The 72,089-nt window shown below is 44.7% G+C and overlaps 1 long non-coding RNA gene and 1 pseudogene across 1 annotated transcript; one reads left to right on the plus strand and one right to left on the minus strand.

Annotated features, from left to right (window-relative positions):
• The window catches only part of LOC123371257, a 678-nt pseudogene extending 538 nt beyond the window's left edge, over positions 1-140 (minus strand).
• Positions 141-19,995: 19,855 nt separating this feature from the next.
• Positions 19,996-49,347, plus strand: LOC123370872. Its single transcript, XR_006579601.1, has 4 exons — positions 19,996-20,107; positions 23,756-23,921; positions 47,108-47,218; positions 49,055-49,347. It is a non-coding gene; the product is annotated as an uncharacterized LOC123370872 (long non-coding RNA).
• Positions 49,348-72,089: the final 22,742 nt, after the last annotated feature.

A 72,089-nucleotide genomic window follows, 5' to 3' on the forward strand; every position in this document is an offset into this window, starting at 1 on the left:
TGCTCTGCACACAACACTGGGTTGACAGTGACTTTAAAATCACCGCAAATCCGGAGAGAGCCATCTTTCTTCACTATTGGAACGATAGGAGTGGCCCATGAGCTATGGGTAACTGGTATTAGGACTCCATTGGTGACCAGGCGCTCCAGGTCTGCTTCAACTTTTGTCCTGATGGCATATGGCACAGTTCGGGCTGTCAGATGTTTTGGTGGACTGTCAGGTTTAATGTTCAATGTCACAGTGATTCCCTTCATACTTCCCAAATCATCTCCAAAAACAGCAGCATGTTTCCTTAGTATAGGGGTTAGACTGGTTTCTTCTTTAGTCATCCGGTGCACTTCTGCCCAGTTCAGCTGAATTTTCCCAAGCCAAGACCTACCCATTAAGGCTGGGTAGTTACCTCTCACCACAAACAGTGGCAATTTAGCAGCCTGTCCATTGAGTTCCACCTTAACATCAATAATGCCCAACATGGGCACAGCTTCTCCCGTATACGTCTTCAGAACAGTTTTTGTTGCCTTAAGCGGAAGATGCTGTAGTTTTTCTTTATACACAGTCTCGGAGACCAGCGAGACGGCTGCACCGGTGTCCAGTTCCATGCGTATAGGCTTGCCATCCAACAACGGGGTTACCCAGTATTCATGTGAGCCCACTGCCAAAGACAAAACATGCAGTGGCACTTCCTCTTGTGATGAGGTGTCACCTTGATCATCCTGGGTCTGCTCTAGGGTATGCAGGGTTCCTCTTTTTGTCGGCCGGACCACAGGCCTCTTTTTCTTTTGTTTACAGGCACACTCAATGTGTCCCTTTTTTGCCACAGTGTCGACACACCAGGTCCTTACACCAGCATTCTGATGCCTGGTGACCCGGCTTACCACAGCGGTAACATTCTTGACTCTGTACAGTTTTGTAGGTCGGTTCTTGTGACACTTTTTGCACCCTAGGGGATGCACCGATGTATTGCACCTCCCTTGTAGCCAGTTCCATAGAGACAGCAATATCAACAGCCTTCTTTAATGTAAGCTGAGCCTCTATCAGTAGGCGCTTCTGTATAGCTTCACTGTAGAGGCCACACACTAACCTGTCACACAGGGCATCATTTAACATCTCCTTAAATTCACAGTGTTCTGCTAGCTTTTTTAAAATTGCTACAAATTGTACAACTGTTTCATCTTCCTTTTGGTCTCTTTTGTGGAACCTATATCTTTCAGCAATTACCAGTGGTTTTGGGGAAAAATGGGACCCCAGGATTTCCACAATGTCACTGTAAGATTTAGTCTCAGGCTTAACAGGGTGTAGTAAGCTGCGTAGCAGGGAGTAGGTTTTAGCCCCTACAACACTTAAGAATATTGGCACCTTCTTCACTTCTGTAATGTCATTTGCAATAACAAAAAGCTCAAAACGCTCAGTATACACATGCCACTGCTCTGTATTCTCATCAAAAGGTTCCAGTGGCCTGGTCAGAGTAGCCATGATTTTTAGTTTCACTTTCACAGTCAGTGCAAACAAGCAGGTTTTTTGTTTGTTTGTTCTTTACCTTGACTTCTACTTCCTTCTGTTACTGGAGCAGCACCGGAATCCCACCCTCGTCGCCACTTGTTATATCCTTGGGGGCAGCCGGTTTAGGAAGAAATCACTTGAGGCCAGACAGCAGACAGCTAACAAAACTACCATTTTATTTACAGACACAGAGCTCACCCAAACGGCCGAAATCGGCTGGGCTATCCCCTAATAATCTAACTCAGTTGCCATAGCAACAAAAACCATGACAACCAAATACACAACACAATTGAAGGGGACAAATAAGCAGGCTGGTAGCAGGGCCTGAGTGAGGGAAGATATCAGCGTCTTAAGGGCCTAACTGGCTCCTACTACTTCAGTTGAAGCAGCAAAGAGTCTTGTGGCACCTTATAGACTAACAGACGTTTTGGAGCATGAGCTTTCGTGGGTGAATACCCACTTCGTCGGATGCATGTCAGCTTCATTTGACTGTCTGTTCTCCGCAAGTGGGTTCAGGGAAGCAGCAGGAAACAGGAAGTTCCCTGACAAGCTGGTGTGAATCAGTCCAGGCTCCTGGGGGTGCTGAAGAGGTACATAAGAGGCTCCTCCTCCTCTCTATACAAGCAGCTCCTGCTGCTTTCTTTTATTCTCTCTCACCTTTTCTCCTGCCTGCCTGTTATGTCTCTTGTGCCCTTCTTCCTCCAGCACAGCACTCCACCATCTCTGTGCATCTAGAGCAGAGAGAATACATATGCACCATCAGCAGACACAATTTTCTACACTCTGGGTCCTAGTGGTGCCCCCCCACAGTCTGGCACCTGAGGCGGCCGCCTCAGTTCGCCTCATGGTAAGGCCAGCCCTGTCTATGCCTGCAATCTACGATGAACGCCTATCTAACTTAGCTTATAGTGAAGCCTGAGTTTAGCTGAGACTAAATGTGTGTGTCGGCTTTTTGTTGTTTTAAAATCCCTTTTTTCTAATGCTTTGCAAAATACAAATACTTTGTTTTAAGAAGGCTGTTGTGAGAAGATCCTCAAATGTGCTTAGGTGCCTAACTTCCCATGGGCGTTAGGTGCCTAAACATCTTTGAGGCTCTGAGTCTTGCTCCCTCCCTCCCTGGTCTCCGGAGTGAAGAAATGCAGGGCCCCCAAACTCGTTTGGATGGTAGGATGGTACACAGGTGATATTCTTGAGTAATATACGTGGGTCCCAGCTTACGAGTGGATTGAACATAAGATTCCCCCCCACAGCGGGTAAGAGCAAGAGGCCCAAGACATGAAACCAGAAAGGGGACAGAGATACAGCTAGCCCGGCAGCCATGACAGTTAGCCTATATTTAGCATCTCAGCAGGAGAAGTAACTACAGAGTTTAGCCCACGTATGTGTCCTATGCTGCACCCCACACGTAGGGAAAGCATAACTGGATTAGGCTCACTGACGCCAGTGTGTGTAGTAGAAAGGAAACGTTAATCAGATGTTTGTTTTGAATACAGCTGTGCAAATACTGCCAAGCAGTCCCCCTCATGTTCACTGACACTTCCTTGGACAGTGTTTGCATGCTGTGTGTGGGGATTTTTTCCGATCTCTGAGTTTTACCTGATGGATTGTTTGCCAAAACAAGCCCATTTTAATTGCCTGCAGGATAGTCACTACAAGTGAATTTCATAACATTAAATAGTCACACTTAACAACCCAACTAAAGAGTTGAGCTCATTCATTCAAGGACCAGAAATACACCATGGGACCTATGTCCAATCAAAGAGCTTGTAGTTCACAACAAGCAACGGAACAGTAATTATTCACCAAAGACACGGTGAATCCTGACACTGCAGATCACCAAGAAGTCCTTTCTTGTCTCACGGGAGATACAAGGAGCCTTTTGAGAGATGTCTAATTCTGCTGTCTCATTGTTCTGCTCAGTGCATTGGACTGGAGCTCCAAGGTTCATCTCACTGGGTGCTGCCATGATTATCTTGTGCTGGGGAGAGCCATCATTAGAGAGCCCAGAAGAAACCTGCCTCTGTCGTCTGCCATTGAAGGCAGCAGCTAAATGAGGCAGCCCCCCACAGTGGCACGTATGCAAAATTAAGGGAGGTTTGACATTTAAAATTCAAGTACTTTTTCAAACCAATGCAAAATAATCAGGCTGGTGCTAAGTGCTGTGCCTAATGTTTCATTAGCAATAATTGATGCATCAGGCAGGCAGAAACAGAACTTTGTTAAGTACACTGAGAGCTCAATGTTACATGTGGGGGCTCTAATGTTTGGGTGTTAGCAGCCTGGCTCAAGCTTGCATTCCTGAGCACTGGTGTCAAATCAAACTAGGTCTCTTCCTGACACATGACCATCTTTCCCCAGTTCTACTCATCATACTACCCTTAAAGGGAAAAGCCTCCTCTACTTCTTATGAATGCCACTGCTACAGCTATGAATACAGTCTTTGGTTGAGGGAATATATCTGTTCATATGACCAGCAATTCAATTATTAATACTGCTGATATTTATATTGCAGTCATTAGTTTTCAGAGTTAACACTCAGCTGAAATGATTCAGGATCATGAACACCACTTCGTGGCAGAGCTGGAAGGCTTTCTTCTCAACCAGGAGTGATAGGAAGTTAAAAAAAGGAAAGAAAATAAATCTTATGTTCTGCATAATCCTGAACTGTTATGGGATGGAGAGTAATACAGCAAATGGGCCCGATTCAGCATACTGGCCAAAGAATCGGACAGCCAAAGCCTAGCAAATAAGAATTTTAATCCAGACCATCAAAGACACAGAAGAGGACTATAAAAACTGGCCAGTGATTCAGCAGAAAACTGCCTTCTATTAGAGTCCTGAACACTGGCTTTTTTTCATGTTTCATTTTCCACAGCCACTTCATCTACCTGTACCTCAGCTCCGTATTTGAAAAATGAGGCAATCCCTTGCTGCCTCACAGGGCACTAGTGATTGTGCAGCACTCAGACACTTCAGGGGCGAAGGTCACATAAGTACCTAGTTGGATGGCACACAACATGAAGCAACAGCCACATGCTAATGCTGCCAAGATATGACAAAAGGCACGCATCAAATTAAGCCAAGAGAACAATGTGCAAGAAGAAGCAGTTTGTAGAACAGTTTTATTTTAGTGGTTGCTATGGAAAAGCTGGTATCAAACAGATAATTTTCCCAAGTTATGGTAAATGTTAATAAAACATACAAACGCCATACACTGAGACATCACGGCCCACCTTATTTTGCAAAAAGCCCCACTGATTTCAGTGCGGCTACGTATGGAGTAAAATACTACCCAGTATTATGAGTAAGGATGGCAGAATTGGCCCAGAAGAATTCAAAGTCCTTTAAAAGTTGCTTCTTTAAGCATCTTTGATATCATGTAGAAAAGTGTACCAATGCTGGCATTTTTTGTTTTTGCTTAATCCTAGCTAGAGTCTTCAAAGCAGTGTTTGAAATCAAGCATGTTTCAGTGTCTGTCTCAGCAAATTATATTCAAGCACATTGACATGATAAGAGAGATCAATTCTTAAATTCTTAAGTCATGGGTATTAAAAATACATGCCACTGTATGTACTCATCAGTTACCTAAATCTGGAGGTATTAGCCATTAAAGAGTGGCTGATACCTTTAGGAAAACTTTGAAAAACATTCTGTTTAGAAACATTTCTTTTATAAATTATAGATTTCTGTATTTTTTTTCTTCTCTCATTCTTTATTAATAAGAAAATTAGCATGAAAATAAAATCTCTGTTCCTTGCAGTCCTTCTGCTGCTGCTGTTTCTCCACCTGCAGTTATAAATCTCAATTTCTTACATTCCAATTGGTTGCTGTGGATATCACTAGCATGTTACTTCTAAAAGTCTGTCATTTCAGGTGGAAACTAATCTATCAAAGCAGATGAATTTAGAGGAAACAGTGATCCTATATTTATTCAGATGTTCTTTAATAAAAGCGATACAGAAAATAATACCTATCTGCTGAATTGTCTAGGAATAGAATGTTTTTATTAGTCTTCCACAAAACAGCAGCTGCACTTAAATGGGATTATTCCTTACCAATCTAGTCATGAGAAATGAAATGACACTGAAATTCAGCGTATCCCAGAATTTAGGGTTATAAGGTTAAACTTCCCATTATAATGCAACAATTAGTTATCTATAACTCCCTACTAAATGTTTATTTGTAAGGGCTGAATTGCTTCAGGTTATATACTTTGATTAATTTACACTGCATCTGTATATAGATGTTTCGGTCACAGCACCCTTTGTTGTATTTCTGTCACTTGTAATTAAAGGGCATTTAAGTTCATGTAGGAAAAATGTGAATCTAACAGTTTTCCCTAATGTGTAGCACAGAAGCCAAATGTCACATTTTATTTAGCAAACTGATAATCAAGTGGAAATGCTACTGTTCTAGACAATAAGTTCTGTGGTTTCAAAAGGAAATCGAACCAAGTACATTCATATGAAAGACCAGGAATGAAATCACAAAGAAAGAATCAGAATTCTGATACAATCTCATGGAGCGAAGAGGATGGAAATTCTAGACTATGTCTTTCTACAAGGTCGAGTAGCAGGAAGGCTTCAGTAGATGGCTAGAGAAAGCAATTTGATGGGGAAAGATGATAGAGTGCATAAGTCTGTGGGTTCAGGTATAAAGGATCTAGTCAACGCTAGTATGAGTTGTAGAGGACATTTTAGCTTCAATACTAAAGGTTTTCCCATAGCCAGTTTAGAGTTCTGTATGTAAGCAAAGGCTGAAGTAGATTCTATGTATGTCACGTAGTCTATCAGCTTTTGTTCTATGTGTGGCTGGGAAGTGGCAAGTAAATGCAGATCTGTGTGTTCATTGTGATATTTTTAGCATTCTCAATGCTTTCTTTAACTTGGGTACACTTCCTTTTACCTGAATGCGTGCCCAGCCTGTTCCATCAACCACCAGCTGGCTTAAGCATAATCTTACATAATATTTCTAAATTCTTCCTGCCAACGCTGAGTGTAGAAATATATGATCAGAAGTTGTGAAGCTGCCAAATGGATGACAGTCCCTATAATTTACCCGATAAAAGCCTGGTTTTACAGGGGACACTTTAATAAATATGATAAGATATTCCCAGCGAGATGCTTTAAAGTGCTCAGATTGCATTCTGCCTGTAAAACTTGCTCAGAAATTAAAATAAATTGATGATTATAAGATGATGACAGTATATAATATGTGTATTGTCTTTCAGGGGATTTTTTTGTAATTGCTAGGAAGTGGGAGAAAGGCACTTTTGAAAATCTCCCTGATTGTAGTTACATTAATATATTTAGCCTAAGTGATTTAGAAGCACAGGCCCAATCAAAAATCAACCAGGCATGTGCTCCTAAATCCTTTAGGCACTTTTGCGAATCTCCTCAAGGATGAGTATCTATCCAACCACTTACACGCACATATAAAATGGAAACAGTATTGTACATATTTAATTCTGTCTATCGGCTACATCTTTCTTGGTTGCTTATCTACTGAGACTGTAAATTCTTCGGGACAAGGATCATGTTTGCCTCTGTGTTTGTTCATGGTCTAGCATAAAGGGGCCACACCCAGACCTCTGGGGCCTACCATAATATGAATATTAACTGTCAGTCAGTCCAGGTTGTATTTTAAAAAAACAAACACTTTGTTATTTTTTTTTTAAATCTGGAGAATTCACCACATGAAACTCTTGCTAACTGAGGATGACAGGACTTGACATTTTTCTATGGGGAAAAAAATAATACAGTAGAACTGGTGTCAAATCATGCTCAAGGAGGAGATCTCTCACTACCCAGGAGTGAGTGAGAGAGTTTAAAGCTGTATTAAAAGTGTGCTGTGTTGGGAGGAGCCACCAGATAAGAGAAAAGCATCTTAAGAGCTTGGCGATGGGGGCAGTATGAGGAAAGGCCATGGCAGCGTGACAGCCAAAAGCTTTGATGCGACACTCTTCGAGTCAGGGACTGGGATGTGTTATCTGTTCATACAACACCCAGCATAATGGGGCCTTTAGGCACTACCACAGTACTAACGTTAACTAATACAAGGCAGCCTTTCCAAATGCTCTCAGTTCTCCCTGTACAGGCAGGGCCGGCTTTAGGCCTATTCCACCAATTCCCCCGAATCGGGCTCCGCGCCTAGTGCGAATCCCTTCCCTGGCTAGAGGTACCTTTTTAAATTTTTACTCACCTGGCAGCACTTTGGGTCTTCAGCACTTCGGCAGGTCCTTCGCTTGCTCTGGGTCTTTGACGGCAGGTCCTTCAGTGCCGCCAAAGACCTGGAGCGAGTGAAGGACCCACTGCCGAAGTGCCGCCGAAGACTCGGAGCACCGCCTGGTGAGTACAAGCCCCACGTGTTTTTTTTTTTTTTACGTGTGTTTTTTTGTTTTTTTGTTTCTTTAAGTCATCCCTGCCAGGGCCCCGTCAAAACTGTTCGAATTGGGCCCCGCACTTCCTAAAGCCGGCCCTGTGTACAGGTGTAAGTCTGGGCTCTGTAGGATGCTGAATTTTTGCTGCTGCTTGAGTAGAGTGACCAGACAGCAAGTGACAAAAATCGGGATGGTGTGGGGGGGGTAATAGGAGCCTATATAAGAAAAGGACCCAAAAATCGGGACATCTGGTCACCCTACTGCTTGAGTCACATATTGCACAGTGGGGAGGGATAGTTCAGTGGTTTGAGCACTGGCCTGCTAAACCCAGAGTTGTGAGTTTAATCATTGAGGGGGCCATTTAGGGATCTGGAGCAAAAATCTGTCTGGGGATTGGTCCTGCTTTGAGCAGCAGGTTGAACTAGATGACCTCTTGAGGTCCCTTCCAACCCTGATATTCTATGAAGGCAGCTCTCTGATAACAGTATGCAGACTAGCATCCAGTAGAGTCTTTTCCCTGTGCTAGAATTGACTCACCTGGAGGTCCCTGAAGTAGCAAACTGTGGCAAGACAGGTGTGCTTGCCTCAGTTTCCCCTTCCATTTGCCCATGAAAGGAACATAGTCTCTCAGTGTCTGCTACAGTGAGCCCTGCCTCACAGGCACAATGTATTCATCTATACCAGTGCCATAGTTCCCAAAAAGTCTTGTTGTAAAACCATTCTCCAGTTCCTGCAGTAAGCGTATAAAGATACAGTGGTTTTTCCATTCCCCTCTCCTCGGACATCACCTCAAGTCACCTACTCAAGAGTCTCTAGCAGGACTTTGTTCTCGGTTCCTTTTCCTCTGATTCAGGGCCCCAGTTTCCAGACCCCCATACATGAGTGACCAGTCTTCCCACGGTGCTTCGCTCAGGTCTTCACCCAGAGGGGTTCTCCCTTGTAAGCGTTCCACTCCCAGACCCCCTGCCTGTGTTTCCTATCCCTGTTCAGGGAATCCACCCTCTCGCAGCAACTTCCTTGCTTCTAGGCTCGGCTTCTCCTGACCAAGTTAGATTTTCCTAGAGGCCACTGCCCAAACCTTCTGCTCATCAGGTCCCCAGCTTTGGTCAATTCCCACCAGCAGTTTGCTCCTCTCCAGTAGCTCCCCATTCCTGCTGACCTTCCAAACTCAGGTCTCACCCACACCTCCTGTGTCCGACTCCTTTCTGGCTCTGACTCGCTCTGTCTCTCTTTCCTTCTAGGTGCCAGGTGCCCTCTCTTAAGCCCAACTGGGGTCAAGTGGACAGTCATAGATGCATTGGCTTCTTCCCTCTTAAAGGGTGAGTGTCACTACCTGACATCACCCAAACCAGGGTATTCTGATATAGATGGAGCACCTTTGTCTTCATTGGTAGACTTGAATGAAGGGATAGGGAGGGAGAGACAGCTCTAAACCACTAAGGCCAAAATCCAAAGATTGCACTAAATTTCATTAAACTCTTTATATATCTATATCTATATAATCTATATCCATATCTATCTATATCTATCTTTATCTATCTATATATATACCTATATCTATAGCTATAATCTAGATAGCTAGATAGATAGATATCTTTTTTATTGTGTATTTCAGCTTTAGCTACATAACCAGCTACATATATGGAAAATATTCCTGCTTGCCTCTGTGTGCATTAAGTTCTTCCATAAGTTACTTTCTATAGGGGCTAACGCCTTCCTTTTTACACAGGCTAATACATGATCCAGCTGCAAAAGAGCAGTTGAAGGAGGTAGGGAGGAAAGACCTCGGAGACAGGAGGCAACAGCTGAGGCTGGAAATGAATCTCAGGGTAAATTTTTCAATGGAGTTGAAGTCCAGTTTGAAGTGACTGGGAAAGAGAGGTCAGTTTTTTAAAGGTATTTTGGTGCCTAACTCCTATTTGTTTCAGTAGGCACCTAAATACCTTTGAAAATCTGGCCATAGGTGCCTAAGTAGAGCTGGATGAAAAAAAGTTTGGAGTTTTTTCCACAGAAAATTTCAGCAAAAATGAAGGATGGAAAAAGTCAAAATTTCACAAAGAAAATGTTAACTTTGTATTGAAAAACTGAAAAAAAAAATGTTCAAAACTAAAAAGAAAAAAAGTTTGAATTTTTTTGATTAAAAGTCAAAATTTGTCATAGAACTCAGATACATTACACACACACACACACACACACACATGACATTTAGTCAAAAACTCAACATTTAATAAACATGTTTCAAGCAACCCTACTCCTATGGCACTTAGGTGCTTTTGACAATGTCACCCTCGATCATGACGTACGTTTGCACACTGAACTGTTCAGCTAGGTGTTATCAGTGTAACAAGGAGGTTTGCTCATGGTTCAGGCAGGAATAAGGTGCCAGAGTTCTCAAAGCAGCACCCGAGCTGGGTGTCTGTTTGAGCTTCAAAACGAAGGCCATAGCAAACTTCTCAAAGTGCTCAGGGCAGAAAGTGAAGGGGAGGAAGTGTGGGAAGGGATTAAAAACCAGCAACTGTAGTGATGACTGATAAGACTCTTTGTGACTCTTTGTACTCCAGAAAGAGGGGGAGGGTTAGGAGGTGGTGAGCCAAACCCTTCCACTGGGATTTGTGGTCGAGTTCTGGTGCTTGCCACACTATCCAGGTGGCTGTCGGCAGACCTGAGTCCATAAACATGACTGGTACCGAGCTGAGTGACTACTGGCACTGAAGGTACCAAGAAAGAGAGCTGCACTGTGCTCAAAGGGTGAGGAAAGGATAGTTATAGATACTCTGTCAATAGACAGATAAAATGATAGGCTCATCGAATGAGGCTAGAGTGAACTATAGCCAGGGCCACCGGGGGCGGGGGGGCAAGTGGGGCAATTTGCCCCAGGCCCTGGGCCCCACAGGGGCACCCACGAGAGTTTTTTGGGGCCCCTGGAGCGGAATCTTTCACTCACTCCAGGGGCTCTGGAAAACTCCCGCGGGGCCTGGGCCCTCAGAGCTTCTTCCGCTCCAGGTCTTCGGCGGCGGGGGGGTCCTTCCACTCCGAGACCCGCTGCTGAAGTTCCCCAAAGACCCGCAGCGGGGGGTCCTTCCACCCCAGGACTCACCGCCGAAGTGCCAGGTCTTTGGCAGCAATTCGGCGGCGGGGGCCCCCCACCGCCGAAGACCCCAGGCCCCCTGAATCCTCTGGGCGGCCCTGACTGTAGCTTGCAAACCATTCCATTTTGGATTGTGCTGTTCACACATCATAGTGGCCGGAATTTTCAAACCTAGGCCCCAGATTTTCAAATCCAGGTGTCTAAAGTTAAGTTCCTAGGTCCATATTTAGAAACATGGAAACAAATGGCCTCATTTGCAGAGGTATTGAGAGTGAGTGAGGATCAGTACTTCTAAAAATTAACCCACTTATGTAGATGTCTAGATAGGGATTTAGGCATAAACTTTAGGCATCTAGGTGTGAACATTTGGGCCAGTAATACTAAAATTCAGATAGGATGCAAAGAGAGTAGAGATAAGCATATAATTATTACTTACATAGTGATGAAAGGAACCAGCAGTCACACCCCACTTTCCATAAGGGACTCTCTGTATGTAACACGGCATTTTTGCACATTTATTGGACCTGTTTCTTGTACTCAATGTAATTTTCCCCTTAGCACAGCACTGGCCATCTTTTTTAACCATCTGAATTCAAATCTCCATCCCCTCAGTGTAATTCTTTGTTACTCTAAGTGCTAACAAGAAGAATAGACTCTGGAAGAAATCAATATTTGTAAACACACCAGACCCAGGTACAATGAGTCTCCTTTGTAGCACGCCTGCAGCTGTTTATGTTCTAAATTTGAAAATGGAGCCACAATGTCATGATAGGTTGCTACAGTTCTTAAATTCCCTGAGTGCATAGGCTTCCAAACACAATAGTCCCCCACAGGCCTGATGGAAAACCCATCAAAGTAAAAGGAAATCTATCCATTAACTTTAATGGGCTTTGGATAACATCCTGTAGCTGTAGCCATACCTTATGCTATGAAACCCAGAGCCATGAAGACCTCACCTGTTACAATAAAGACACAGCCTGGTTTGGAAAACATTTTCTAGGGACACTGTTAAGGACACAGCTGGCTCTGAGCATGGTCACCCACCAACCCAAGGACCGATAAACACTCACTAGTGACTGTGATCTCTGATTGGACAGAAGAGCCAAGAAATCCCTATTTCAGCCTGGTAGCAACAACAGGACAGTGACTGCCCACTCCCGCAGCTGGGACAGACCTGCTTCCGGTCCTGCCATTCCTCCTCTCCTTGCCTGTTATGCTTCAGCCCTAGTCCCTTCCTACCTCTGAACCTCGATTCCAACCTCCTGGCTCTGAACACTGGCTTGTCTCCAGACCATGCCTCTGGTTCTGCCTTCTGGTTCTGCTCCAACCACCCAGTCACACTGCTTACAGCTCGGTGTGTGACTGTTTGAGCAGCCCACTGGAAGAAAAGAAGGGACTTCACTCCATGGCACGGAGCTCTCCTCCAGAAGGACCCCAGCAGTAGCTCAAGCCACCTTCTCATACGTTGCTGGGGTCCTGCACAACTGCAGGCTTAGGGTAGCTGTGTTACCTGACCAGAACGCAGCCCTCAAGGCCCACGTACGAGCCCATGCAGTGTCTTCTGTTCCCCCACCTCTTTCATCCATTTTCCACAAGCGCCGCTTGCCCCTCCCTGATAAGTTTGTCAGGGATCATGCCAAGTTTTGTGGGTTCCTTAACCAATGTTGTCTCCAGCTGGAGTTGCGGCCACAGTGGTACCTCACAGTTTGGTCCCGAGTGGGATTAGTATTTAGTCTGCTCACTGCAGAGGCCCTGAAGCAGGCATCCGCAATCCTGGAGGGGGTCTGGTCCTCTCCTTGAACCCTTTGAGAACTTTGCACAGGCAATGGCAGGCATCTTTGACCACCTTATTGGAGAATGTACCACAGACGCTGCCCTCCACACCCTCCTGCAGGTCCTGGGGCTCTCTCCAAATATACAGTGGAATTTCAATATCTGGCTGCAGTCACCTACTGGAACGGGGCTGTGCAGTGACACCACTGCAAGCAGGGCCTCAACAACCCTGTCAAAGATGGATTAGCACATGTGGAACCTCCACCTAGACTGGGAGCTTTAATTAATCCTTGTATTAGAACTGATGATAAGCTATTGACACCAGGCCAAGAAAAATGACATACCACCTGATCCCCACCAGCCTGAGTCCTTCCTACCAAACCCTGATGCGATGCAAGTCACCCAACCGTGGTCCTACCCCTATGCCAATGGAAAGAATGGCCATAAGGCATTGGGCTTGTGTCTATATTGTGGGGATCCTAGGCATGCTGCAGGGCAAAGACATGTCCACCTTCAGGTTGGGAAAGTCCGGAGCCCTGCCCAATGGGGAGAACAGGGTTGGGTCAGTGTCCTACTTCACCGCACAGTGAACCACATTGCCGCCTATCCACCAGAATCTTGGCAATCACACCACACTACCCCACTGTGTCTCCCTCTTCACCGCTGGCATTCTGCCATGCCCAGTGTCCACTTAGAAGCACTGGTTGGCTCAGGTGCCTCTGGCAATTTCATCCATGAGGAGTTCATTAAGGGGCATCAAATTCTCATACTTAGCCTCACCAACCGCGCCCTGCTGGTCTGTCAGCCCAGCCCCTGCTGCGTGCCGGCTCTTAGACAGCAGGGCCCCACCCCCTGTCCCGTTTCTGGCCGGCACTGCCTGTGCACTGTGGTGGGTGGTGAGTGCAGACTGGCGTCAGGCAGAGGCTGCTTACATGTTGCCTCTCCTGCCCACCCATCGGCCCTTTACGTGCTCCCCCTCTCGTTGTCCTCCCTGTTTTGCTCTTTCACACACACACCCAGCTCCCCGCTGCGCCTCCATATTCCCTCCCCACCCCCCGGGCGAGGCACATCCCGCTCCCAGCACTGTGGGAAGAACCAGCCCCTGGTTGGAGTGCTCAGCTCACCAGCAGCCTGGCCGGCAGGTTCCTTCCTTCCACCGCTGCCTCTGGCTCGGCTGGCGCCCCAGGAAAACCCAAGACCCTCCGGCCCGGGGCGCTGACCAACAGGAGTCAAGCCCTGAATGTGCCAAAGCCCTGCACAGCGCTGGCACAGGGAGCCTCTCTGCCTCTCAGCTAAGCTCTGGATTGGAAGTGGGGGGCGGGGAGAGGGAAGCGATTTCCAGCCTGGTCAGAGCGCGGGGATGCTCTGTCCCCTAGGCACCCTCCCCTGCTGAGCCACCCTTCTGGCTGGGTTGGCTGAAGCCCCTGCAGTCAGGTTCCCTGAGCCCTGGTGCACAATATGTCCTTAGAGCTTAACCCCTTCCTGCCCGCTCTGTAGCCAGGGGGCAGGAGGCAGATGGGTTATTTCTGTGGCTAGCAGCAGCCTGGAGGTGTTAGCTGCCTTTCCACACTGTGCAGGCAGGAAGGGACTAGCTGCTTCCAGCCACGGGGGTAGGGGGGTAGGGGGGTAGGGGGAAGAGATCAGCTCTGCAAAGACATGGGCCAGGTCATCCCCCCACCCCCGCTGCAGCTGGAAGCAGCTCCCGTCCCATTCTGATGTGAACCCTGGAAGAAATCTGGAGGGCATGTGACCCTGTGTGCCCCTCTCCCCCACCCCGGTGTTGCTTTGGGAAGATGCAGCACCACTGAGGTACCAGGAGAGGTGGGTCTGTCCTGAGGGCCCAGCCAGGCAGGGAGGGTCGAGTTGGGTCTGTCAGTCACCCCTGTGTGAGAGAGGTGTACAGGAGTGTGTGTGTGTCACCTCTCCCCATGTGAACCCTAAAGGCTTAAAGATAAGAAGGTAAATAAAAAGAATCCAACTATGCAGGGACTCATTCAACTTGATGTTAGTTTGAATGTTTGTACTGCACAGTTCTGACTGATTGCCATTGAACTTGCTTGAATAGGAGTAATTTTACCAGGTGTTCAGTATTCAGCATAGGGAAATATGGTCACCCTATGCCTAGTGGGATTTTCAAAAGCATATCAGCATCTAAATCTCATGGGAATTAAATACCTTTTAAAAATCTGGCCCTTAAATACAAACCTCTACGTGACTTTTAGTGACAGCTGGGTGCCTAACTCCCTTAGGTACTTTTTGAAAATCCCAGCCCCAGTGTTTGCATTGAAATCTGGTGAAACTCAGCAATTTCAGCTGAGTTTCAGCACTTGACTCGGAATGCATGGAAAGGTTTGAGTAGCTGTAATTGATGTGAGCTCTGGACTTACTCATGTCCCCTGGTGAGGCTGGAACTGGATCAATTGGGCAGATATAACTTTACCTGGGGAAAGGAGCAAAAGACTGAGAGAGTCTAACAATGAAGAGATGATGGGCCATACAACACCCACTCACAGGATCTGGGGCAGGTTAGCCAGACATTTCTGTTGGCCTGGCACAGCACACCCTTGGCACAACAGGCAGCAGTTTCAGCCCCAGTAGATTTGCCCAAAACTCTATGGATCTCAAGAGGTCTGTGTGGAGCTTGTGGAAGGGTAGAACCACCTGAACAGAGTCCTTCTATCTAAGGTATTCAATTGGCTCCTATTACCATAGGGTCTGCACGCCTTGCAATCTAGACAGTATTTATTCTCACAACCCCACTTTGAGGCAGGTCAGTGCCGTTATTCCCATTGATAGATGGGGCAGCGAGGCATAGAGAGACTAAGTGATGCACCAAAGGTCATACAGGAAATCTGTGCCATAACAGGGAACTGAACACAGGTGCTGGTTAGCGCCCTAACCATTGGCCCATCTTGCCTCCCTCCATTCTTCCCCTGTGTGCTGGCTGCTGGCCCCCAGCAGCTCCCACTAAGCAGGGTTACAATGCAGCCGTGATTGCAAAGCTTCGGTAAGAGAAGCTGTTCCCGTTGCACAACGCACAGGGAGCTCTGGTCAGAGAATTCTGTATTTACATCTGAACAGCTTCCTCCCGGGGCTGGTGGGGAGACCATGCACTTTGCCCTGTCCCTGTGCCCGTCCCCCCATGGCTCTCTACATGACCCAGGCACTAAGGAAGAGTGTCACAGAGGTGGATCAACTGTTGCTTCTCCTCCTGCCATGGGAAAATCTGTGGCTATGGGAGTTTTATTTCCAACAGGGTAAAAAGAAGAGGAATGTGAGCAAGAGACAAACAGTCGGGACAGGTTTTAAAAGCATCCTGGGGCTCTAAAAATAAATGTGTTGAAGAATGAATAAGCAGCTTAAAGGTGACTAGTACAATCCCTACACAGTCTAGAAAACTCAACCGTTCGGTAAAACGTGTGTGCTGACAACATTTACTGAGAGAGTCAGTGTCACTATTCGCTGAGGGATCATAATCTTAACGTGTTAAGAATGCAACCCAGGGTCATTTGCTAAACTGATTTGAACATTCTCCCTGTAACTCACAAAGAGAGCTCTCCAGGCTTTCTGAACAGTAGCTTTTAAAACTTGCACACCCATGCCCAACTGGTGGCCTGGCTATCCTGGTCTGGACAAGGACGGATCTAGAGCTGGTCAAAAATTTTGAGATGGAATGTCCTTCTGTCCAAAAATGTCATTTCATCAAAATTTCCCATGGGAATGTTGCAATTTCAACTATATTTTGTTTTGGGGGACAAGAAATTGGAACAAAGCATTCCCATTGTGACATGATCAGGATGGAGCATTTCCATTTGTTGTTTTGAAACACTTTTCATTCAAAAGATGTATTTTTAGTCATTTATATTTTTAAAGGGCAAATGAGAACAAAACATGTTGATTTCTTCTATGGGTATCCACTGGGGCAGCATAGCTATGTGCTGTCCCGCTGCAGGATTACAGATGTGTTCCAGGTCTCAGCGTATAAAGTGCATGCAGTGACTTGTGTGCACAATTTTGCATGCACACATGTGGAGTAGAAGCCCAGGTGCAAATCTTCATGTATTTTTAAGTGAAAGGCTGTAGCCTTTATTTATTTATTATGGAGCAGTGGTTTAGAATATATTAAAGCTTCAGAATTAAAAGCACCTTAAAAAAACCACAACCTGAAAATGATCTATTTCTTAAAAACAAGGCAGGTAAAAGTTCAATTTTCACTGCAAGATCAGTATTTTTGAATCAAAAGAAATGAAATCCCATAAAACATCATTAAAAACAAAACACAACAAAAACAGGTGTTTGTTTCCTTGCTGTGGATTATCCAGCCTTGTCAATTACATTACTCACTTTCAGATGGCAAAAACCAAAAATAAAGCAATTTGTACAGTAACTATGTGGCATTTGTCATGCTACACAAAATGAAGGGCTTTTGCAATATTGTATTATGTTTACATTACAGATTAGTGGCTTAATTTCGAGAGCATTTACAGTTTTGTAATTTACATAAATCACACAACCAATTTATGTACTTCCGTTTTACTCAGCTAATGTGCATTTCACGAATGCTTTGTAACAGATTATTGTCACAAGCAAAGCAAAGCTTTATATTTGGGTGAGAAAAAATAGCACAAGACAAGGATCCATGCTTTTTGCAGGCAGAGTTACCATGTGTTGTGGTCTGTAAACCATTTGTGGTCCACAGAGCACTTACTCGTGTCCTGTGAAGAGCTGGATGGTTACATAATGCTGTTTCCTCTTCCTTGTTTCCAGCTTCTAACTTATATGAAAGAAGCTAAAAATACCAGAGGCACTTTCCTAATATTACTTGTCCATGTCAGCAGAGTTGCTGTAGTTGCCAGAGGAATATTCTGGGACCACCAGTGGAAGGGGAGGTGGTCTCAGCAGTGGAAAGTGTTCCAGGCAATCTCCAGTGAGAGGGGAAATGGTGGGGCTCACATGATCTTGGAGAATAGAGGTTAAGAGCTTTGTGATGAATGGAAGGGAAGGTGATCTATGCAATAGCTAATTGATGGGCTGGTGGTCTGGGAGATCACCAGTGGGAGTGAAGAGGGTTTTTGTGATCCCCAATGGACAGGGGGAGGTGGTCTGGGAGATCACCAGTGGGAATGAAGAGGTTTTTTGTGGTCTCCAATGGACAGGGGGAGGTGGTCTGGGAGATCACCAGTGGGAGTGAAGAGGGTTTTTGTGATCCCCAATGGACAGGGGGTGGTGGTCACCATAGATAGGGACCAATGGGAGGAAAGTTACTCATAGATAATCTCTCTATGAAGATATGGTCCACATTAGGGCAAGTTGGAGGACCTATATTGCAAGTCATTGCGAGTAAACCCACAAAGCAATTACTTATCTCCATGAACTCTCTATTCTCAGGGTAAATACACAGGTCCGATCCTGTAATCGCTTTGTGTCAGACTCTCAGTGAAGTAACCAGCAGTTCTGTGCAGAACAAGAGTTGCAGAGTTGGGCCCATGTCACAAATATGTGCAAATTATTTTCAATGGACTTCCCCTTCCCCAAACGAGCTGAGGTTCACTTGATAATTCAGATGACATGGGACCACTCCTTGGATGTCTTGTCAGTGGAAACTGTACATGTAACCTCTCCAGCTAAAAGCAGGAGCTCAAAGACTCTCTCTTTTACCTGGAAGCAGTATCAGACTATGCGGACCTGTCACTGGAGGTGCCAAGGCTCTCTCCAGGTATGTCCCAGAGGGTGACTGCAGCACATGTAGATAACACAAGTAGCTTTGATCTGCTTAGCCTGAATAACAATAGCAGTGACACTGTGGCAGCCTGGGCTGTACAAGCCCACCCGGTACTGACCCTGGGGATCAGACCCGAATTAACCGGTGTGCGCTCGACACACTTGCACAGGGGCCTCGTCTCCACAGGGCTCCTGATCGCTGGAAACCCCCTACGCTCTCCCAGAACAAAATCCCAAACGTACCTCGGCCAGCCCAGATCAATATTATAGGCCAGGAAGGGGGCGGTGCAGGGGGAGGTCCTGCCCACTGCTACAAAGCCAATAGGCCAGGGCAGGGACCTAGGCCAGTCTTGTAGGACAGCAGCTTGCTCTACAACCCCATCCCTGGGGTCTGCCACTCCCCAAGAGATGGGGGGAGGGGTAGCTCAGTGGTTGGAGCATTGGCCTGCTAAACCCAGGGTTGTGAGCTCAATCCTTGAGGGGGCCACTTAGGGCAAAAATCTGTCTGGGGATTGGCTCTGCTTTGAGCAGGGGGTGGGACTAGATACCTCCTGAGGTCCCTTCCAGCCCTGATCTTCTGTGATCCCATCCCACTCAGGTCTTCCCACCTCAAAGAGAATGGGGGGGGGGAGCCCAATTTCCATAGCACACAGGGTCCCAAAGGCTAACTATGTACTCAAGTGGCTAGCCCATGCTCCCACAGCTGCACTCTTCTCAGGGCTAGCTAGCTGGGGCTTGTTTACCAATGTGCCAATCACACCCTAAGTCTCACAAAGCCCAGTAGTGATCCTGGGCCCAAGTAAGGTCTCGCATCAAAACTGTACAAAATGCAGAGTTTCTCATAGTTTTCACATACCATCAGGTAAAAGTCTTCAAAGAAAGTGACCTGACATTCACATGCTGAGGTTCTGTCTATAAATGAATCCACTGTGAGTAGTAGATCTACAGGGAAGGATACAATTTTCAATTTACTGTCAATACTTAAGCAAAGTCAAACTTTGAAGCCAAAATACCTATTCAGTAGATAAACACAGGGGGCAAGACTTTTTAATATAAGAAGGTATTTTGGGAGCCGTTGAGTGCTCAACACTTTTTGGAAATCAGGCAGGTGCCTAATTATGGATTTAGGAGTTGAATTTTAGACTTCTAATTTTGAAAGTCTTGCCAGTTGCTCACTTCAACCCCTTTCACAAGTAGCAAACTATACTTTAAAGAAAGATAAATCCAGTCAAATTAAATATGGTTGGATTCACTGCTTTACCTTTTAATAGTGAAGTAGTAGCCTTTGAAAGACTCCTGGAAAACTTTTAAAATATCTTTCATGGAAACAGTCCCATTAGTTCATCATCTATGTTCTGTTTCTTCTTCCCTTCTTTTTTATATTCCTAAAGACATTTTCATGATGACAAGATCTGTTTTTCCTTTACAGTTCATTTACCCCTGCTGCTGATTCCTCCCTTGAAATCAGAACCCTCTGTGACATCATCATCATCTCCACAGCAACTAATATTAATGTTACAAACAGAGGATAATAATTTAAATGGGGGCATAAAGAAGGTTGAGCAGATGAATTCCTAAGCAATGAAATCTTTATTCATACAACTTTTCTGAGTAATAAAAACAGGGGGATAGAAATACAAGAAAAAGTAAGTCGCCCTGATAAGCAGGAAAGAATGTTTTTCAAAAGAGAAGTCAGTGAGCCTGATTCTGTTCTCATTTACACCAGTGTAAATCAGGAGGAACTGGGGTGAGTGGAGTTACACAAGAGTACAACTGAGCTCAGATCAGACTGAGGTGCAAGGGGGTCTTTAAATCATAGAATCGTAGAATATATGGGGTGGAAGGGACCTCGGGAGGTCATCTAGTCCAACACCCTGCTCAAAGCAGGACCAATTCCCAACTAAATCATCCCAGCCAGGGCTTTGTCAAGCCTGACCTTAAAAACCTCTAAGGAAGGAGATTCCACCACCTCCCTAAATAACCCATTCCAGCGCTTCACCACCCTTCTAGTGAAAAAGTTTTTCCTAATATCCAACCTAAACCTCCCCCACTGCAACTTGAGACCATTACTCCTTGTTCTGTCATCTGCTACCACTGAGAACAGTCTAGATCCATCCTCTTTGGAACCCCCTTTCAGGTAGTTGAAAGCAGCTATCAAATCCCCCCTCATTCTTCTCTTCTGCAGAATAAACAATCCCAGTTCCCTTAGCCTCTCCTCATAAGTCATGTGCTCCAGCCCCCTAATCATTGTTGTTGCCCTCCGCTGGACTCTTTCCAATTTTTCCACATCCTTCTTGTAGTGTGGGGCCCAAAACTGGACACAGTACTCCAGATGAGGCCTCAATGCTGAATAGCGGGGAATGATCACATGGCTCGATCTGCTGGCAATGCCTCTACTTATACAGCCCAAAATGCCGTTAGCCTTCTTGGCAACAAGGGATATCCAGCTTCTCATCCACTGTAACCCCCAGGTCCTTTTCTGTAGAACTGCTTCCAAGCCATTTGGTCCCGAGCCTGTAGCAGTGCATGGGATTCTTCTGTCCTAAGTGCAGGACTCTGCACTTGTCTTTGTTGAACCGCATCAAATTTCTTTTGGCCCAATCCTCCAAATTGTCTAGGAAGCAGTAAACATCATGGCTCATTATGGGTACTATACTGAATTCATTTTCTGTCCTCTGATGTTTCTTTGCTTGATAAGTAGAGACTAAATGCCCTACATGGCAGCGGCACACCCTCTTGATCTTATGGTTTATTTCAGGTTAAAAAACAATCCTCAATTATCCAATTTGCTGCCTTATTTTTTGGACAAAATTCAACTGCAGATTCCTGGGAGATTTTTCACAAGCTAGTATATTGGGTGACTTTATAATCCGGAGGTTACGTTGTTGACTGGCATCCTTTTCTGTAAAAGGAATGGAAGAGAGGGTCCTATGCCAGTGCTGGATCTGTGTTACGTATAGGGTGGGATGCCCAAGGGGGCATTAGGCGCTATCATGCTCAGCATTGCAGAGCCAGACTGCTAAGCGTCTCACGACCTAGTGGCATTCACGGCCTTGAGGCTCCCTGTAAAATGCACGGGAAGAGTTAGGTGCCTAAGATGGGGATTCAAAAAGCTAAGCAGGGAGACACCTAGAACAGCCAATAGGAAGTGTTGAGATGAGCGTGGCCTAAGCCCTCCCCCAGGTCAGAGAGAAGCAGCTATCTCTGCTCTGGGTTCTCAGCCATGAATCCACTCCTGGAGTGAGGCACCTACGCCAGGTCACAAAACAAGGAGGAAGTGGTGTCCCCCCATTAACCTTTACTTCAAATTATTGCCGCATGTCAGGGAGAAGGCGAACATGAGCTAGGCACTGCCATATCCCGGAGGCATGCCCTAACCCCTGGGCTAAGGGCTACAAGGACAGGGCTGTTTTGTGGGGGTTTAGCTGTGCTCTGAGCAGGTCTACTCAATCTGGCCTGCAGTGGTGCGGACTCACCCTTGGAGCTTCCCCTTGTGTTAATTCAGGACATTGCCACAAACTTCAGCTTCAGCACCTCCAGCAGGCTGCCTGCCTCAAGTGCCAGGTCTCCTGGGGCTCAGTCTTCCAGCCAAGGTACCTAAGTTCAGACCCCTTCCGGCCGGGGTATCATAAACAAGCCCAAACAAAACTGAATCATTCTTCTGCCTCCTTCGGACACTGAAGGGTTCTCTCCTCTACTTAGAAACCCTTCCTGTGCAGGAGTCTGCGCTGACCCCATTGTCTCTGCCTCTGACCCTAACCCTGGGCTTCTCTCAGCCAGAGAGACCTGTCTCCTCCACAGCCTGCCTCACAACTGAGCTCTGTCAGACTATTGATTACGGCTTAACTCCGCCTCCTCTGGCCTGAAGCCAATTAGCTACTCTCCTCCCCAGGTGCAAAGCATGACTAGCTGGGGGCATTCACTAGCTTGCAGGTGAAGGGGGATAGGCCCCCTCATGCGGCCCCAAAGGCAGAGTGAAGTCTACTGGGACTCAGTGTGTTAGGTGCCAGCCTACTGGTTGGTGCAAGGCCTGCGTGCATGCCCAGCAGCTAAAGTGTAGGCACCTTAAGGACTTTACCAGTGAAAGTTTGTGCAGCTAAAGAATGTAGGCACTTCAGGTATGTCTACACTGCAATTAGACACCAGTGGCTGGCCCATGCCAGCTGGCTCGGGCTAAGGGGATGTTTTACTGCAGTACAGACTTCCGGAGCCTGGGCTTTAGCTCTGCAAGGTGGGAGGTCCCAGAGCTTGGGCTGCAGCCTGTGCCCGGACAGCGACCCTGCAGTTAAACAGCCCCACAGCCCAGCACCCATAGCCTGCGTCAGGGGGCACGGGCCAGCCCTAGGTTTTTATTTGCAGTGTAGACATACCTTAAAGCAGGGTTTCTCAAACAGGGGTCGCCGCTTGTATAGGGAAAGCCCCTGGCGGGCCGGGCCAGTGTGTTTACCTGCCCCGTCCGCAGGTCCGGCCGATTGCAGCTCCCACTGGCCACGGATCACTGCTCTGGGCCAATGGGAGCTGCTGGAAGTGGTGGCCAGTAAGTCCCTTGGCCTGCACCGCTTCCAGCAGCTCCCATTGGCCGGGAGCAGCGAACGGTGGCCAGTGGGAGCCGCGATCGGCCGGACCTGTGGACGGGGCAAGTAAACACACTGGCCCGGCCCGGCCCGCCAGGGGCTTTCCCTACACAAGCGGCGACCCCTGTTTGAGAAACCCTGCCTTAAAGAGTTAGGCAGCAGCTGAACATGGGGATGCCAGTTGTGCATAAATGCTGGACTTAGGTGTCTAAAGTGGGAGTTATGCACTAAGGCGCCCTTGCAAATCTCACCTATGGGTACTCTGCAGTAGTAGCAGTGAACATTTATATGACAGCAGTGTCCAGTGGGGTTGGAGTCACAGCAGGGAGTTCAAGATCTGAGCTCTCAGTTGTGCAAGGGAGAACTTGCATGTGTAACTCCCATTCAAATGAGTTGATTGATGGAGAAACAGTTGCTGAAATAGCCTGTGGGATATCTATTCTGTATAATTAATGGGAAATTTGCTTGTAGGCAGCCAACATGGCTTTTGTAGCAGGAATATGTTATTAGAAGCCATTTAAAAAAAGCAATCAACTAAAAAAAGTAGAACTAACAAAAAAAATCCAATAATTAGAAACCAATAATTAGACCAACTTCAAGTGCAATATCTTAATTACAACTGTTTGACTCTGTCCCCATAGTAAATGGGCAAAGAGAGTGCTCAGAGATTAAGTGACCAGATAAAGGGAAAGGGAACTCCAGTGGTGCTCTCTTTTCTAGGTGCAATTCCAATTCTTCTGAGACCGATACATCATTTGCTGCCTTTCATTGAAGGCTTTCAGGAATCATGTACTTCCCAGTGGGCAAGGATGCAAACAACATCTCTTGTCTCCCATTTTGTGACTGCTGACTACAGATCAACACAGCAAGAGTGGAACAATTACTGGTAAGTAACTTAAGTTTTACACAATGCCTTCTGAATATTTTCTTTAATTTACATGTTCTAGGCATGGAGAAACGGCTCATTCATCCATCAGCACACATTCATCCATCAGCACAAGGAGTTGCCCTTTGGCAAGGGAGAAAGCCTTTGGGAATCTGATGTATTAGCAAGGAAAACAAGAGCTCTCAAATTAATTGGGGGAGGACCTGACTATCTGTTTCCAAGGCTTTAAAGTTTCCATATACAAATTGAGCCTCTTTGTGATGGAGCAGGTTTTTAATCATTACAGAAAAGAGAGAATTTATGAATAAGAAAACCAGGAAAATAAACTGCTGCTGCTTTCCCTTAAAATCAATAGGAAAGCAAAGGGAGAACGGATAGTTTGATTTTCTGCCACACTGTTTTTATACAACTACTTGAACAATTCAGTTTCTTTGATTTTTCACTTAACTTATTATGCCCACTTTTATTTAAATGAACCTGCTTATAAGGGGCATCTGTTTAAAGAAAAAAGAAATTTGGCAAAGCCTTTGGGAGGAACTCTTCCATTAACAAAATCACAATGGATGTTCAAATTCAGCAGTCCAGCAGTTGCAAAGTGTTCACTGTCTCATCACTTTTAAGTGTGCCATTGTTCAGACATGCTGGTAACATATGAGAACCAACACGCCATGTTGCAATCAACATTTTTATTTAGCCTGTTTGTTGAACTAAATGTATACCCATCTCTCTCTCTCTCTCTCTCTCTCTCTCTCTCTCTCTCTCTCTTTCTCTCTCTCTAAATTTTTGCTAACTGATCCAAAGGCAAGTTAACAGTGAAAGTTAACAAGTGAAACAATTTACCAAAGATGTGGTAGATTCTCCTAAATCAAATCTTTCTAAAAATAGTGTCTTGCTCTTGAAGCTATGAACTGGATGCAGGAATCACTGGGTAAAATTCTATGGTCTGTGTTATGCAGAAGGTCAGACTACATGATCCAGTTCCTTCTGGCATTAAAGTCTTTCAGCTGATGGAGCAACAGCAGTGATTTCAATGGAGTTTGGATCTAGTTCTGGAGGGACAGCTATAGTATTGCTAAGCTGTCCTACAATAATGTATATGTGAAATCTTGGTCCTGTTTAAGTCAATGGAAATTTTGCCATTGATTTAAATGGTGCCAGGGTTTTACCTAATGAATCTAAGGCTTACGATAGAAGCAGGGACACAGCAGCAAGTGGGGATGAAAGGATCAGAGGCAGTTATACTATAGTGGATTTCAATGAAAGATCATGGGCTTGTGTGACCATTTGCCATGCACCATTTGTAGCGATTGCACCAGTACTGAGTGGATGTAGAGCACCATCATTTTGAGATGGGAATGTTTTATTACCACCGTGTGCTGGTGTAAATAAGTGTGCTGGGGAGGTGCAATGGAGACCTGGGCCCCAAATCTATACAAGAAATATCCTTAGAAGGGAATATATTTGTCTCACTGTACAGTTAACAGAAGTAGCCATTATTTTTTTCCATTTTATACAGAGAAACATTATTATATGAAGGTCTTGAAATATTTCTAATTGATTTTTTGCTTTAAAACTATTACACTGAATACACTGTTCATTAGTGTGTGCTAATGTATTGGTTAGTTGCAGAGAATAGGGTTAGGCGCTATTGTCTGTGAGCATTTTTAACCAAAGCCTCTTCTTTGCTTGGCCTTTGAACTAATGATAGGCGGAGCTTTTGTTTCTTAAATTAGACCAAAGGAGACAAAGGAAATAGGGGTGGGGAAGAGCTGTAAATCTGGAGAAGCTGTGTATCTGGTGGATGTGTTTACTTAAAAGGGGAGGTTTCATTTAAAGAAAGTTTAAAGGAGGTGATCAGTGTGAGTGTTTGGAGTGTGACGTGTGTCCTTATTGAATAGCTAAAGGGAAATGGGAAAGACAAGAGTAGTCTAAGTTCATTGTATCGTATTATTGCTCGTAGGTTTCTAATGATCAATCTATCAAGGAGCTTACAAGATAGAATCATGAAAATATACAAAACTCAACAAAGGGAGCTGAAAAGGACAGTAGACTGTGCCAGACATAGAGCAGGGAAAGATTTCATACAGATCAACTCTCCTTCTCTTTATTAGATTAATTTCCTAATTTTTCCTACCATAACATTTTTTTTCAGTTATGTTTTTATCTCAGGTTATAACAATTTATCTCTTTTCTTCCTCATCCCTTATAATGGAGGTTGACAGGGTACCATTATGGGCCCAATCCTGCTGTCTTTACTCATGTCAGTGGCCGATTTGTCTGCAGAATCGGGCCCTGTGGATTTTCTCAAAAACAAACTGTATGTGACACTAGCAATAAAAAGAATGACTAGCTAGGACATGGCCAATGTTGAGACAATGTATGTTGATGCCTTTGCATGATGAATAGGCTAAGGGGAAATGTGAATACTTAGGGATTGACTCTGACCTTTGCTCTGTAAAATTTAATATTCCCCCAAAATAGCTGTGGTCCCTCTGGGCAGCGGAAGAGCAGTACAGCTTCCGGACTGCATTGCTCTCTTTGTTTTGGCAGTTTCAGGCTTGCGTTTGTGGGTGTCAGCAATGCTTTCCTATTTACACTTGTGGTAAACATGCATTAACCATGATTATGGATGAGTTTTGACTTGCTGTATGAATTATTCATCCACCATGTATCTTGTTCTGCCTATCCATTCCATGGCAGGCTCCTTGACTGTTTATCAGGAGTGACGTACAGCAGACGAGGAGAGTGACTAAGATTAGCACTGTCTGAAAAGTGTCAAAACCTCTGGATGAATCTGTAGGACCCAAATGGCTTTCGTCTCTCTCTGATCTAGCTGTAGGACTGTCTCTCTCTCAAATCACCTAGTAACACTGTGGACCCAATCAGTCCAAGTTGCTGCAACATTCTGCCATTGACAGTGCAGTATGTTGTGGCAGATGGCATGCAGTAAGGGGACATAGATTAGCTTTCCTGCAGTAACGTGCCACAGGCTGGGTGGCATACCTCAGCTGAGCAGTCAGTTTAGGACATGCCTTTCACTTCACTGAGCATTATGCCTGGTGATGCTGCACTGTTCTATTTCATAGAGTCGGTTTACATAGTGTTGTCCCAGCTCTTTCATGGTATTCTTAGATTTTGAAGGTCAGATGGTCATCTTAACTGACCTACTCCATAACAGAGGCCAAAGAATTTCCCCTGGTGATTCCTGTGTATATTGTGAAACAGCTACAACAAAGAATACTCCACACTAACAGTAATAACTTGTATTAAATTACACCTGGTTTGGTTAGTAAATGGAAATATTTTCAATACCGGATAAAATCTATATGTACAGCTGCATTTAATCTATTGATATACGGACTCAAATTTCTTTTGGAGAAGGCAATCTGTTCTGGATTAAGCATTCAGAACTAGGAATGCGATAGCCAATAGGGTGTGTACACCCTATGGAGCACAATTCTCAAAACACGGCGATGGAATCCCTCCCACATAACGCTATACACACATATCTGTCAAAATAAACACAGAAATATACCACACCATATAAATTATCCTTTGTACAGTTCACCTACCTCCCTGGGTTACTTTGTTTTGTTCACAATGGACAGTATCAAGCCCTAAATCTGATGTTAGCATTGTTTAGCACAGGATTCGTTCAGTCTAGATACTTGTTCTGCTTAGAAACCAACAGCACAGAGTATTCTGCAATTTTTTTGCAGCAGGATTCCTCATTGGAATCACACCAGCCATCTCCACGCCTCTCCAAGGAGCAGCGCACTAACTGGGATTATCAGCTGGATTCTTCTCTCACATATCAATGGTGTTGCTTCTCGTTTACACCAGAGTAAGAAGGAGAATCAAGCCCTTTGCTTCTTTTGTTTTCTGAAATAGGCTCAGAGAGAGGGTATAGTCCTTTTTGCCAATATCAGTGCATTTAATACTTGAGCTTGTAGAACTCTTGGAAATCAGCTGCACACCTATGTGACTGGCTATCCTTTAACTTGAACTCCAACAGTCAGAGCATACTGAGTGTATCTGCTAGAAACAGTAGCATGCTGCTGGTTTTCATGCTAAAAAGCACCTTCTTTATGTTTTCCACATTGCAAAGCTGCTCCTGCAAAGCACGGAGACAGGGGCTGTATACCTTGTGTCATCGTGAAGCTACACCTTTTCACTGCCTGTATCCCAGAACCCACGTACCCCAAAATAAAATACCTACGGGTTCTGCACCTAATGGAGCTGGCTGCTGAGGTGCAGCAATGTGAAAACTCTCAGGGAGAACAGCAAGGTTAGAATTTGTGCTGCTTAGATCATTATCTTCACTATGTGCTTCACAATAGAATTGATCCCATACAAAGAAGTCCCCATTTTAAAAATAAATCCCTTCAACCCTTCTTTTTATTTTAAACACCCGTAATATTGCATAAACATTTTCTAGAGGTAAGGCTTTAACTAGGCTTGGAAATCTATTTTCCAGAGATGAAATATACTTTTACAATGAAATATACTGCCTGTGCTTAACCCTTTGCTTCAGACTTATAAAACACATCACTTTCCCTCTTCATGCTGCTGTGATGTCTCACTGGGGTAGTGCTGCTTCTGGGTTCACTTAGGAATGGATTTAGTGGCAGGCCTCTTTGCCTAATGCCAAGTGAAAAGATTAAGTGTGGAAGCAGGAAGAGATGCTGCTAATGGCTTTTTGCTCCCAGGATCCATCTGTGAACTCTCTCCCTTGTCACTGAGAAAGATACTGGGGGAAGTGAGAAATTCTCAATTAACAATGTCAGCAGAGAAGTAGCGGATGATAGAGGCAAAACGGTCATACTTGCTGATCCTGAGTGGTGCTGTACTTCTGCAGCTCGTAGTAAATCTCTGGGATTTTCAGCTGCTCAACTTTTCTCAAGATTTGATCCTAAAGGAAGTGGCGGTGGGAAAGATGACTGCTTCATCCTGAGGACTGATATAGTAACAGATGATTTATTTTTTGCTGTTGGCCATTTTCTAGACATGCTGTATGAAATCAAATGCCTGATAGGCTAACTAAAATTGCAAGAGCTGGCATCTTTATTTTGTGTATGGCAGCAGCTTTGCATTACTCTGTTGGAACTACAGCAGCATGAAGGCCAATCAATATTCCTTCCGCACTCAATAGCAGTGCATGTTTGTTGCCATCAATTAGACATAACTGTTATTGTAATTTCCCTTGTTCCAGACAGGGTATTAGTGAACTTGTAGATACAGTCATATAAGCATGAGGTATAGTCTTATATACAGTAGTAGTAGCTTTTAATTAAATGAAAAAGCCTCTATTGGTAGGCTATGATGAATATAGCCTTTTTTTCTTTTTTTTTTTATTGTACATTAGTTTAAAAAACTACAGTAGTCATAATAAATTTGTAAGCTCTGTCTGGTGCATTCAGAGAGCAGAGTTCTTTTATGCACCATATGTGTATGCATTTCTCTATAGCTCAGTTCAGATAAAATTAATCAGAGAAAAAAGAGAATGGCGTGATTGCTCACTGCTGACCACAACATGACAGCTAAGTCAAATTTTAGGTCTATAAACCTTGAAAGCCTGTCTTTAGGTATCCTAGGTAAAGATGGTTGAAGATATTCCTACAGCATGATTTTCAATGGCAAAATGCTGCTCTGGTGAAATCAAAATATTTCAGACAGGGGGCCGGAATTCTGTTCAGTTCTGGTGAAGGGCATGGGATTAGACCGCGGTTCCTTATGGTTATGCACCATGCTCATGCATTCAGGATTTGACCAGAATCTGGCTCATTGTACTTCTAAATAAAACAAAGAATAATAACTCAATCTCTGCTGTTCTGGGCTCCCTCCTCCACTTTTCCTCATTGCCCTCCTCATGCCATAGCAGAATCCCACCGCATTGCTTAGCACGGCTAACTTCTCCCTTCTCGTTGACCCCCACGAAAAGGAGGCAGAGGGAACTGCTGGCAGGAAGTAGCATGTCAATTTCTTCAAGGGGAGGTTGAGAGGGCTTTTTATAGTGTCAGAGGGCCTGTTAAATTGCCTTCTCCTTTGCCATTCTATTCTATGTCCTACTTCAGTATCCCAGATGAGTCACACTCACAAACAGTAGGAGATAATTATCTCAATGAAATAAGGAGTCCCTCTAGCAAGGTGTTTTCACTTTACTTCTGTTCTTTTGTGCTTTAATCAGTCTCTAGTGGCTTAGAAAGGGGAATTGCAGGTGTCATACTTGTGTACTTGGCTAACTGATCTATAAACTCTGGTCCTGATTACACAACATCCTAATTACGCTTGTAGGAACTCCTGACTTGACCCTGGTTCTGCAAAGCTAGTCAATCCCCAGATCTGAAGTAAAAAAGGATTTGCTGGGACATGCACCAATGTATCTGCATTATCTTCTCTAATGCTTGTACGTGAGAATTCTCATAGTATATTTCAATATAGCTAGCCCTGAAATCTATACCAAACTCAGATGTGTAGTGAAGTGTAAGAGAATCATAGGACTGGAAGGTCCTCAAGAGGCCATGTAGTCTTGAGGATGAATTATACCTAGACCATCATGGCCAGCTGTTGGTCTAATCTGTTCTAAAAAACCTCCAATGATAGGGACATATATTACAAAATTGGAAAAAAAAATCAATCCACAAATGCATTTGTGGAACAAAAGGACTCAATTATACCACTGCTAAGTCTGCTTCTTGTTTCACGCCTGCCCCTTTGTCTGTTTAGGGCCAGACCGTGCCTTTAGGCCCAGCCCTGAACAAGAGGCTGCAACATCTCCAGGGTATCTTTATGTCTTTCTGCCTCAGAGACACCTCTGTGACCTCTGGGTCACAATGAATCCCTTCTTTCCTTCTCGCTTGCTGGGATAGTAGTTAGCTGCTGATCTATACCACTAGTCCATCCCTACACCACCCGGCTACCATACAGAGGGTGCGTGTATGTAGAACCAGTGCCCTGCCCATTTCCCACCTCTGTGTTCCAGGCAGGTGAGAAGAAACAAGCCCTGCTTACATTTGGGGGATGCCTACCCAGCAATAAAACATCCGTGGCTGACCTGTGTCAGCTGACTCGGACTTGGGCTGCAAGGCTATACATTTCAGTGTAGACGTTCGGGCTCAGACCGGAGCCTGAGCTCTGGGACTCTCCTCCTTTGTGGGGTCCCAAAGCAAATTTATATCCCGGCTATCTGAGCTTCGTGAGCCTAAGTCAGCTAACATGGGCCAGCCACGGGCGTTTTATTGCAGTGCAGACATACCCTTACAGACCCGAGCCCTATGGAGCTTCCTGACTTCTGAGTACTTTGCTTTGGAATATTCACATTCTTTTAACAGAGCTTTCGAAATGGAATTTCCTTGCTCATTTTTTAAAGGACGAGGACACACACAAACTGAGGAACTGTTTGCTGAAGAACAGGAGAATGTTGTGCCTCAGGTGCACATCCTTGTCCAGGATCCTCTTTGCAGTCTTTCCTCCCTTACCACTCTGAACTCCACGTCTTACCTATGGCTACCACTTGGCTAAAATTCCCCAGCAGAAAGAATCCCTTTAATGCAGATTTGGGGCTGACTTTGAAATTCTCTGGGCTTTATGGGTCTAGTTCAATTCCCATTCACTTCAGTGGTTCATATGGAACAGATTCATTTAGGGTATGTCTACACTACAAAAGTAGTTCGATTCAACTTAAGTCGAATTTGTGGAATCGACCTTACGAAGTCGAATTTGTGTATCCACACTAAGGACACTAATTCGACTTTGTGAGTCCACACTAACGGGGCAAGCGTCGACTTTGGAAGCGGTGCACTGTGGGCAGCTATCCCACAGTTCCCGCAGTCCCCGCTGCCCATTGGAATGCTGGGTAGAGCCCCCAATGCCTGCTGGGGGAAAAAATGTGTCGAGGGTTCTTTTGGGTAACTGTCATCATTGAACCGTCACTCCCTCCCTCCCTCCCTGAAAGCGCCTGCGGGCAATCTGTTCGCGCACTTTTCTGGTCAGTGACAGCACGGACGCCACAGCACTGCAAGCATGGAGCCCGCTGCAGTTATGGCCGTTGTCAACTCCTCGCACCTTATCGTCCACCTCTTCCACAGTCAGCTGCTGAGAAATCGGGCTACTTTTCAATGGTGCTGCAAGCACTGGTGGACCATAGGGGATGTTTTACCAAAATCAACGTCGGGTGGCCGGGCAAGTTCATGACGCGTGTGTGTTCAGGAACTCTGGTCTGTTTAGACGCCTGCAGGAAGGTACTTTCTTCCCGGACCACAAAATAACTGTTGGGATGTGCAGATGCCTATAGTGATCCTTGGGGACCCAGCCTACCCGCTAATGCCCTGGCTCATGAAGCCCTATACAGGCACCTTGGACAGTGACAAGGAACTCTTCAACTACCAGCTGAGCAAGTGCAGAATGGTGGTGGAGTGTGCTTTCGGACGTCTCAAGGGGAGATGGCGAAGCTTACTGACTCGCTCGGATCTCAGCGAAACCAATATCCCCATTGTTATTGCAGCTTGCTGTGTGCTCCACAATCACTGTGAGAGCAAGGGTGAGACCTTTATGGCGGGATGGGAGGTTGAGGCAAATCGCCTGGCTGCTGATTACGCTCAGCCAGACAGCCGTGCGATTAGAAGAGCCCAGCGGGAAGCGCTGTGCATCCGGGAGGCTTTGAAACCTAGGCCTGGTCTACACTAGGCGTTTAAACCGGTTTTAGGAGCGTAAAACCGATTTAACGCCACACCCGTCCACACTGAGAGGCCCTTTATATCGGTATAAAGGCCACTTTAAACCGGTTTCTGTACTCCTCCCTAACGAGAGGAGTAGCGCTAATATCGGTATTACCATATCGGATTAGGGTTAGTGTGGCCGCAGATCGACGGTATTGGCCTCCGGGCGGTATCCCACAGTGCACCACTGACAGCTCTGGACAGCAATATGAACTCGGATGCAGTGGCCAGGTAGACAGGAAAAGCCCCACGAACTTTTGAATATTTCCTGTTTGCCCAGCGTGGAGCTCCGATCAGCACGGGTGGTGGTGCAGTTAAAAATCAAAATAAAGAAAGAGCTCCCGCATGGACCATGCGGACGTGATCGCTGTAAGGGCAGGCAAATCTGTTCTATCAGCGCTCCGTTACAGAAGACGAAATTCAAAATCATTTTTAAAAAATCTCCAGACAGATGCCATAGCAGGGACTCAGCGCACTGCTGCGTGACAAGCATAACGGAAAGCCAAAGAATCAAATGGACGCTCATGGACTGGAGGACTCAAGCTATCCCACAGTTCCTGCAGTCTCTGAAAAGCATTTGCATTCTTGGCTGAGCTCCAAATGCTTCTAGGGTCAAAAACAGTGTCCGCGGTGGGTCAGGGCATAGCTAGGCAATTTACGCACCCCCCCACCCACCCCCAGAAGTGAAAGGGAAAACAATCCTCTCTTGACTCTTTTACATGTCACCCTATCTTTACTGAATGTTGCAGATAGACGCGATGCTGCAGCACTCAACACCAACATCCTTGCTCCCCCCACGCCATGGATGGCCAATCCTATTCAATTTATTCATAAATGATCTGGAGAAAGGGGTAAACAGTGAGGTGGCAAAGTTTGCAGATGATACTAAACTACTCAAGATAGTTAAGACCAAAGCAGATTGTGAAGAACTTCAAAAAGATCTCACAAAACTAAGTGATTGGGCAACAAAATGGCAAATGAAATTTAATGTGGATAAATGTAAAGTAATGCACATTGGAAAAAATAACCCCAACTATACATACAACATGATGGGGGCTAATTTAGCTACAACGAGTCAGGAAAAAGATCTTGGAGTTATCGTGGATAGTTCTCTGAAGATGTCCACGCAGTGTGCAGAGGCGGTCAAAAAAGCAAACAGGATGTTAGGAATAATTAAAAAGGGGATAGAGAATAAGACTGAGAATATATTATTGCCCTTATATAAATCCATGGTACGCCCACATCTCGAATACTGTGTACAGATGTGGTCTCCTCACCTCAAAAAAGATATTCTAGCACTAGAAAAGGTTCAGAGAAGGGTAACTAAAATGATTAGGGGTTTAGAGAGGGTCCCATATGAGGAAAGATTAAAGAGGCTAGGACTCTTCAGTTTGGAAAAGAGAAGACTAAGGGGGGACATGATAGAGGTATATAAAATCATGAGTGATGTTGAGAAAGTGGATAAGGAAAAGTTATTTACTTATTCCCATAATACAAGAACTAGGGGTCACCAAATGAAATTAATAGGCAGCAGGTTTAAAACAAATAAAAGGAAGTTCTTCTTCACGCAGCGCACAGTCAACTTGTGGAACTCCTTACCTGAGGAGGTTGTGAAGGCTAGGACTATAACAATGTTTAAAAGGGGACTGGATAAATTCATGGTGGCTAAGTCCATAAATGGCTATTAGCCAGGATGGGTAAGAATGGTGTCCCTAGCCTCTGTTCATCAGAGGATGGAGATGGATGGCAGGAGAGAGATCACTTGATCATTGCCTGTTAGGTTCACTCCCTCAGGGGCACCTGGCATTGGCCACTGTCGGTAGACAGATACTGGGCTAGATGGACCTTTGGTCTGACCCGGTACGGCCTTTCTTATGTTCTTATGTTCTTATGGCTGATGGTACAATATGACTGGTATCCGTCCTCATCATCAGCCTATTGGCACATGGGGCAGTGCAAAAGGACTGGTAACCATGCCGACTAGCATCGGTAAGGTCAATCAAGAGCGCCTGGTCCTAATTTTTCGTGGTAGATGGTACAGTATGGCTGATAACCATCGTCATCATAGCAACAGGGGGCTGAGCTCCATCAGCCCCCACCCTTCATGTGTAAAGAAAAGATTCAATTGCCCCTGGACTAGCAGAGGGATTCTGGGCTCCTCTCCTCCACACTCCTTACTGTCCTGTCTGGACTATCATAGCAGCTGGAGGCTGCCTTCCACTCATTTCTCACTAACAAGTCACTGTGTCTTATTCCTGCATTCTTTATTACTTCATCACACAAGTGGGGGGACAATGCTATGGTAGCCCAGGAAGGCTGGGGGAAGAACGGAATGAACAGGTGGGGTTGTTGCAGGAGCACCCCCTGTGAATAGCATACAGCTCATAATTTCTGCAGGATCTGACACAGAGCAGCTGTGCTCTCTGGTTCTATGATACAGTGGTTCTCTAGTACACTTGCCCATATTCTAGGCAGGACTGATTCTATTTTTAGATACCAAAAAGGAGGGATTGATTCAGGGAGTCATTCCCAATTTTGGCTTTTGCGCCCCTGGATGATCTCAGCCAGGGGCACTTATGACAGCAGCAAATGGTGCAGTGCAAAAGGACTGGTAGCCACGATCATCTTATTACCAATTTATGGTATGGTAGATGGTGCAATATGGCTGGTAACCATCTCTGCTATCATGCAAAAGCAAAAGCATGCTGCTGTGTAGCGCTGCTGAATCGCCTCTGTGAGCGGCATCTAGTGCACAGACGGTGACAGTCACAAAAGGCTAAACAGGCTCCATGATTGCCATGCTATGGCATCTGCCAGGGCAATCCAGGGAAAAAAGGCACGAAATGCTTGTCTGCCGTTGCTTTCCCAGCGGAAGGAGTGACTGACGACGTTTACCCAGAACCACCCGCGACAATGATTTTTGCCCCATCAGGCACTGGGATCTCAACCCGGAAATTCCAAGGGGCGGGGGAGGCTGCGGGAACTATGGGATAGCTACGGAATAGCTACCCACAGTGCAATGCTCCAGAAATCGATGCTAGCCTCGGACCGTGGACGCACACCACTGATTTAATGTGTTTAGTGTGGCCGCGCACACTCGATTTTATACAATCTGTTTTGCTAAACCAGTTTATGTAAATTCGGAATAATCCCGTAGTGTAGACATACCCCTAGGTTCCTCAGCGAGCAGCGTGACCTGTGACTGTTCAGTTTCTTTACAGAGAAGTTGAACCTGCCCCTGCTTCAGTTACTGTTGACTTTCTTCTGCGGTTACATACCCCGTTCACCATGTTTCCCCCCTTCCAACACACGTTTAAAAATAAAGTTAATGGAACATTGTTAATTAACGTTTTCTTTATTAATGAATTTGCGTTAAAGGGTTGAAACAGGGATGCAGACTGTGGTGGGTAGGGTGTGTAGTGATGTTAACACCGCTTCTACACTCGAGGAATGATAGGCACCTGCTCCTAGAGCGGTCTGCAGTGCCGGATTGGTTGTTTCAACGGAGCCTGCCATCTCTCCTTTTCGGGACTCTGTGTGCGGGGGCTATGTGACCTTGTGGCGGGGGAGGACGGTTACAGATTCCCCTGCTGCATGGCTCTGTGGTCCGGGACAAGGACCGCTGCATAAGATCTGTAACCGCCCTCCCATGCCACAAAGTCACGTACCCCCCACCCACACAGAACATGGAAAACACCTCCCAGACCGACCAGGGTGCCTACTGACTGCACTGTGTGTGTGACCTGCTGTTGATCCTGCCCCCGTGTCTGTACCCTGGTAAAGGTGACTGTCCTATGCAATTAACAACCCTCTTTCCCCCCCCCCTTCACAGACAGTCTTCTGTAGAAAAACTTGACGCAAATAGTAATTAACAGCAAACTACTTTTAATAATCAACTACACAGTTAGGGGATGAAACTGGGATTGGGGCTTCGGTGAGCCAGGAAGGGAAGGACTTCTCAACATTTAGGGAATGAGAGCCTTCTTGTATTTGTGCACTCTGCAGGGGTGCAGTGACAGTTTTCACGGCCCCTGTCGCCCCTCCTTCTTGTTACTTTGGGTGAGGGGGGGTTGGGACTTTGTGGTGGGGGAGGGTTGTTGCAGATACAGTGCGGGGGGCTCTGTCCTCCTGCCTGCGGTCCTGCAGAACATCCACAAGGCGCCGGAGGGTGTCAAATTTTCCCTGGGCATTTCCTGTGTGGCTGGTCAGAACATCCAAGCTCGGACTGCTGTCCAGAGCGTCAACAGAGTGGTGCACTGTGGGATAGCTCCCAGAGCTACTAAGGTTGATTTCCATCCACACATAGCCTAATTCGACATAGCCATGTCGAATTTAGCGCTACTCCCCTCGTCGGAGAGGAGTACAGAATTCGAACTAAAGAGCCCTCTAGGTCGAACTAATTAGCTTCCTGGTGTGGACGGTTGCATGGTTAAGTTGAATTAACGCTGCTAAATTCGACATAAACTCCTAGTGTAGACCAGGCCTTAGATGGCAGTCAACATATTCCAAACTTTAGACATTTTGAAGATGATTTTGTTCCCACTGAAGTCAATGGCAAAATTCCCTTTGACCTCAATAGGAGCAGAATGATATCCTTACTGGAGGAGACATGTTCCCTTCCCAGAATCACTGTAAAGGTTCCTTTTGGGTGTCTGATTTTATAAATCCATGTTAATCTCCTTATTTTATTGGTATTACTCCCAGGAGCGCCGCCAACTTTTTTGGCACCCTAGGCGGCGGATGTCTCGCCCCCGAAATGGCACCCCCGACAAAGGCGGTGGACGGTCCCGCCCCCGAAATACCGCTGACAACCGGGGCGGCCGACGACCAGGGAGGCCGCCGCCCCCCAAATGTTAGTGCGGTCGCCTAATGGGTTGTGCCGGCCCTGGTTACTCCATCCTTCATTGTAGGGGATTTTAATCAGTTGATTTTTTCATAATACTACAAGGAAGGCCTGTGATATCATCCCAGATAATTGTCAATAATATACCAAATATGTACACTGAATTAAAACTCTTTAAAGCCATAGCAAGGCTTCATTGTTATGGGCATAATTTGTAATCCTCATTACGGAATAATTGCATTTTAGCAGGAGTAAAACAAGTGTAATCCTTTCTTCAGTTCACTGGAAATTTGATTTCCCCTTGGTGCTCTGTCGGTTCATTTGGCTCTCAGCCTCGAAAGCCTATTGCAGAAGTGGGTCAGTAAGTAATATGAGAGGAAGAATGGTTATATGACCCACTCTCTCTCTGATATGCAAACTAATAATGCAAAGTGCAGTATTCCAGTTGGAATGCAATAAAATCTAGTTAACTAAACAATTAGAGTATATCAGCTTTAGTTAGTTATTAAAAGTGAAGAATTTGCTAATCAAAAGTGACCAGAGAAAAGAGAAGGGTGAAGTGGAGCCAGCGAACCATGGCTGTCACGTAGTGTGTATGGTAAAGCATCTAAAAATTTAACTTCTTTTTTTTAATTTTTCAGACCTGTAGATGGGGAAATTATTTCTTTGAAGGGAAGAAGTGGAATTCATTGCATCTCTTTATGTGATCCCTTATGTAAAATGGATCCCATCTGAATCACAATTTCTCTTTTTTTCAATGGCAAGACAGGCATGAGTGAGAAGGTGGGATACTATTATATAAAGGAAACTAGTGAAAGCTGGGTGGAAAACAGTTTTCCCACCCTGGAAAAAAAGTGGAGATTTCAAAAATTTTCTCAGCCTGAACTGGGACAAAATGTCAGAACATCACAAATCTTCAAAAACTGGCAATCTGGAAAAAAATGGTTCAGATCAATTGAAACGTTTTGTTTCAAAAAGATCTTTCAAATAAAAAAAAGAATATTTAATTTAAAAAATGTCAAAATGGGAAGTTTTGACAGTTTCCAAACTTTTCTTTTGATTTTTTTTTTAAATGAGAAATTTGCTAAAACCAACTCTTGCCTATGAACAGCTTTGGTTTCAATGAATCAGCATTTTCCAACCACAGCATTTAGCCAAAACAATCCTGACCAGCTCTAAAAATTAGCTAGCTTTGAACCAGATACATCAAAATAGTAGGAAATTTGTGGCTACAAACTACTGTAAATAAAGGAATAGGTCAGATAAGGTCACCCGTTAGCCAGTCTGCTTTAGAAGAGAATTAATTTTCTTTTCAGCCTTCTTGTTATGCAGATTCTATAGATAAGTGACATGAAGTACATGGCGATTAAACACTTATCTAAGAAGCCACTGAAGAGAGGGTCATTCCGTAAGGTGACACAAGCTGAGGAGATGATCCTGGGGTGGCAGCACTGCAGCTCCTACAGCACAACATCAGCTCTGCATTTACACTGGCATTGAGATAAGCACTGAGTGTCCTGGAAGAGTCAAGGCCTGTGGAGACTGACACCTCTCAGGTACTGACATCAGCGCCAGCATAAATACGTTAGATGAAACCAAGGTGGCTCAGGCTATAGAACAGATTTACTAGCCCCAGTGTGAGGTGGTCAGGGGAATCAGCCTGTTGCTGCAAGGGGAGAGTTGCACACCAGGATCCCAAACTCAGTGCTCTGGAGCAGTCAGTGCCTCGCTTGACAAGGAGTTGGTTTTGACACATCTGTAACACAGGTCCCACTGACTGCCCAGTGGAGTCACGGCGCCACTTCAGGTTCTGTTGAACTGAACTCATGCCACATAGAATCATAGAATCATAGAATCTCAGGGTTGGAAGGGACCTCAGGAGGTCATCTAGTCCAACCCCCTGCTCAAAGCAGGATCAAACCCAACTAAATCATCCCAGCCAGGGCTTTGTCAAGCCTGATCTTAAAAACCTCTAAGGAAGGAGATTCTACTACCTCCCTAGGTAACGCATTCCAGTGCTTCACCACCCTACTAATGAAAAAGTTTTTCCTAATGTCCAACCTAAACCTCCCCCTCTGCAACTTGAGACCATTACTCCTTGTTCTGTCATCTTCTACAACTGAGAACAGTCTAGATCCATCCTCTTTGGAACCCCCTTTCAGGTAGTTGAAAGCAGCTATCAAATCCCCCCTCATTCTTCTCTTCTGCAGGCTAAACAATCCCAGTTCCCTCAGCCTCTCTTCATAAGTCATGTGTTCCAGCCCCCTAATCATTTTTGTTGCCCTCCGCTGGACTCTCTCCAATTTGTCCACATCCTTCTTGTAGTGTGGGGCCCAAAACTGGACACAGTACTCCAGATGAGGCCTCACCAGTGCTGAATAGAGGGGAATGATCACATCCCTCGATCTGCTGGAAATGCCCCTACTTATACAACTCAAAATGCCATTAGCCTTCTTGGCAACAAGGGCACACTGTTGACTCATATTCAGCTTTTCGTCCACCGTAACCCTTAGGTCCTTTTTTGCAGAAGTGGGGACACGAATGAAGAGCCTCTCCACTCTTGGTCTCTTGAGGCTAAAGACTTCAAAGACTTCCAGGGGTGGTTTCAAAGCTGAATAACAGACGACAGTGAAAGAGGCCAGCAGCATTGTTAGGTACTTTGCCTGGGACCCAACACCTATTTGTGACCCTGGTCAGGGAATCCCACAGCTGAACCAGTCCCCCTAAGTTCCAGCATGTCATGGCTTATGAAGAACATTGTCCAGCCAGCCTTGGGTCAACAAATAAAGCTGCTGGACTACCTACTGCAAGTCTCTAAGGCAAACAAAGGGTGGGCAAAAAGAAGATAAAGACGAGGGTTCATCAGTACAAAAGCCCATCATGTGGAAGAACTCAGGCCCACAGATGCAATGGCAGCCACCAGCCAGGAGTGCCCATGTGATGATTGACCCAGGTAGAATCTACTGAAAATGGAAACAGAAGCAGAGTTCTTTTAGACAATAGGAGTTCCAAGGCTTGGCGCCTCAATATGGCAAATGAAGCAGATAGCGCTGTCTGCCAATAAAGCTGATACATTACATCTGAGTGGGTTTTTTTGCTAGAATTAAGACAATGGAGAATGGTAAAGAGATGCAACATGGTGAGTAAGGCATGAGAGATAGTGGGCTGGAGCCAGGTGGCCATGCAACCTGGAGCAGCTAGCCACAGCAATCCTTCACCAACCCGAGTCAGAAGGGAACAGGCAAGGAAAATACTAGCCAACATTGTGCCAGCAAAGGGGGTGTGGCAGGAGATGCGCCCAGCTGGAACCAGTAACATTAGAACTCTAAGAATGGGCTTTTCCTGAGTTCATGGGGACACAAAACTAAGGCAAAGGATTTCTTAGGGATCTCTAGAGCAATCCTGGATTTAGCCAGGTCATAAACACCACAAAAAGAACTTTCCTCACTCTGATTCCATTCCCACCTTATATCAGGAAGTTCTCTACAGAGACACACACACCAGTGGAAATATACAAACCAAACCAAATGTTTGAAATTCTGATAATGGCTCAGGTTCAGTTCTGTCTGAATTCCGAAATATGGGTTTGGGGACATTCCTTATGTATCCAAATCATTTTGCTCACCCCTAAAAACAACATACCTCTTGGATTACTATATATAATAAAATATTAGTGGAAAGGGCCTTATAAAGAAAACATGATTCCTGTGCTGGGAAAATAAGAGGCAACTGTATGATAGAATTTTGATTTAGAATATAATACACTTATATTTCACTGTAAACATCTGAGTTCCTCCCAGTGGAAAGTTAATATCTGCATCACAGCATAGGTCTCTTCAAATACAATACATCAGAGACTAAATAATTCTATTTCATTTTGTAGTAAAAGTACCAAAAAAATAAAGTGTTTTACAAACCCTAGGGATCATGAATAGGCACATGGTTTTTAAGGCAAAAAAAATGACTTCAAGACTAGAAAGCTACATTTTCAGACTTTAGGCTATTTTACTGTACTTCTCAATTGAAAGTTAACCTCAAAGTGTACAATAACTCCTACCTTCAGTGGCTGGTGGCAGTCTGAATTCCCAATGAACACTAACTAAGCCAAAACAAGCCTTAAATCTACTGTTTCAATCACCCAAGATTAGGGGCAGCAAAGTCCTAACAAAGAATGTATAAAGGGTTTTATTATATTATCATTATTAATTTATTTTAAAATACACCGACAGTCAAGAGATATTCATGCCAATTATTTCTGCAGAGAAAAAGGCACTAATCCTTCCAGAGTCTTTCCACAGTGAGTACTGGACTTCCAATGGCGTCACCAATCACTGTGGCATACAGGATAAATCTCGTCCTCGTCCTCTACAGGACAGACTGCAGTGGAGTGCTGATGTTTGAGGGTCAAACTCTTTGGCCATATCTGTGTTCATCTGTTTCTAATGTGAGAGCAGCAGATTTTTAGCTTATGCACAGGAATTGCATAAGGTTAATGGAGAATTAGGGATAGAGAAGAAAGAATTGGAATGAGATGCCTTATTTTCCTTGTATGGTGCTAATATACTTTTGCCTTGGGCTGTCAGATTTTTATGGAAGTGGTGACCAACCTACACAATAGAATGACTGGCTCCTAGCATGGCTTATGGACACACCCAACTAACCAGTTTGTTACGTCTGGGGATGCCCCGGAGTGGAAGATGGCAGCCTTCATGGGGCCCACACTGTTAAGTGAGAATTAACAATGAATGTCATCAGCTTGGCAACTGAACAGTGCTCAGCGATCTCCCAGTCATCAGAGAAACACCTCAACAAATCCTAAAGTTCCTCCTCAGGGACATACAACGTGCCAAAAAGGCCCTAAAATAAGAATGTTGAAGGACTCTGACTGGAAAAATGTGAGTACCTTGGAAACTTGCTGAAGACCTACAACATTGATATCCTCATGTTGAATGAGCCCCATGCTGACAACAATCAATGGGCTAAGTGCTACCTTATCTATGGATGCAACCTGATGACTAGCCATTAACGTCATAAATGTCACAGTTTTAAAATGTTATTCCATCAACTGAAGAGGAGACCACATTTACCACAACTATCAAAGTAGGGGAGCATCATATTGCCAATGTCTCTAAAGCCCCTAGCATAAGATGGCCAAAACCAGTGCCACCCAGCACTCCTATTCCATGCATCTACGCAGGTGATTTTAATAGTCACCACAATACATGGGGCTATAAAACAAATGAAACCGATGGTGACGATTATGATTCTATGATTCTATGGACTGGATATTTGCACAAGATTTACAACTAATCTATGAACTAAAACAACAATCAACATTCCATTCAAGCCGCTGGCAACGTGGGTACAATCCAGACCTAACATTCGTGTCTAAAGATCAAAGCAGTAACACTCTCATCGTAACACATGAAGTACTATCAGCATTTCCAAACAGCCAACACAAGCTTATAATGATCTAAGTAGGCATCGAAATTCCTGTGTCCTTTCCGAAACAGGTACCATGATGGAATTTTGCTAAAGCTGATTGGGATGCCTACAAACAGACTGTTGAGAAAACTGTTGCAAGATTCCAGTGAGAGTGGAATGCTATCAATGGTTCGCAGGGGGCCCTGAAAGTAGCAGGAAAGAAGAACATTTCCAGAGGCTTCCAGAAAAAGCACACTCCCTGCTGGATGAGAGAGACGCAACAGTTGCTCTGGCAGTACAATCAGACCAGGAGCTCTCATACCACAAAAGCCCAGCTACACTTCCTTGACACAGCAAGACACTAGCGCTGGCTTGATTGCGTGCAAAACCTTAATTTTGCACATTCAAGTCATTGAGCCTGGACACTACCACGACATCTTGGGGCCGCTAATCCCACAGAGTACTGGCCACCAAAAATTTGGCCAAACTCAATAGCCTCCAAACTGGTGGAGAACACAAAAGGACCACTCGATAAACACACAAGAAGAGAAGTGTATCAACAACTCTACCAAACACTTGCATCAATCCCCCGAGGAGAACCTTCCACTGTCAGCATTGAGGAAGTAAAAGAAGGACTTACCACATGAAAAAAGGGAAGGGCGGTATTTTTCCAGAATTCCTCCACCATCTTGGCCCCAACGGCAGGGCCGGCTCCAGGGGTTTTGCCACCCCAAGCAGCCCCCCCCCCCGCCCACCCAAAAGCCGCGATCATGATCTGCGGCAATTCAGCGGGAGGTCCTTTGCTCCGACCGGGAGTGAGGGACCCTCCAGCAAATTGCCACCGAATAGCTGAACATACCGCCCCTCTCCGAAGTGGCCGCCCCAAGCATCTGCTTGCTAAGCTGGTGCCTGGAGCCAGCCCTGCCCAAAGGACTCGAATTGCTAGCAACATTGTACTCCGTTACCTTAAGGATGGCACGGATCCCTGAAATATGGCATGAGGCAATGGTAATTGTCATTCCAAAGCCTGGAAATCCCCCCAATGAAGCGGGAAGCTATAGGCCAATTTCTCTACTACATACCACCTATAAACTTCTTGAACGTATCATCCTCAAAAGAATATGCCCTTCTACTGAGCCAATTATCCCTGTTGAATAGGCAGGATTCTGGCCAAAATGTAGTTGTTGTGACCAAATTCTGGCACTTCCAACTCACCTTCAGGCTGGCTATTAGAAAAACCCTAGAGACTGGCACAGTATTGGTTGACCTGTCATCTGCATGTGACACTATATTGATGAATGGCCTGATGCTGAAACATGCTAAAATTATACCTTGCTACCAAACATTTCCCCTGATGTGGACCATGTTGAGTAACAGAGGCCTGCAGGCGTACCTGGGTAATAAGACCAGCTCACCCCGTATCATAAACAATGGGCTACCACTAGACTCTGTACTTGCGCCCATCCTTTTAAATATTTACATAAGTTACATGCCTCCAACTAAATCATGAACATTTGGATATGCAGACGATCTTGCCATGACAATCCAAGCATCAAACCTCCATGTCACTGAGAAAATATTAATTGAGGACCTCCAAAATATGGAACAATATTTCTGGAAATGGAGGCTCAAACCAAACCCTGGAAAAACAGTTGTAAGTGCATTTCATCTTGATAATAAGACTGTCAAAAACATACTGAAAGTAGCTTTCTGTGGTAACAATCATAGAATCATAGAATCTCAGGGTTGGAAGGGACCTCAGGAGGTCATCTAGTCCAACCCCCTGCTCAAAGCAGGACCAAACCCAACTAAATCATCCCAGCCAGGGCTTTGTCAAGCCTGACCTTAAAAACCTCTAAGGAAGGAGATCCCACCACCTCCCTAGGGAACCCATTCCAGTGCTTCACCACCCTACTAGTGAAAAAGTTTTTCCTAATGTCCAACCTAAACCTCCCCCTCTGCAACTTGAGACCATTACTCCTTGTTCTGTCATCTTCTACCACTGAGAACAGTCTAGATCCATCCTCTTTGGAACCCCCTTCCAGGTAGTTGAAAGCAGCTATCAAATCCCCCCTCATTCTTCTCTTCTGCAGGCTAAACAATCCCAGTTCCCTCAGTCTCTTCTCGTAAGTCATGTGCTCCAGCCCCCTAATCATTTTTGTTGCCCTCTGCTGGACTCTCTCCAATTTATCCACATCCTTCTTGTAGTGTGGGGCCCAAAACTGGACACAGTACTCCAAATGAGGCCTCACCAGTGCTGATTAGAGGGGAATGATCACATCCCTCGATCTGCTGGAAATGCCCCTACTTATACAACCCAAAATGCCATTAGCCTTCTTGGCAACAAGGGCTCACTGTTGACTCATATTCAGCTTTTCGTCCACCGTAACCTCTGGGTCTTTTTCTGCAGAACTGCTGCCCAGCCATTCGGTCCCTAGTCTGTAGCAGTGCATGGGATTCTTCCGTCCTAAATGCAGGAATCTGCACTTGTCCTTGTTTTACCTCATCATATTTCTTTTGGCCCAATCCTCAATGTGCAACATGATTACAGACCAACATATCTTGGGGTGAAACTCGACCACACCCTCTTCTTCCATGATCATCTTGAGAAGGTAGCTGCAAAAATAAAAAGGAGAGCCAACATAATCCAGAAACTAGCAGGTACAACCTGGGGTGCATCAGCATCAGTGTTGCAAACATCTGCAATAGCACTTGTATATTCAGTAGCTGAATATTGTGCATCGTTATTGAGCAAATGCAGCCACACATAACTTGTGGATACCCAGCTCAATACAGTGATGTGGTGCATCATGGGAACCCTTAAGTCGACCTCAACACCATCGCTACCTGTCTTGTCTAACATTGCTTCCTTGCCAATATGCTGAACTGCTGCAATATTCTGTGAAGCTCAGCGAATCCAAGAAAACAGATGTCTTCCTATTACATAAGAACATAAGTGATCTCTCTCCTGCCATCCATCTCCACCCTCTGACAAACAGAGGCTAGGGACACCATTCCTTACCCATCCTGGCTAATAGCCATTAACGGACTTAACCTCCATGAATTTATCCAGTTCTCTTTTAAACTCTGTTATAGTCCTAGCCTTCACAACCTCCTCAGGCAAGGAGTTCCACAAGTTGACTGTGTGAAGAAGAACTTCCTTTATTTGTTTATTCACCGAGACCTTGAGAGTGCCCCCTCCTGCAATGTCTTAAGTCCCGCAAGCCTTTCTGGGAACATTTGTTTAGCCTCATGCAATCAGGCTATGATCAGAAGGAGGCTTGGAAAGCAGATGGGCTAAACAAGACTTAAAAAGTAAGCACATTGTGCTAGATTCCACGCAGAAGGTTCCTGGGTTTGACCTTCCATGGTCAGCTTGATCAACTCTAAACTGAATTCGAACCAACCATGGTAGATGCGGATATCTAATGCACAAATGGAAAATCAAGGTCTCCCCAGTGCACGAGTGTGGATCCGCATGACAGACCATCAAACATATCACTACCTACTGCCCAATTGATAAATATGAAGGAGGCATCACTGCAATAAATTCTGCTACTCCTGATGTGGCCATTTGGCTCTATCAACTTCAGGTGAAATTGTAGTTGCTGCTCTACACCAGCTATACGAAAGAAGAAGAAGGGGGATGCCCCAAAGAATCATCTCACCAAGCATCCTCCAAGCCTTCAGGTTGACCCAGTGTACAATGGTGTGATTGCAGTGCATAGGAGTCAGTTACACTAGGAAACATGCAGACTAAAAACTGTTCCACAGATTCATCTAAAAATGCAAAAAAGTAACTACTATTACTAGGCTTGGAAGAATTTGATTTTTATCAGTAAATGTCAGTAAACATCAATTTCACCATACACATACAAAAAAGACATTTCCATTGATAATAATCAAAATTTGCAGAGAGGGAAAGTAAGAAAAATGCAAGAACTTATTTGAGTTTGATTTAAGATATTTACTTTGTATATTTTGATGTGTGATGTTGACAATTTGAAACCCTGCTGTGCCTGATCCAGAGCAACGATTTGAACCTGCATATCCCAGGCCCCTAGCTACTGGGTGGGTGTTTCTCTCTTTTTGTCTTGTTTTTTCTGAAAAATTTCAAAATATCTCATTTTTATCCAGATGTGTAACAAAACCAAATTCTGGAACCTTAACTTTTTTTGCTAAGTGGAATTCTTGTTTTCCAGACAGCCCTGATTACCGATCCATTAGCTCCTTTCCTGATCTCTGCACCATCAAAAACAAGCCTCAACTTTCCGTCCAATGTTTCCCAGATGATTGACATCTCAGTCCCTCAGGTAATCACAGTGAAATGTCCAGTTGGTTGTGTGAAGTAATGGGTGTGATTCTGCCATCTCCCAATCAATTACAGTCAAGCTGTTAGAGCACAGATATAAACGATAAATGTTGCTTACAGATGTGTTGATAAAGGCATAACATGAGAAGCAAAAGTGTTTAGGAAGAAAGAATGTGTGTTTGATATACATGAAAATGCACATCCCTATTTCTCAACAATGAAACTCTGGACAGCTGAAGCCTATAATTTATATATCTAATCTCAGTTTCATTTGCTTCACTGACAGCTATATGGTAATAAATGGTGCATATAGACTCAGTAATGGAATAAAGAGTACATTCCATGCCCACCTCCTCAGTAGCCATGCTGCGGGAAAAATAACAGCACAGGCATCTCTTCAGTGATTGGTGCTCACCCCACAGGCTCCCAAGAGGCTCCTTCCCCTGCCCCACCCTGCCATGCTACTGGAATTGGACAGCCTTTCACTCTTTAAGTCAGGCACGGCTGTAGCATTGTCTGTTATTTTCACAGAGGGTGTGGAGCGCCCAGAAAATACCTTGGAGGTCATTATTATTCCCATCATTTATCTGTGTGACCCAGACACTCCAGTCCAGATAGGCAGCCCGCTGTGCCAGAAGCCATACAAACACACAGCAAGAGACAATCCCTGCTCTGAAGAGTTTGCAATCGATGTGAAGAGAAAATGCATGGAGTGAGTGTAGCAGGTGGTGGAAGGGAGATGAGAGTCACAGTAATAGGCACTCAAGGTTCTATAGACCAGACCTGTGAATAATTTGCTGGTTCTCAGCCTGGGAACTGTGACTGTGGATTTTTTTTTTTAAGATTAACAGAAGACATTAAAGAGCCACATGCCGAGCCACTAGCAGTTTATTGCAAACATTTCTGCAGAGGTGGGACTTGAGAATGGACGTGAAGGACACAGCAATGGCTTAATGGATAGGTTTGAGGACAGCATTGCATACGGAAGGGGCGGTATGGAAGAAGGCACAGAGGTGTTTGTGGGAGAAGTTCCTCAGCAGCCTATTCCTTGGTTGCTGGAGAGCCAGGGCTCCTAGACTGCTCCAGACTAGCCCTGGGCCAGGGCGTCTGAGCTTCCAGGCTCTCGGCTCCCTGACAGTCCAGAAGCTCTGGTTCCCATATTCCCTGAGCTGCCCAGTTCCCTACTTGGCTGCTGTGGCTCCTGGCTGCTCAAGGAGCCTTGGAAGCAGTTTGAAAAAGGTCACAACAAGCAGTAGACGAGTACAGAGACCCTCATGAATTCACAACAAGCTTGAAAATGATCACAAAAACACATACACAGAAATCCTTGGCTCCAGAGATGGTCAGGAATTTTCTGATAAAATGTTGGTTTCAACGAATCTCTCTATTTGAAAAAAAATGAAACAAAACTTCTGAAATTGTCAAAATGTCTTATTTCAACATGTTTTTGAATGAAAATTTCATTTTCTGGCTTGATGTGCTTTATTGTTTTGAAATTTTAATTTATAGGAAGAAAAGGTTAAAACTATTTTGAAAGGTCAAAATTGAAAAAACAAAACAAAAAAACATTCAGATAAATGGAACCATTCTGATAATTGGAACCTTAATATAAAGTGTGATCATTCAGAGCGTCATCCTGGACCATTCCAGCCAATGTGGACATATGTGTTGACATATGTGAGAGTAGCATCAGGATCTAAGTGCCTAACTGTACATATGTATTATATCTATTCATATTCAGCATGAAACTGCAGTATGTGCTTAAGTTCTATCGAAGTCGATGGGACTTAGGCATATGCCTAAAGCTAAGCCAGTGTTTAATTGTTTTGCTGAACAGGTATGGGTTTAAGCTGCAGTTCAATCCAGCTGAGGTGGCATTCGTGTTTTCTGGCAGAGGGAAGGAAGTAGAAAACTGGAGAGAAGTAGTGTCTGCATCATCAGTGGAGATGTTTGCCACAGTGATATGCAGTCTCAGGGTCTTGATGGGTTCATCACTTTTCCTAGAATCCCATTGATGGGAATAGACCACAGTTCTTCTGTCAACTATGGATGACAAGGTAGCTGTGAATATTCCTCTCAAAATGCAAACCTTGCAGCAGACACATACAATGGGTAAAATATCATCTTTTACTGGACCAACTCCTGTTAGTGGAAGAGACAAGTTTTCGAGCTACACAAAGCTCTTCTTCAAGTAGCTCAAAAACTTGTCCCTCCTCCACCAACAAAAGTTGGTCTAATAAAATATGTTACCTCACTCACCTGGGGTCAACACAACTACAACACCACTGCAAAGAGCCTTGCATTGATATTCATTATAATTTATTTGTATTATTGTAGCACAAAAGAGCCCCGGTCATGGACTAGGACTCAGCTGTGCCAGGTGCAGTATAAAAATAGAACAGAAAGTCTATCTGCTCTACTTACATGTGCTATCTCTAAAGTACACATGGCAGCTCCAACTGATGCAGAATACAACTATATTCCTTTCGGGTGGGTTGGGCTGACATGAGCATATTACAGCTATGCTCAAGTTGGTTCAATGGGCCCCATTCTCATCTCAGTTATATCAGAGTAAACCTGGAGTAATTCCTTCAAATTAGATTTGCAGCAATGTATCTGAGCTCCAAACCTGGCCTTTCCTCTAGCTTCTGGGTGCAGTTGAAAGTGTTGGTTGTAATCTTTACAGCAAAGAATGATCTGGGAGCCAGTTATATGAGGGATTGCCCTTGACACTACAGCACCTTGTGTGAAGATTAACTGTGAGTCTCTTGACATCAGTTCCTGGGGCTAAACATGCTACAGATATTGGCAGGAATTTCTCCATTGAGGGCCGCCATCTTTGGACTTCACTTGTTTTAGAAATGAATACCTACTAAATAAATTAAAAGCTTAACACTTACAGAGTGCTTCACATTTTTCAGAGCACTCTAAACACATTAATTAATTCGTCCTGTAACTACATTAACTAATTAATTCTTTCAGAAGCCAGGTGTAGCATACTTCACAGCATGATGTGCATTGAGCCATTTTTATTTGAAAGATGTTTCTATGCTTGCTTATTACAACCTGTTTGTTTATCTGATCCAATGAAAATAGTTCTTTAGTGCTGTTCATTTTGGGTGGTTTCGTGTACTTTTAAAACATTATATATAAGTACCTAGCTGACACAGTGAGGCAATAAATACATAATAAATATATACAGGCAATAAATAAATAATAAATATATACAGTGGTTTAGGGCCAGCATAGATTTTCTGTGGAATATTTACACCAATACCCTTGTGAAATAAAGTTAGATTCCTTCTTCAATTACACACAATCCAGCGATTTAGCACATCCTAGCCTGCTCTCTCAGACAGTGAAAGGACCAGTGGTATCATCCTTCTTTGAAAATGCTCAGGACAGAGCCACACTTCCAGTGACAGACACATCTGACTGACACTTAACAAGAGGCTTAGGGGAAAGAAGGACTGGCTTGACAAAATGTCCTATTGAGATTAGGGCACTTCTGCTGTGCAAAATCGTCACGGTTTTGAACATGAAGTTAGAAGCACTTCTGACTTCTAATACTGACGCTACTATATTTCTGTTTTCAGGCTTTGTGGTTCTAGATTATGAATGGATATATGAATTTTGCCTAATTAGGAACCCACCACCACTACAGGGTATGCTTTTCACATCAGCATGCTAGTCTCCAGATGTGTTTTAGTCTTTTTAACCCACTCTGCCTAACACTAGCTGAGGGGCTGTTTTGGTGAAGTCCATGCTGGCCTCATTGGTTTCACACACAGGATATTGTAATGATCTGTGCAGGATACAAGCCAGGGAGAGTGTTTCTGACTATAGCTGTACTAGATGCAAACTCATATCGGATTTGACCATTGGAAACAAAAGGAGGCATGGCCCCAGGTTTTGATTGTTCATGTGAGCACCATATTAATTCATCCTTCACAATAGGGAGTCCCATGGAGGGGCAGATGTGGGAAGGGGTGTCCTGCGCAGCCAGACTGCAGGGAGAAGGAGGAGGAGAAAGAACCTTGAAGCTGGTGCCTGAAACTCAACATAGGTGACCTCGTGTCTGCCGCATGTTCTCAACATCTGTGGGCAAATCTCAGGGCTCTCATAGAGAAAGTCTGTGAGGCAAACCATGCTGACTTCTTCCACCCAAATCCCCTTCCACAGGTTTTTCCATCAAATGGAGAGAGCTGGTCCAACATTATAATGTACTACCCGAGAGCTTGTTATGCTCCTGCAGCCTGATCCTACTTCTATTGTAACCAGTTTCAAAACTCCCCTTGACTTCAGTGGTGCAGGACTGGGGGCCATTAGGGCCTAACCCTGCAACCTTCACTCATGCAAATGTAATAGGGTGTCCCTTGAGGGGTTGTCAGCAGCAGGGATTGAACCTGCACCTGAAGATCTAAAATCCTGCACTTCTATTGCCTGAGCTACGGGACACAGCTGCCAGAGCTACAGCCAAGGACACTCTTCAACCTCTATGTGGTCCAGCCACTAGAAGGGGACAGAGAGTCACGCTGAGTTAGCATAAGGTACACAAGCAAAGCTTTAAGAACTCCAGTGGGACATTTGGCTCAGTAAGGACAGGGAGAAGTTCACCCCATGCAGAGGGATTGCCTAGGTCTATGCATTATAGAAGTGATGCATAGATCTCACATGGGCTCTTTGTACAGAGCTGAACTCCTGCAGACTCGTGCCCAGTACTGGATTCGCATCAATAACTATGTTGACTGCTCCAAGTCTGAAAATCTGGATGCTAATCATAGTGGTTGCTAAACACACTGTAGTTTCTTAATTATGTGCTTGACTTTCATTACTCAAACATAAAATGCAGCAAACTATAAATAACAATGTGCTCTGTAAAAGCAGCAAAGAATCCTGTGGCACCTTATAGACTAACAGACGTTTTGGAGCATGAGCTTTCGTGGGTGAATATCCACTTCGTCGGATGCATGTCAATGTGCTCTGGTATCTAACTTATATTCATGTCATAACAAAGACAACAATGCAAAGCAATGAAACATTAAATCTTTGATGGGAAATGAGGATTTGGGTGTTGGAAATCACTTCATAGCAATGCACCAAGCATCTGGCCCAGACTGTCAGGGCAGTAACAGAAGTGTGAGTATTTAATTAAAAACAACTACCATATCATGATTAGGGTAACACACACACACACACACACACACATATATAGCGGTAAAAGTTTAAGTTATCCCTAGTGGAAATAAAGTGGGTTTGTTTCAATATCCAACATCTATTTAGACTTGCCACTTGAAGATCTTAAATGCTGAGCTTCTAAATATGGAAAGTTTGCTCAGCAAATCTGAAAACTGTTTTAAAGTCTTCACATTATAGTGCTGTAAAAAATCACTTAAAAACTCATGTTCTAGCAAAATGTTCACAATCATTATCATTCAAATACACACACAGCGCACAATGACAAAACAATCTGGGCAGCACCTGTGGGAAATGCAATGAAATGCGTGATTTACTATGTTTGGATTTGTCTATCAATGAGACACAGTAGTAGTGATGTGAAAGAACCCTGAAAATGATGTTACTTAACAGCATGCCGAGCCAGCCCCTTAGAGACACACAATCCCAGACTCGAAGTGCTTGCAAAGAAAGGGCTAGATTGCCTCTAGACCTTGCGCATGGGTGAGTAGGGACAGGGAAACAGCAAGAGGGTCCTTCTTTCCTTGCATCCTTCACTAGCAGAGCAAGGGCCATTAACAATTGCAGTCTCTAGCATGTGACAGCCCAGGGTCTGTTTTTCCCTCCAGTGTCCCTGGCACTCTGCTTGAAGATGTGCAGTTTTGCACCGCCCCTAATTCAGACCATCTGGGCCTAAATACATTGCACAGACTCACTCCCCACAATGTACAACCAACTGATTTACAGAACCGTGTGGAGCTGTTAAATACTTTAATTTACTTGGTACAGTTTAACATAGGCCATACCCAGAGCTCCTAATCCACCCCCTGCTCATCCTCACTTTCAGACCTTGTAACCAGTTCTGCTGAATCGAGACCAGAATGTATTCCTGGCTCAGGTCAGCTCACTACAGGGGCACATTCTGGATGGTGACGCTCACAGTCTTGGTGTTTTCCTAGTGACTGTGTCCTCTCTTAACATTAACAGGTGCCTTGGCCTGGCCTCTTTCTCTCTCTGATGTCTTTCCAATTGTCATGTTATTTCTAGCCTCTGGAATTTCCTTACAGGACAAACTCAAACAATTAGCTCTTTTCAATTGTTTCCTTCAAGCCATCTGCTTATTCCCTCCTTTATCTTGCTGTCTCCAGGCTTAGCTCCAACCCTTGCAAGGCAAGCAGATGTTATCTTATTAAAATCCCAGGTACTACATCTATTCATTTCGCAGACCAGCTTGAATCTAAATTAGTAATACATTATAGAAAGATCTCAAGGACCTGGAAAATTGGTAGATATCATCATTTTTTCTTCTCCAACCAGCTGTTTCTTTTAACAACAGCATACAGAATGCTTAATAAATGAAAAATGTATATACTGTAGATCCTTTAATAAAGACTGCAAAGCAAACTGGATTGTTCTTTACCTTAATCAGATCATAGATGCTGCATATCTCACCTCCAGATTCCATAGAAGAGAGGCAACCCACGAAAGCAGCCCTATTATTACAGCATTACATCAAACCTTGAGACAACAGACTTTTAGGGAATGAGAAAAGGGCTAGATTGTCACAGTCCTTGCCCAGCAGCTCAGAGGAATCAGGGGCGTTAAAGCCCTGCCCCTTAGCCTTGTGCTGGGCCCTACTCCTATTATGATATTCACTGTGGTAGAAGGCAGAACACAAGCTGCTCACCTGATCCTGCCCACTGCTAGCAAGTGGGTGGGTAGGGATGGAGGGTGAGAAGAAGTGGGAGGAGCCCTGACGCTGCCCCACAATTTGCTGGTTAGCTACATGTTGGGGAGTAAGTTGCTCCATGAAAAGGGGTGTAGTAACTTAGTCCCCTTCGCAGAACAATGAGGAGAACAAGGAAGGAATTGTGACTCTCTGGGTCTGCTCCCAGGGTGGTTCTGCTGTATGTCTCCCCTTGGGGTAGAACATAAAGCTACAGTCCAGCCCCAACAGATCTGGAGTTCATGAGGAATCAGTAGATTAGTTAATTAACTAAGGACAGGCCATGCTAATATTAATGTCCCACATCAATGACCTCCACCAACATGGATGCATCCTGTAAAGTAGTTGCTGGAGTGCCCCAAATGGGTTACAATAGAGCTTGGTAAGAAATAGCTTTCCCAAGCCATGAACATTTTTGAGCTATTGAAACATTCTTCATTGTGAAATGAGACAAATGTCAAAATCTAAAAAAAAAATTAAACTGACCTCCCAAAAAAAATTGATTCGGGTCAATTGAAAATTTACTTTTTGATCATTTACAAACATTTCATTTCAATTTAGACCATTTGAATTTTTTTCATTATTACTAGCTTAAATTTCAAAATGAATCCTAGAATCCTAGAATAGCAGGGTTGGAAGGGACCTCAGGAGGTCATCTAGTCCCACCCCCTGCTCAAAGCAGGACCAATCCCCAAATAAATCATCCCAGCCAGGGCTTTGTCAAGCCTGACCTTAAAAACCTCTAAGGTAGGAGATCCCCCATCTCCCTAGGTAACCCATTCCAGTGCCTCACCACCCTACTAGTGAAAAAGTTTTTCCTAACATCCAATCTAGACCTCCCCCACTGCAACTTGAGACCATTGCTCCTTGTTCTGTCATCTGCCACCGGGGCGGCTCCAGGCACCAGCGCTCCAAGTGCATGCCTGGAGCGGCAAGCCGCGGGGGGGCACGCCGCGGGACCAGCGGACCCTCCATGCTTGGGGCGGCAAAATGTCTAGAGCCGCCCCTGTCTGCCACCACTGAGAACAGTCTAGATCCATCCTCTTTGGAACCCCCCTTCAGGCTATTGAAAGTAGCTATCAAATCCCCCCTCATTCTTCTCTTCTGCAGAATAAACAATCCCAGTTCCCTCAGCCTCTCCTCATAAGTCATGTGCTCCAGCCCCCTAATCATTTTTGTTACCCTCCGCTGGACTCTTGCCAAATTTTCCACATCCTTCTTGTAGTGTGGGGCCCAAAAACTGGACACAGTACTCCAGATGAGGCCTCACCAGTGTCGAATAGAGGAGAATGATCACTTCCCTCAATCTGCTGGCAATGCCCCTACTTATTCAGCCCGAAATGCCGTTAGCCTTCTTGGCAGCAAGGCCATATTGTCGACTTATATCCAGCTTCTCGTCCACAATAACCCCTGGTCCTTTTCTGCAGAACTACTGCCTAGCCATTTGCTCCCTAGTCTGTAGTGTTGCATGGGATTCTTCTGTCCTAAGTGCAGGACTCTGCACTTGTCCTTGTTGAACCTCATTAGATTTATTTTGGCCCAATCCTCTAATTTGTCTAGGTCCCTCTGTATCCTATCCCTAATCTCCAGCGTATCTACCTCTCCTCCCAGTTTAGTATCATCTGCAAACTTACTGCGGGAGCAATCCATGCTGTCCTCCAGATAATTAATGAAGATATTGAATAAAACCGGCCCCAGGACCGACCCTTAGGGCACTCCGCTTGATACTGGCTGCCAACTAGACTTGGCGCTATTGATCACTCCCTGTTGATCCCTACGATCTAGCCAACTTTCTATCCACTTTATAGTCCATTCATCCAGCCCATACTTCTTTAACTTGCTGGCAAGAATACTGTGGGATACCCTATCAAAAGCTTTCCCAAAGTTAAGGAATAACACATACACTGCTTTCCCCTCATCCACAGAGCCAGTTGTCTCCTCATAGAAGGCAATCAGGTTAGTCAGGCATGACTTGCCCTTGGTGAATCCATGCTGACTGTTCTTGATCACTTTCTTCTCCTCTAAGTGCTTCAAAATTGATTCTTTGAGGACCTGCTCCATGATTTTTCCAGGGACTGAGGTGACGCTGACTGACCGGTAGTTCCCCGGATCCTCCTTCTTCCCTTTTTTAAAGATGGGCACTACATTAGCCTTTTTCCAGTCATCCGGGACCTCCACTGATCTCCATGAGTTTTCAAAGATAATGGCCAATGGCTCTGCAATCACATCCACCAACTCCTTTAACACCCTCGGATGCAGCGCATCCGGCCCCATGGACTTGTGCTCGTCCAGCTTTTCTAAATAGTCCTGAACCACTTCTTTCTCCACAGAGGGCTGGTCATCTCCTCCCCATACTGTGCTGCCCAGTGCAGCAGTCTGGGAGTGGACCTTGTTCATGAAGACAGAGGCAAAAAAATCATTGAGTACATTAGCTTTTTCCACATCCTCTGTCACTAGGTTGCCTCCCTCATTCAGTAAGGGGCCCACACTTTCCTTGACCTTCTTCTTGTTGCTAACATACCTGAAGAAACCCTTCTTGTTACTCTTAACATCCCTTGCTCGCTGCAACTCCAAGTGTGATTTGGCCTTCCTGATTTCACTCCTGCATGCCTGAGCAATATTTTTATACTCCTCCCTGGTCATTTGTCCAATCTTCCACTTCTTTTAAGCTTCTCTTTTGTGTTTAAGATCAGCAAGGATTTCACTGTTAAGCCAAGCTGGTCACCTGCCATATTTACTATTCTTTCTACACATCAGGGTGGTTTGTTCCTGTAACCTGAATAAAGAGTCTTTAAAATACAGCTAGCTCTCCTGGACTCCTTTCCCCTTCATGTTATTCTCCCAGGGGATCCGGCCCATCAGTTCCCTCAGGGAGTCAAAGTCTGCTTTTCTGACGTCCAGGGTCCATATTCTGCTGCTTTACTTTCTTTCTTTTGTCAGGATCCTGAACTCGACCATCTCATGGTCACTGCCTCCCAGGTTCCCATCCACTTTTGCTGTTTGTCAGCAGCAGGTCAAGAAGAGCAGCATGAACCATCATTTCAAACCAGAAAACCATTTTTTTCCTTTAACAAAGTCAAAACAAAACATTTCAACAACTTCAACACTTTTTTTGGCAAAAAAAATTTTTGAGTTGAAAAATTGTTATAACCAACCTTTGTCCACAAAACACCTTCAGTTTTGAGGAACTGGTATACTCCAACAAAGAACAGTTTCATTGAAAAATTCCTGACCAGCTCTACTTTGCAATTGGCACACTCCTGTTGTGGTTTTAGAACCACTTAATGACAACATTAAAGGGAAAAATATTCTGAGTCAGGTCTGTACATTCACCACAGAATGTCATGTGAGGTCTTAAATGAAAGCCGAGTCACACTGGTCATTGAGATCATGATGAATTGTGCATACAGATATTATGTAAGGAGTTACATATACATACTGGAAATATGTTCTTAGATGTTGTATCACAGCAGAGGTGGAGAAAGAGGTTTTCTGTCAGACAAATATGTTTATTCAACTTTCTCTCTGATGTGCTTTAATCAAGGATTGTAAACTGACATAATGGAAGTTGTCAAAGAGATGTGAAGTCAACAGGGAAAAGAAGCCATAGAGGGTTATATTGTCTCAGAGTACAAACAATAAAGGCAAAGATGACCCCGCCCCCTAATCCTGCATCTAGGAAGTGAACAGGCAGTATATTTTCATTCCTGAAAATGGGACCTCAGCCAGTCTTGGTTGAAGACATTGCAGATACTACATAATGAGATAAGCTTCTTTAGACAAAAGAGTAATTTGTTAAATTTAATCTAGTCCCCGGGAAGTATGGTATGATTTTGTTTTATATATAACCCTTTGTTTCCAGTTTCCTTACTCACTATCACTGGAATTTTGAATCTTTGATAAGCTTATTGTAGTTTTTCACTAGAAATATATCTCAGAGCTGTGATATTAAGCAAGGTGTGGATCCTGAGTTGAACCATATAAGCTGGTAGGTACATTGTCCCTTTGGGGACAGCAGACCTGGTGTTTCTGTAAGCAGTCAGTGGAGCAGGGGCTGGACACTGCAGGGGGATGTTTCAAAGGAGCTCAGGGACGGGGGTGCACCTATAGTTAACCTTCAAGGGAAAGTAAGGGCTGGCCTAGGCCAGAGGAGAGTTCTTGGGTGGCTGACGGCCTGGAAATGGGAGAGAGCTGACACCAGCTAAGCACAAGCTGGTCTCCCTCACACTGGAGGCAGGAGGGTAGCAAGCTGACTCACAGAACCCTCACACCTATGTCCTTTGGAGTTTAAGTGAGTGATCTTGTATTTGTTGTACAGTGAAGAGACCGGGTCTGAGATCTACGTTGTTTTAAAATTATTTTACAAGTTGATCTAGATTTAAAGAGTGACTCTCAGTCATACCATAACAGCATAATCTGTTGCTCTAGCTATACCGTGTGATTGTCTCTGTTGGAACAATCATACTATACTCATTCTGGGGGGCTATATGATGCCAACACTTTGCTACCAGTCAAGTAATTACAACCTCAATTTCAATTACCTCCTACTGAGATCTGGAAATAGTTTCAGGTTAGGCATTGCCTTAGGCACTGTTCTTGGGCCTTGTAACAATTTCTGCCATACCATGTGATCTAATGAGAAAGATCTTTTTGCTACATCCATATTTCCTCATTCATGCCTCTTTCTAGTGTGAGTATGTCTGTGGGAAGGGGGAGGGGAGGAACCTGGATGCTACATTTGTTTTTGTAAGTTTGGCAATATGTGCAAGTTATGGTTGCACAGGAGTTTTTTCGGGTGATTACTGGAAGGCTGCAACCCCTTGCCTAGAAAGATCAGCAAAGGAAGAAATAAAATTAACTCAGTTTAAACAGGTGCATAGTTTTCATTATACTTTGCCCTCTCTCAAGGGAGTGAGCATAGATCTTTAGGCTGGCATTGTAAGCATACGTATGGAAAAAGGCAGAGTTGGGCAGATTGAAAATTTTCTAATATATCTTTTTTTTTTTCAGGAGAAAACTGGATTTTCAACAGGGTTTCTTTTGCAGATAACATATGCCTTACTTGAACATTTTTTAACTTTATTTTTGTCAGAAAACCAAAATTTCCCACTCTAAAAATTTTCAGACAAAATTCTGACTTATTTTGGTTTTGGGCAGTATTTGGACCACACCAAAATTTAAATATGGGAAAACATTCTGAGCAGCACTAATGTTGAGGTTCTGGCCTTAACTTTTCTGAAAGACATTTTCTGGTATAAGGGCCACCACTGCATCTCTTTTATTCCTTATTTTTGCTGTTGTTTGTTTTTTCCTGGCAAGTCGTATCCCTTAGCACTTACACCATACACTGCATTCATTTTGGTCCTAAATCCAGTAGTGAAATAACTACTGGTAAGTCCAGTTCCTGCAGATGCTATTACTTTCTGAAACAGTTTGTTTCTGCTTGATTCAGGTCTGAAGAACAACTGCAAGGTTCAGTCCTTACATATTACAGCTTTAGTTCACATGGAGTTACTAGCTCTATTATTGTTTATACCATGCATTAATATCTCTGGTCAGAAATGGATTTTCCATTGCACAGATGTTTATGAGATTTTGAAAAAATATAGTCCTAAATCTGTACTAAAATCCAAATTTTCAGCTTTTGTGGAATGAAATTCTAAAAAAAAAATTATTAATTTGGGGTCGATTTAAATGTTTCATTTTGATTTTGACCATTATATTAGAAGTGATTTTATATAAAATAAGGTAAATTTTGAAACAAAAAGTTATTTCAAATGAAAAAATAGAAAATTTCCATTCCAAAAATGTCAAAACAAGATGTTGCAACACTTCCAATTTCTTATCCAATTTTCTTCAAAACAAAATGTCATAATAATTGATATAATTTCACATACACAAAAATAAATTAAATTGAAATAGCATTTTCTGATGGAAAATTGTTTTGATGAAAATAAGTCAATCAGCTCTGTGTGTATCTATTTCCACTGTATACGCTGAGTCTAAGTTTAAATTACCGCTTGCATTGTGTGAAGCAAAACAGATAATTACATACATCTATCATGCAAAACCATATTCTCTTTCTCACCATAATCTATGTGTGCTTTGCAAAATCAAGTTCTGAAGAATCTGAGCACTCTGTGTCGTTTTCAGTGTTCCCAACTCTCAGGATTTCATCACAAGTCTCATGATATTTGGGATCTTCTTTATAACCCCATCTCCATTCTCTAGCTCTTGCAGTGATAGAGAAATGCTTAAAAACTGGATCCCAACAGCACCCTAAAAGCTCAGACTACATGGCAATTGAAAACAAATTAGTTTTTAACATCTCTTTATTTTAAGCCAATATTATGGCTTTGAGGACCTGACTCATCGTTCTTGAGGCTGGTAATGTTGCTTTTTAAACCTTTATGCCTTTGTAACGTGAACCACGTATAACTGGTGCTGAGCAGATCTGTAGGGGAACTCTAATGTGCTACAACAGGCCTCACTGCACTGAATCAGGCTTCTTCAGGGAGATACCATCGGCCTGGCCTGTACCTGCCTCATCCCTGGCAGTCTTCTCCCATAGCCAACCTTTTCCTTTAGGCCTCAGGAGAGGGGCAGAGAGATACAGGAAAACCCCGCTATAACGCGCCTTGCAATAACGCAAATTCAGATATAAGGCGATCATAAGGTGGCTCCGGCCGCCCCAAACAAACAAACAAACAAAAAAAGCGGCGGGAGCGCCGCAGAAGTGCAAAAAAGAAAAAAAAAGAAAAGAAAAGAAAAGAAAAAAACAGCCAGAGCACCGCCAAAGCGCAAAAAAAAAAAAAAGCAGCCGGAGCGCCGCAGAAGCGCAAAAAAAAGAAGCTGGAGCACCGCCAAAGGAAAAAAAATGGAATGTGCCTTCCCCACTGCCTCTTCCCTCCTACCCTTCTTTTGGCGAGAAGAGCCATTCTCCTCCCCAGCTGCTCCTCGCTCTTCCTCTGCCCCTTGCACGTCTCCCCTGCTCTCCCCAAGTGTTTCCCTCTCTCGCTGCATGGCTGAGAGCCCCCGCTGCTGGAGCTGCACCCTTTCAGTTACTGTTATGGGCAGTTTGCAAACGCAAGTCGGCCCAAGAGAAATTGACCAGCTTGAAACTGACCAGCTTGAAATGGTAATCTTCACTATACCGCGACCCCGCATTTATCGCGATCCAATTTTTTGGACCCCAATCATCGTGTTATTGCGGGGTCTCACTGTACATGTCTCACCACAGCGGCCAGTGAGGAAACCTGACCCTTGGGGGTAGAAGCTGCAGGAGCTGCTTCAGCTATGAAGAGAGAATAGATTTGGCAAGGAAGAGAGCTGATGACTTGGCAAAGAGGGAAGTGAGGGGTCAGAGTGCATGAGGGTATGGGGGGCAGCTGAGTGAAGGAGTGTGTGTGCAGAGTGGTACAGTGACTGAAGTGGGGGCGAGTGAGCTATGGGGGTGAGTGTATGGAATATACGTACTCCTGTGAGGGTGTATGTGTATCCAGCCTGGTATGTCTGTGTGAGAAATCATGCCTCTCTCATTTCAGGGGCAAGTGGGAGTGTGACTGATTGGTGCTAACCTGTCAGAGGTTCACATTTGATACAAAGTAGAAGGGAGAATTTAAACAGAGGTGACTCCTGCCCCTTTAAACTCATATCGAGGCAGACAATAAGTTAGACCAGGTCTACACACTGAAGTTGCACTGGTTTAATTAAAACAAACATCCTGGTATACTTACTGACATAAGCTAAATAGACGTAAGCCAGTGATAAATGGACTTGATTAAATGCACTGACTTGATTAAATTGTACGTTAAACTGATTTTAGTTTAATCAGTGTAATTTTTGTGTGTAGAGAAAGCCTCTGATTCAGGATGACACCTCCAGCTATGAGGAGTTAACTTGTGAAAGCATGGCCATTAGGCTAGAATAAAAAGTTTTCTGTATAAAATGTATAGCATTTTTAAATATGGATGTGCTCCATATTTTCATTTTAAAACATTAGCAGTAGAAATGTAATGTGAGGTAACAACCTTCTACTTTATAGCATGGGGAACTACTGCAGACAACTGTAGATGGTAAATCCAGATGTGGGAGGGAGACAATCTGAAAAGCCAGGCCTGACAGATTTAGCATGGATTGAGTCATGGGCAATTGACTCTCACTTTTCTGGAAGAGTCAGGGTAAAATATTCATCAAGAATGAGAGCAAGGATGAATTCTGACCTACCTATGCAATAGCCACTGCGTGTTTAGAGCAGTCAAGGCAAACTGTGACAGAAGAGCAAAGAATATCCTTTATGGCTGCAATTTGTATTTTAAAACATTTTGAAGGAACATTGTCAAGGCTGATATGAAAGAACTTACCCTTTGAATTCTATTGAAAATATATGTATGGTACAACAGATACACGCGCGCGCACACACACACACACTCATGCAATTGTGTTACTGCATTAAAGTAAAAAAGTTAAAGAGCACAAAAATGCAGGTAATTCAAATTGTCAGGTTAACTCGGGGAAGTTCCACATACTTGTTTGAGTATCAGAGGGGTAGCTGTGTTAGTCTGGATCTGTAAAAGCAGCAAAGAGTCCTGTGGCACCTTATAGACTAACATCTGACGAAGTGGTTATTCACCCACGAAAGCTCATGCTCCAAAACGTCTGTTAGTCTATAAGGTGCCACAGGACTCTTTGCTGCTTATTCCTGTTTGAGGTATATATTTGACAACATGAACAGCACTGCTTGATGCTAACCATTAACTAAGGCAGGAACAGGAAATACTACATACCCAAGATCCTTAGGATCAATTCCATCAGCAACGACCCAGTCACACTGAATGGACGCCCCCTGGAAGAAGTACAGTCCTTCACCTACCTAGGTAGCATCATCGACCAGCAGGGTGGCACAGACGCAGACATCAAAGTAAGGATTGGTAAGGCAAGAGCAGCCTTCTTACAGCTCAAGAACATCTGGAGCTCCAGAGAGCTGTCTTTGGCAATAAAGATTCGACTGTTCAACTCCAACGTGAAATCAGTCCTACTGTATGGAGCTGAAACCTGGAGGACAACCAAAACAACCACCAGGAAGATCCAGACCTTCATTAATAGCTGCCTCAGAAGGATTCTCCAGATCCGCTGGCCAGACACCATCAGTAACATCCACCTCTTGGAGAGGACCCGTCAACTCCCAGCAGAGGAAGAAATTAGAAGGAGAAGGTGGGGCTGGATAGGACATACACTACGCAAGCAGCCAACCAACATCACCAGACAGGCACTGCGGTGGAACCCCCAAGGCAAGCGGAAAAGAGGCCGTTCAAGAAATACCTGGCGACGCGACCTTCAGGTTGATAGCAAAAAAATGGGCTATACCTGGAACCAGCTAGAGCGAATGGCCCAGGATAGAAGACTCTGGAGATCTGTGGTTGGCGGCCCATACCCCGGTTGGGGTGACGGGCATGAATGAATGAATGAATGAGTGAGACTGTGGGTCATCCCATGTGCCCATGCAGTATCCTGAGGCACCTTAAAGACCCTCCTTGCACCCCTGTCTGGGTTGCAGACATCACTGGGGACTGTGCAGCAGGGAGAGCAGCCTCTGCAGGGCCATATTCTCCCTCTGATGCAGGTGGATGGCAGGTGGGTGGCACAATGAAGAGGGAGCAGATGGAGCCACCCCTCAGAATGGCAGCTGGCCAGTGCACATGAGCTGGTGTGGAGGAGGAAGGATGCAAATGCAGATAGGAGACTGGCATTGAAAATGTTCTCTGCCAAAGGTAAAGGACTGGCACAGATCCCCACCCCCGTGACGGGATGTACCAAACCTGTGCTGGGCCAACGGGGCCTGACCAATCACCCTGGGCCCAGGAGACCACACCGTGCATGCTCCAGGTGGAAGGGACAGACAAAAGGAGGCAGCCCAGCACCGTTTGGGCTGGCTGAGGAGAAGGAAGGCACCTGTGACTGTCCAAGAGGTGGGAACCGTGGACCCAGATTATGCTGTGGACAACCAGCTGACTGTGGAGTCTGACAGACACTGAACCTCTGCCAGCTTAGGAGGTGCTTGAGATGTGCCTTGCAGTAGGAATTGACCCAGGGAATGTATTAGAAGTCGATGCTTGAACCCTTAACTGGGAATTTCCCAGCTTCATAGAGCCCTGGGTTGGAACCCAGTGCAGTAGGGTAGGCCCAGGTTCCCCTACTCCCCCCCACACTTGCCACTAGGTGTGGTTATTGGGGGCTACAGCCATAGACTGATTGTTTGCCCTGCCTCATCCAGGGGCTACAGAATGACTGTTTGCTCTGCCCCTCGCTGCTATTGCCTGGCCCAGCCAAGCGGTCCAAGGGTCATAGACTGTTTGCTTTGCTTTTCCCTGCTCAGGGGCTACAGACTGACTGTTTTCCCTGCTCTTAAAGGGTTAGAGCCCCCTAATTGTTATCGTTTGCCCTAGCCAAGAGGCTCAGGAGACTAGACACGAGCACTGGCTCTGCCCTGCCCCAGGGGCTGCTGGCTGTTTGTTGGCTGTGGTGGTTTGCCCCAGGCAGGAGGCTCAGGAGTCATAGACAGAGTGTCTGCTGGGCCCCACCAGGAGCCCTGAGTCTCCCTAACTGAAATTGCCTAATCCAACAGGGACTCCAGGTGATTGTGTGACAGGGTGTACCAGTCCCGGCCTGGGCCAATGCGGGAGGCCCTGCTTCCCACGCAGGGTCCCCCATGATCCCCCGCCCCCAACAGACACAACAAGTGGGAAACCGGGGAGTGAATTGTGAAGTATCATCCCTAGGACAATGCAGAGGAATCCCAACAAGGGTTTTTTTATTTTTTTTGCAGAAGCACACTCCAGTGGCTTCTAACGCGCCAGGCACAATATGGCCCAGGGTCTCTGCCATCCTTGCTCTGTACCACACACCGCTTTGTAGTTGTAGTCTGGGTAATGATCTTGGGGCTGATTAGATGACAAACCAGTGAATGAGAAAGGAATCAGACCTTCATTAAACAAAACTAGAGAGCATCCCTGGTGAACTCCTGTACACAGCTTCTCTTTGTTCTGCAACCCGCTGCTTCCAGGACATGTCTCTAAACTTCACTATTCATAATACTGTCCCTTATGAGGGATCCTATCTAAATTATAATCTTTCCCAACCATATCTATACATCTTCCCTCATAAAAAAACCCAATTATATATATAAATTATCAAATAACATATACACCAAATTTTCAACCCAAATAGTAAATTTCCATAAACTACAGTCTGTATACCCAATGTGTCAACTACCTAGAGAGCACGGGTTACCAGCATAGTGCTCTGGAGTGAGTCTTTAGCATCCACTTTCCTCCAATACCCTATCTTCAGGCAGGTTAGCAAGTCTCTGAGGATATGTCCACAATGCCATTAAAAACACATGGCTGCAGCCCAAGAACTGGGACCTAGAGTCCTAGAGCCTAAGCCTGAACATTCGCACCACAATTAAACAGCCCTGCAGCCTGAGCCCTGCAAGTCCGAATCAGCTGGCACGGAGCAGCCGAGCATTTTCAATTACCAGGTAGACGTACCCTGTGAGACTTTCACGACTTGTGCTCTCCCTCTCTGATTTTCTCAGTATCAGCCTTTCATTGGAGTCAGAGCTGCTCTCTGGTTGCTTGCCAGTTTCTCCTTTGTCCACTGATGATAAACGATCAGTCGCTTAGTAAATGCCAGAGTCCACATCTACTGTCAGTGTTTTGGAACTTTCTGGGATTACTTCTAGATCCCTTCAGTTACATCAAAATATGTCTCCTCAGTCGGTCGGGGCTACACAAGACCTTGGATGCAGCTGTTCTTTAATGATGCCCCTAAAATCTGTGTTGGAAAATGGCAGGCCATTATCATTGAAGACTTCATCTGGAATTCCATGTCTAGAAAATATTCCCTTCATGCAAGTTAACACTAACTTACTGGGTAGTACTGGGTAGTGTGAACATTTCTGGATACAGAGAATAATAATGTGTAACTATTAAATAATCCATTGGTTGGCAGGTAAATAAGTCAGTGCCTACCTTCTCATAAGGCTTTTGTGGAACTGGGTGAGGTCTCAGCAGCTCTGCCTGTTGACATGGCTTTTATTTTAAGTATAAAAAGCAGTTCCCTACCACATTAGTAATGTCATGATTGATCCACAGCCAACACATCACCTCTTGTGCTCATCGGTTGCACTTCTCAATTCCTAAATGACTCTCATGGATCTTCTGTCGCATTTCTTTCCGGAGGCTCATTGGTATTACAAACTATTAGTCCTTGAAAATCACCCTATCTAATCTACTAAATTCATGTTTGTAGTTCCAACAGTCTCTTATACTTGGACAGCAACTGCTTATTTCCTCAGGCCACCCTAGTTATTACTTCTTAAGGATCCCCAGTGATTGGTCTTTGTCTGTTTCCCCTCATATATGTGACAATTTTTTTGTTAGCTACGGGAATTGACTTTACAATCAGCTCTACATAGGTTTGTATGTCTGTCTCTGAGGTTTTGGTTTCGTAGTGAGAGTCACTGCTCTGGAAATTGCATCAGCAGTAAACATGATGTAACCCTTCTGCCAATGTGTCAGCAGTAACAAGGGCCAGGTCCTTATTTTAGGGGATTTTTTTTCAAGTTTGGTTCAAGCCCCAACCCTATCATCACTCTGGGTGCCTTTGCCAGGCAAATCTGTACCCACTCGCAAGCACAGAGATTTAAATGAACTCGGCCAGGGGTGGCGGGGGGGGGGGGGGAGAACAGGGAAAAAACAAGTTAAACTTGGACAAATATTTACAATTTAACACCTTCCACCACCAGTATCCTCAAGGTGCATCGGCCACAGTCCCAAACAATTGGACCCCGAATGTCTGAAGCAGTTTGTTCTGCCTCCCAGCCTCAGTTTGTGGTTCCCGGAGTCCAGGAAAATCAGAGTCCCTGTTTCGTAGGCGGCCCTTGGGCTCTCCTGCCTGTCCTGCTATAGTGATTTCAGCCGCCAGGACAAGGAGGCCTCACTGCAGTTGCTAGCTGATGTAGATGGTTTCTATGAATTCCGCTGCTCCTGCTGCAGTGCACGCAGCTGCTCTCACCCTGCTGCTCTCCTGCTGGAATATTGTGGCCTGTGGGTGAATCTAACTGCTGGTTTGCTCTGCCTGCTGCTCAGGTGACCAGAACTTCTACTTGCCACAGGCTAGACAACTGGAATCTCTGGTGAGAGCTGCTCACATAAGGCAGTGATAGCTCTTAGCTCAGCTCTTTTGGAGCCAAGGGGATCAGTGGTTTCAGGAACCCATCAGAGCCCATACCAACCAGACCATTAGTCCTTGCAATAAGCCAGAAAAAGTGGTTTTTTTTCTCTCTCTCTCTCTCTCTCTTCCTTCCCACCCCCTTGCCCCTTAGCACTATCCATGCCCTATCACCCCACCTGGCCAAAGATCGGTTTTCATCAGGGTGACCCGATACCCAATCATTGTCCAGGCTTTGCCAAGGCAGGTTCCCAACAGGGTATTCTCATCATGGACCCCAAGAATGTCACTTAGTAAATTACACCCCAATTTCCCCAAACTACCTGCAGTTAATATGCAAACGAGGTCCCGCCTCACTCAGTCAACTCTCCTTGCTCTCCAGTAGATGACAGCAGAGCACACAGATGATCTTGAAATGAGTTGCCGCCTCACTCAGACAACTCCCCTTACTCTTCATCAGATCTCATCAGAGAGCTCACTCAGGTATGATCTACACTACAGACCTTTATCGGTTATACCGACCTCCCCCTCTCCCCCCACCGCCATGTAGACAGCTCTATCTCGACAGGAGAGCTTCTCCTGCTGACATATCCACCACCTCTCAGGGAGGCTGATGAGAGAGAGCTCTCCTATCAGCATAGAACATCTTCAGTAAAGTGCTAGAGTGGCTCAGCTGTGCAGAGGCAGCATTTTAAGTGTAGATGGGCACTCAGTCACCCCTCTTTGCTTGTAGGCTTCAGGACACAGGGCTTACAATGAATTTGCTGGGTATGTAGGGGTCACAACCAAATCATACTTTTGCAGCTTTATCTTAATACTTTGAATCCTTAAGGTACAATCATTTAGTGGTTTGCCAAAGAATGCTATCAAGGGCTGGTGGTTCTTTTCAGCATCCACTGTCTGGCCCTAAATATATTGACTGAATTGCTCACAGGCATATAATATTCTTAAAAGCTCCTTCTCAATCTGCATATATCAGGGTTCTGCATCAGTCCGGGATTTGGATGCATATGCCACTAATTGTCAACAATGATGGCTCTGTATAGTCACTGCACCTAATCCAGACTGTGAAACAAATTGTAATAGGATTGCTTGGTACGTAGAACTTCAACACAGGCTCTTGCGTCAGTTTTCGTTTCAAATTTTTCCATGATTCCTCCTGTCCTGCACCCTGTTAGGATATAGATATTCAGGACTCTCTGGAAAGGCCTATACTTTAAGAATTTAGGTATATGTTTATCATTTAGCTAGTTATAGCCCTTGATAGCAAAAAAGACAGAATTTGTGTAAGGGCCTTTTCTCGCTGTGACAGCCTGAGGCCCTGTTCTTAGGCTAAGCCTTTGGCCAAGCAGCAGAGGCAGCGATAAGCTGGGAAGCGAACGGTCACGTCCCCACATCCCGAACTAGTCACATTGAAATAAGGCAATCTGGGGCTGTTAGGAAAGTAATCTGATCTATCACCTCCAGAGAAAGGGAAGAGCCTAGAAGATGTAAAAGAAAATTTAGTTTGATAGATTTCTGTCTGGTAAGAACTCACTTATCAATAGACAGCTGGAAAAACCTTATGTCAGTATAGATGTAGTTGTAAAATCCTCACTAAATGTATTGTTTTGTCATTATAGTTCCCACTTTGCTTTGTTTATTTGCATGGTCTCTCTCTGGTTCTGTGATTGTTTCTGTCTGCTGTATAATTAATTTAGCTAATCATGTTACAATATGTTAGGATTGGTTAGGTAAATTTCAGTAAAATAATTGGTTACGGTATAGCTGAGAGTATTAGTATATAAATTAGGGGCAAACGGAAAGTAAGATGAGATTCAAAAATAAAGAAAAAGGAACTTGGATTTAAACTTGCTGAAAATTCACCCCAATAAACATTGAATTGTTTGCACCTTCAAACTTCAGGTATTGTTGCTCTCTGTTCATGCAAGAAGAACCAGGGAAGTGGGAGAGTAAAGAAATAAGCTCGCTAACTTCTTGGTGCTATGACTCGGATGCCTGTAAGTCTCCTCCCCAACAGTCCACACAGCTGCTTGGAGGGGATATGGTGAACTCTCGTGATGGTAGTTGTGGGTTCTGGCAAGCCGAGGTAACGGATTTTGTAAGCAAATGGATAAGGAAGAATCAGGGCCCATACCAGGTGCAGGGATCCAGCTGGGATGAGATTGAGAAGGAGATGGGAGAGGTTTTCGGAGACCCCAAGGGAAAGGAGTGTAGGAAAAAGGGAATGGTATTACAAGGTTTGTGTGCTGGGATGGCATACTGGGTAAAAAGGAAAGCTGATCTCCTTCAATACGTTAAGGATTTGGAAGGAATAACACACCCCAGTACCATTCATTTTTATTTTCTAGGGGCTTGGCTACACTTACAAATTTGCAGCGCTGCAGCAGGGTGTGAAAACACACCCTCTCCAGCGCTGCAAATTGCGGTGCTGCAAAGCGCCAGTGTGGTCAAAGCCCCAGCGCTGGGAGCGCGGCTCCCAGCCCTGTCCGTTATTCCCCACAGGGAGGTGGAGTACGGACAGCGCTGGGAGAGCTCTCTCCCAGCGCTGGTGCTTTGACTACACTTAGCGCTTCAAAGCGCTGCCGCGGCAGCGCTTTGAAGCGCTAAGTGTAGCCACAGCCTAGGACTACTCTCAAAACCGCTGCTTTTGTAGGTAGATTAGGTATGAATTTTCTGAGATAATTCACCATTCCCCGACGCCATTGGGCATCTTTGTTTGACTGGGAACATGGCATCATTTCAATGGCTGAAACCTTCCTCTTATCAGGTTTTACACCTTCATTGGATATACTAGTTCCACAAAAGTCAGTTCTGTAATCCCTAAGACACATTTCTCCTTATTTAGTTTCAAATTTCCAGCTGTAGTTGCACCAAATATTTTCCACAGTACACTCATGCACCTCTTTAGGAGAGTCCCAGGTGATGGTATCTCAGCGTATGTGTAGGTGGCCATCATTTTTCTCCACAATTACTAGGGAGCTCACACATTCCACTGGCTCCTCAATGTATTGTACTACTTGCATTGCTTCCATCCTTGAGAGCTCAGCCTTGAGTTTATCACAGAGTGAAAATGGTACCTTTTTACACGGATGGACAACTGAAGGGATATGCTTCTTTATTGTATGTTCACCCTGCAAGCAACCTAACTCTTGAAAAAGATTATGATATTCCCAGATGAATGCCTTATAGCCAGTATGATCTTGTAATAAGAGCATCCATTTTACCAGACTGAGTTTTTCACAGGCGGTCATGTCTAAAATCGGAGTCACCTCCTTTGGTACTATAGTGAATGGGAATTTGTATGTGGTGTTTTTATATTTGATGCTAGCAATCCATCTCCCATTCACTGATATATTTGTCCCACAATAACCAGTAAATTTTATTTTTGTTGGCCCCAGTTTTGGTCTTATTTTCAGTCTCTCATAATCTTGTTCAGACAGAATATTAACCTGAGCGCCTGTGTCCAGTTTGAATGGAATAATTGTTTTGTTCATGTTCACCATCAGTAACCAGAGTCCCTCTCATCAGTGTCGCTCAATTCCAGCACATCTATTTAAAGTTGCTTAATCAGGGCATCTTCAGCTGTAGGTACGTGGCTTTTTTGCATTTGGGATCTGCAGCATTTTGCAAACTGATTATTTTTGCCACACTTAAGACAGAGCTTCCCAAAGGCAAAATGCTGTTTGGGGTTATAGAATCTCAGGGTTGGAAGTGACCTCAGGAGGTCATCTAGTCCAACCCCCTGTTCAAAGCAGGACCAATCCCCAGGCAGATTTTTAACCTAGTTCCCTAAATGGCCCCCTCAAGGATTGAACTCATAACTCTGGATTTAGGAGGCTAATACTCAAACCACTGAGCTATGCTCCCCCCCCCAATGGAAGCCTTCACTGACTGTCATGCTGAGATCCACACTTTCCACTGTCTCCCCACTAGTCTCCCCACTAGTAGTTGCTTTCATAACAGGTGGTTCTGCTTTTTGATTTGACCTTTTCTGACTATATCCTTTTGTATTCAGTGCATGGATAACCCCTTCTGGTGAATTCAGCTCTTTGACTTGTGCTGTCACAGTTTCTGCTGCCCTGAATATCTGGAAAACCTTTTCTAAAGTTAACTCTCCTTCATGAAGCAGTCACTCTCAACACATTGCCTGAGCAGAGACCCTATCAGCTCACAAAAATCACAAGTGTCATTGAGTCTCCTTAATTGTGTGATATAATGCTCTATGGTATCATTCGTTTTTTGCATGCAGAATAAAAAGTGTGTCTCTCCCAAAGATCGTTTTGACATGCAATGTTCCTCAAATTTAGTCAGTATTTTACTTAACTTCATTCTTTCACCTTCTTCAAACGTGAAGTGGTTATACATATCCAATGCTTCCTCCCCAGCAACATGCAAACAGATTGATGATTTCACTTTATCATTTTTCTCCTCTGCCCCCATGGCCACTAAATACAATTCAGTTCTCTGTCGGATTTGTTTTCCAGTTCTCTGCGGTAGCTTGACAATTGCAGATTGGATGGACTTGGCAAGACATCCATTTTTGGCTTTCTTCCATTCCAATGCTTGTCAAGTTACTATTGGGCTGATAAACTATATATAAAAGACTTTGTTCTTTGTTTGCTGATCCATATGTTCCCCTGTCCTCCGTTTTCATTTTCAAACTCAGGAGTTAACCTCAAAATTACTGCCGTATCTTTCACATACAGAGTCCATTAAACAACAAATCAGTGAATGA

Source organism: Mauremys mutica, chromosome 5, assembly GCF_020497125.1.
Source record: "Mauremys mutica isolate MM-2020 ecotype Southern chromosome 5, ASM2049712v1, whole genome shotgun sequence".
Classification (NCBI taxonomy): domain Eukaryota; kingdom Metazoa; phylum Chordata; order Testudines; family Geoemydidae; genus Mauremys; species Mauremys mutica.